Raw genomic sequence first — 72089 nt, 5'->3', positions numbered from 1 at the left:
TATTCAGTACACTTGATGATAGAAAATCCATTCCTTCATCTGAGTGATTGGCCTTCTGAATTAGATCTTCCAACTTGTTGCGTACAACCAAAATCTTCTTCCTCGTAGCCTCATTCAAGGAGTCGGTTGCCTTCTCTTGTAGTAAATTCCCATGCTCATCATACACATTCTCCCTGTAAATAAAAATATAGTATACCAGCCATTTTATTTCCAATAAAAAATCAATTGTATACAGTTTTACCTTTTGCACCATTTGTCCCATCTTTTCATAAGGTAGTAGGATGGAAGTTCATTTTGATTTTCGGCCCTCAACACCTGGATGATATGGCGACACAGGATTCCAATTGTTTCAAATAACTTGCATGAACAATTAGCTATCATGGTTGTGGTGTCGCACCGAACTTCCCTAATCTTGTGGGATCGACCTCTCAAAGTCACTATTTTTACTGCTTCATCTTGTGCAATGCCTTGGATACAAAAATGGTCTCTTGCTGCAATAATCTCTTTCTGAAATTTCTCAAACACTTCATATGTAAACGCATCTCTCCCTTGTTTTTCCATTGCCCATGGTGTCAGTAGTTGCGGGGTCGTATGAATGCTTGAGTTGTCGGCAATCAACTCCTCTTCTCGTTGGCATTCTAACGCCGTATCAAACCTAAGCCAGAACTCAACAAGAGCAAGCTTACGATGAATGAAATGGTTAAAAAATGAATTTGCACTTTCAGACCTTGAAGCGGTTCGGAGAATACCCGCCAATGGTTGATAACCCACAAGTATAGGGGATCGCAACAACTTTCGAGGGTAGAGTATTCAACCCAAATTTATTGATTCGACACAAGGGGAGCCAAAGAATATTCTCAAGTATTAGCAGCTGACTTGTCAATTCAACCACACCTAGAAACTTAGTATCTACAGCAAAGTGTTTAGTAGCAAAGTAACATGATAGTGATGGTAACGATAACGAAAGAGTAACGAAAGCAAAGTAATGTTTTTGGTATTTTGTAGTGATTGTAACAATAGCAACGGGAAAGTAAATAAGCGTAAACCAGTATATGGAAAGCTCGTAGGCATCGGATCAGTAATGGATAATTATGCCAGATGCGGTTCGTCATGTAACATTCATAACATAGGGTGACACAGAACTAGCTCCAATTCATCAATGTAATGTAGGCATGTATTCCGAATATAGTCATACGTGCTTATGGAAAAGAACTTGCATGACATCTTTTGTCCTACCCTCCCGTGGCAGCGGGGTCCTAATGGAAACTAAGGGATATTAAGGCCTCCTTTTAATAGAGAACCGGAACAAAGCATTAGCACATAGTGAATACATGAACTCCTCAAACTACGGTCATCACCGGTAAGTATCCCAATTATTGTCACTTCGGGGTTAACGGATCATAACACATAATAGGTGACTATAGACTTGCAAGATAGGATCAAGAACTCTCATATATTGATGAAAATATAATAGGTTCAGATCTGAAATCATGGCACTCGGGCCCTAGTGACAAGCATTAAGCATAGCAAAGTCATAGCAACATCAGTCTCAGAACATAGTGGATACTAGGGATCAAACCCTAACAAAACTAACTCGATTACATGATAAATCTCATCCAACCCATCACCGTCCAGCAAGCCTACGATGGAATTACTCACGCACGGCAGTGAGCATCATGAAATTGGTGATGGAGGATGGTTGATGATGACGATGGCGACGGATTCCCCTCTCCGGAGCCCCGAACGGACTCCAGATCAGCCTTCCCGAGAGGTTTTAGGGCTTGGCGGCGGCTCCGTATCGTAAAATGCGATGATTTCTTCTCTCTTATTTTTTTCTCCCCGAAAGCAGATATATAGAGTTGGAGTTGGAGTCGGGAGGTCTCCAGGGGGCCCACGAGGTAGGGGGCGAGCCCCCCACCCTCGTGGAAAGGGTGTCGGCCCCCTGGTCTTCATCTTTGGCGAGGATTTTTTATTATTTATTGTAAGATATTCCGTGGAGTTTTAGGTCATTTCGAGAACTTTTGTTTTCTGCACATAAAGCAACATCATGGCAATTCTACTGAAAACAGCGTCAGTCCGGGTTAGTTCCATTCAAATCATACAAGTTAGAGTCCAAAACAAGGGCAAAAGTGTTTGGAAAAGTAGATACGACGGAGAAGTACCAACTCCCCCAAGCTTAAACCCTTGCTTGTCCTCAAGCAATTCAGTTGGCAAACTGAAAGAAATAAAGAAAAAATTTTACAAACTCTGTTTGCTCTTGTTGTTGTAAATATGTCAAGATAGCATTCAAGTTTTTAGCAAAGATTATAACTAACCACATTTGCAATAATTCTCAGATCTCATAATTACCCATATCAATGGCATAATCAACTAGCAAGCCATAATAATAAATCTCGCATGACAACACTTTCTCGAAACAATCATAATATGATATAACAAGATGGTATCTCGCTAGCCATTTCTGAGACCGCAAAACATAAATGCAGAGCACCTTTAAAGATCAAGGACTGACTAGATATTGTAATTCATGGTAAAAGAGATCCAATCATAGTCACACCCAATATAAATTAACAGTGATGAATGCAAATGACAGCTGCGGTCTCCAGCTAGTGCTTTTAATAAGAGGGTGATGACTCAACATAAAAGTAAATAGATAGGCCCTTCGCAGAGGGAAGCAGGGATTTGTAGAGGTGCCAGAGCTCGGTTTTGAAATAGAGATAATTGATATTTTGAGCGGTATACTTTCATTGTCAACATAACAATCAAGAGATGGCGATATCTTCCATGCTACACACATTATAGGCGGTTCCTAAACAGAATGGTAAAATTTATACTCCCCCTCCACCAACAAACATCAATCCATGGCTTGCTCGAAACAACGAGTGCCTCCAACTATCAATAGTCCCAGGGGGAGTTTTGTTTCGCAATTATTTTGATTTAGTTTGCATAAAGTATGGGACTGGGCATCCCGGTGACCAGCCGCTTTCTCGTGAATGAGGAGCGGAGTCCACTCCTCTTGTGAATAACCCGCCTAGCATGGAAGATATAGGCAGCCCTAGTTGATACATGAGCTTTTCGAGCATACAAAACAGGATGATTATTTGAAGTTTTAGAGTTTGGCACATACAAATTTACTTGGAATGGCAGGTAGATACCGCATATAGGAAGGCATAGTGGACTCATCTGGAATAACTTTGGGGTTTAAGGGATTGGATGCACAAGCAGTATTCCCGCTTAGTACAGGTGAAGGCTAGAAAAAGACTGGGAAGCGACCAACTAGAGAGCGACAACAGCCATGTACATGCATTAAAATTAATAAACATTGGATGCAAGCATGAGTAGGATATAATCCACCATGAACATAAATATCGTGAAGGCTATGTTGATTTGTTTGAACTACATGCGTGAACATGTGCCAAGTCAAGTCACTTAAATCATTCAAAAAATGATACCGCCCTATCATACCACATCATAACCATCTCAATAGCATGTTGGCATGCAAGGTAAACCATTATAACTCATAGCTAATCAAGCATGGAACGAGAAACTATGATCTCTAATTGTCGTTGCAAACATGTTTATTCATAACAAGCTGAATCAAGAATGATGAACTCATCATATTTACAAAAACAAAAGAGGTCGAGTTCATACCAGCTTTTCTCATCTCAGTCAGTCCATCATATATCATCATAATTGCCTTTCACTTGCACGACCGAACGATGTGAATAATAATAAGAGTGCACGTGCATTGGACTAAGCTGGAATCTGCGAGCATTCAATAAACAGGAGAAGACAAGTCAACATGGGCTCTTTTCTCAGATAAACAATAATGCATATAAGAGCCACTTCAACAATTTAATTATGGTCTTCTCCTACTGACCCCCAAAGAAAAGAAAAGAAATAAAACTATTTACATGGGAAAGCTCCCAACAAGCAAAAGAAGAACGGGAAATATTTTTGGGTTTTCTTTTTAATTACTACTACAAGCATGGAAAGTAAATTACTACTAATTTTTTTGGTTTTTCTTAAGGTTTATTAAACACACAAGAAGAAAGCATAAAAAAGAAAATAAACTAGCATGGATGATACAATAAAAAAGTATGAGCACCGACATATATCAATGAGTGTGTGTGAACATAATTGTAATGTCGGTGGAAAATACATACTCCCCCAAGCTTAGGCTTTTGGCCTAAGTTGGTCTATGGCCATGGCTGGCCTGGCGGATATCCATAATAATAGTTGGGGTCGTACTGCGATGAGGAAGAAGAAGGCTCCGATTGCCACTGGCTGGCAATCATCTCCGGATCCCACTGATAGTTAGACTGTCGTGAAGGATTAAATTATGGTTCCGGTTCTGGCTCCTCGGCTGGTGCAGGGTTCCGGTAGGCGTGGATAGCCGTCAATGGAATAAGGTACGTGCCTACAGTCAAATCAAACAAAGAAGGAGTAGGCAAGGTAATAGTCTCAGGATGATGTTTATTAAAGAACAATTGATATTTAAGCTCCCGTGCCTTATTCTTAATAATAAAATCATGTGCCACCATACTTTTATAATCTAGATAAACACGAGGCAGCACTTTTTCTTCCTTCTCAGCATGCCTAATAGGTATGTTAAAATGTGCGGCTAGGCGTGTAGCATAGATGCCTCCAAAGACGGGACCCTTAGTACGGTTCATACTGAACCGTCTAGCAATAATGCCGCCCATACTAAAAGTGTTATCACTGTATAAACCTTGGAGCAAAAATAATAATATCAGGGATACTAAGGTTTCCATAGTTTCCGCGACCAATTAAACAACGACTAGCAAATAATGCAAAGTAACGTAAGACAGGAAAATGTATGCTAGTGATTCGTGCATCGGAAACCTTCCTAGTTTCCCCTACAGTGATGGTATCAATAAATCTCTCCACATCATCACGATGTGGTTCTTCTGTCTTGCCCTCAAAAGGGACTAAACAAATCCGATAAAAATCATAAAGTGACATCTCCTTATGCCCATCATATAAATGAAACTCTACCGTAGGTGGTGAGTTCCTAGAATGAAAATGAAAGTTTTGCACAAAGGTATTTGTGAGTAAGAGATACTAATCGCATTGGTCGTGGAGGAAAGCGGTGATGCCTGCATTACGAGCCAATTCATGAAAATCTTTATAAATCCCGGCTGCTCTCAAGAAATCCTCGAAAGGCCATTCACACGCCCGAACCTCTGCGGTGCGCGGCAAATTATACTTAGGCTTCGATGCCTTTTCCTTCGAGCTTTGGCTCGATGAGCCCCTCAATAATCTCCTCATCATTTTCTGAAAGATTCTAAAATTTTTAGTAACTTCAAAATAAAAGTAAACCAAACTCAATAATATTGATAGCAACTACTCCTACAAGTGCCTAGAGCCTATATCATGCATCAAAACTACTTTTGACCATATAAATTTGACATGCAAGCTCAAGAACAGGGTCACCTAAGCAGCAAAAATTTGCAATGAATAAAGCACTAGAACAAAAACTAATTGGACCAATGGAGGAGTCACATACCAAGGAACAATCTCCCCAAGCAGTTTTGTGAGAGGTGCTTTGAGCAAGGAGATCGAAAATTACAGCAAAGGGGCTGGAACTCGTGCTTGAGTTGGTTTTTCGTGTTTGTGGGAGGAAGAAGAAGAGGATGGGTGCAGGAATAAGTGGAGGAGGACCACCGTGGGCCCATGAGACAGGGGGGCGCCCTAGGGGGGTGGGCGCACCCTTCACCCTCGTGGCAAGGTGGTTGGCCCCCTGGTGTGTTCTTTGTTCCAAAAATCCTCAAATATTCTAGAAAAATTTATATTTAATTTTCAGGGCATTTGGAGAACTTTTATTTTTGAGGTATTTTTATATTGCACGGATAATCAGATAACAGACATAAAATTATTTATTTTTACTTTATTTCAACTAAATAACAGAAAGTATAGAGAGGGTACAGAAGGTTGTGCTTCTAGTTTCATCCATCTCATGCTCGTCAAAAGGAATCCACTAATAAGGTTGATCAAGTCTTGTTAACAAACTCATTCCGATTAACATAAACCGGAGAAATTTCGAATGACACTAGGTTACCTCAACGGGGATATGCACATCCCCAATAATAAGTATATCATATTTCTTCTTGATAGTAGGAAGAGGAAATTCAAAACCTCCAAATATAATCGATGGAATTTTTCCGATAGAATTGATACTATGAACTTGAGGTTGTTTCCTCGGAAAGTGTACCGTATGCTCATTACCATTAACATGAACAGTGACATTGCCTTTAGTGCAATCAATAACAGCCCCTGCAGTATTAAGAAAAGGTCTTCCAAGAATAATGGACATACTATCGTCTTCGAGAATATCAAGAATAACAAAGTCCGTTAAAATAGTAACGTTTGCAACCACAACGAGCACATCCTCACAAATACCGACTGATATAGCAGTTGATTTATCAGCCATTTGCAAAGATATTTTAGTAGGTGTCAATTTATTCAAGTCAAGTCTACGATATAAAGAGAGAGGCATAACACTAACACCGGCTCCAAGATCACATAAAGCAGTTTTAACATAGTTTCCTTTAATGGAGCATGGTATAGTAGGTACTCCGGGATCTCCAAGTTTCTTTGGTATTCCACCCTTAAAAGTATAATTAGCAAGCATGGTGGAAATTTCAGCTTCTGGTATCTTTCTTTTATTTGTAACAATATATTTCATGTACTTAGCATAAGGATTCATTTTGAGCATATCAGTCAATCGCATACGCAAAAAGATAGGTCTAATCATTTCAGCAAAGCGCTCAAAATCCTCATCATCCTTTTTCTTGGATGGTTTGGGAGGAAAAGGCATAGGTTTCTGAACCCAAGGTTCTCTTTGTTTACCATGTTTCCTAGCAACAAAGTCTTTCTTATCATAATGTTGATTCTTTGATTGTGGGTTATCAAGATCAACATCAGGTTCAATTTCTACATCATTATCATTACTAGGTTGATCATCATCATGAACATTATTATTAACATTATCACTAGGTTCATGTTCATTGCCAGATTGTGTTTCAGCATCGGAAATAGTAATATCATTTGGATTATCAGGTGGTTCAGCAATAGGTTCACTTGTAGTTTGCACGGTTCTATCATTTTTCTTTTTCTTCTTTTTAGAAGAACTAGGTGCATCAATTTTATTTCTCTGAGAATCTTGCTCAATTCTCTTAGGGTGGCCTTCAGGATACAAAGGTTCCTGAGTCATTCTACCAGTTCTAGTAGCCACTATAACAGCATAATCATTTTTCTTATTATTCATCTCAGAGAGCAATTCTTTTTGAGCTTTAAGTACTTGTTCTACTTGAGTGGTAACCATAGAAGCATGTTTGCTAACAAGTTTAAGTTCACCTCTAATATTAGCCATATAATCACCCAAGTATTTAATCATATCAGCATCTTGTTTTAATTGTCTACCAAAATAAGCATTGAAGTCTTCTTGCTAAAACATAAAATTATCAAACTCGTTCAAGCACTGACTAGCAATTTTAGTAGGAGGGATTTCAGCTTTATCATATCTATAGAGAGAATTTACCTTTACTACCTGTGTCGGGTTATCGAGGTCTGGAGGTTCTTCAATAAATAATGGATTAAGATCATATGTTTCTTCAATAGGCGGTAAATTAAAACCATGTATTTCTTCAATAGGAGGTAAATTCTTAACATCTTCAGCTTTAATACCTTTTTCTTTCATAGATTTCTTTGCCTCTTGCATATCTTCAGGACTGAGAATTAGAATACCTCTCTTCTTCGGAGTTGGTTTAGGAATAGGCTCATTAATTGGAGCAGGAGCTGGCTCAGGAGGTGCCCAATTATTTTCATTTGTCAACATATTGTTCAATAAGATTTCAGCTTCATCCGGTGTTCTTTCCCTGAAAAGAGAACCATCACAACTATCCAGGTAATCTCTAAAAACATCAGTTAGTCCATTATAAAAGATATCAAGTATTTCATTTTTCTTAAAAGGATGATCAGGCAAAGCATTAAGTAACTTGAGAAGCCTCCCCCAAGCTTGTGGGAGACTCTCTTCTTTAATTTGCACAAAGTTGTATATTTCCTTTAAAGCAGCTTGTTTCTTATGAGCAGGGAAATATTTAGCAGAGAAGTAGTAAATCATATCCTGGGAACTACGCACACAACCAGGATCAAGAGAATTAAACCATATCTTAGCATCACCCTATAATGAGAACGGAAATATTTTGAGGATATAAAAGTAGCGGGATCTCTTATCATTAGTGAACAGGGTGGCTATATCATTTAATTTAGTAAAATGTGCCACAACAGTTTTAGATTCATAACCATGAAAAGGATCAGATTGAACCAAAGTAATTATATCAGGATCAACAGAGAATTCATAATCCTTATCAGCAACACAGATAGGTGAAGTAGCAAAAGCAGGATCAGGTTTCATTCTAGCATTTAGAAATTGCTTATTCCATTTAGCTAATAATTTTTTAGTTTAGTTCTATTTCTGCAAGCTAAAATGGCTAAAGAAGCTTCTTGATCAAATAATAACCCTCAGGAATAACAAGTGATTCTTCATCATCACTTTCATCAGTATCATCAGATTCAATATTTTCAATTTCTCTAGCCCTAGCAAGTTGTTCATCGAGAAAATCACTAAGTGGCATAGTAGTATCAGGCATAGAGGTAGTTTCATCATAAGTATCATGCATAGCAGAAGTGGCATCATCAATAACATGTGACATATCAGAACGAATAGCAGAAGCAGGTGTAGGTGTCGCAAATTTACTCATAATAGAAGGTGAATCAAGTGCGGAGCTAGATGGCAGTTCCTTACCTCCCCTCGTAGTTGAGGGATAGATCTTGGTTTTTGGATCTCTCAAGTTCTTCATAATGATAAGCAGATATAAATCCCAAGTGACTCAAAGAATAGAGCTATGCTCCCCGGCAACGGCGCCATAAATTAGTCTAGATAACCCACAAGTATAGGGGATCGCAACAGCTTTCGAGGGTAGAGTATTCAACCCAAATTTATTGATTCGACACAAGGGGAGCCAAAGAATATTCTCAAGTATTAGCAGCAGAGTTGTCAATTCAACCACACCTGAAAACTTATTATCTGTAACAAAGTGTTTAGTAGCAAAGTAATACGATAGTGATGGTAACGGTAACGAAAGAGTAACGAAAGCAAAGTAATGTTTTTGGTATTTTGTAGTGATTGTAACAATAGCAACGGGAAAGTAAATAAGCATAAACCAGTATATGAAAAGCTCGTAAGCATCGGATCAGTAATGGATAATTATGCCGGATGCGGTTCGTCATGTAACAGTCATAACATAGGGTGACACAGAACTAGCTCCAATTCATCAATGTAATGTAGGCATGTATTCCGAATATAGTCATACATGCTTATGGAAAAGAACTTGCATGACATCTTTTGTCCTACCCTCCCGTGGCAGCGGGGTCCTAATGGAAACTAAAGGATATTAAGGCCTCCTTTTAATAGAGAACCGGAACAAAGCATTAGCACATAGTGAATACATGAACTCCTCAAACTACGGTCATCACCGGTAAGTATCCCGATTATTGTCACTTCGGGGTTAACGGATCATAACACATAATAGGTGACTATAGACTTGCAAGATAGGATCAAGAACTCTCATATATTGATGAAAATATAATAGGTTCAGATCTGAAATCATGGCACTCGGGCCCTAGTGACAAGCATTAAGCATAGCAAAGTCATAACAACATCAATGTCAGAACATAGTGGATACTAGGGATCAAACCCTAACAAAACTAACTCGATTACATGATAAATCTCATCCAACCCATCACCGTCCAGCAAGCCTACGATGGAATTACTCACGCACGACGGTGAGCATCATGAAATTGGTGATGGAGGATAATTGATGATGACGATGGCGACGGATTCCCCTCTCCGGAGCCCCGAACGGACTCCAGATCAGCCTTCCCGAGAGGTTTTAGGGCTTGGCGGCGGCTCCGTATCGTAAAATGCGATGATTTATTCTCTCTTATTTTTTTCCTCGAAAGGAGATATATAGAGTTGGAGTTGGAGTCGGGAGGTCTCCAGGGGGCCCACGAGGTAGGGGGCGCGCCCCCCACCCTCGTGGAAAGGGTGTGGGCCCCCTGGTCTTCATCTTTGGCGAGGATTTTTTATTATTTATTGTAAGATATTCCATGGAGTTTCAGGTCATTCCGAGAACTTTTGTTTTTTGCACATAAAACAACATCATGGCAATTCTGCTGAAAACAGTGTCAATCCGAGTTAGTTCCATTCAAATCATACAAGTTAGAGTCCAAAACAAGGGCAACAGTGTTTGGAAAGTAGATACGACGGAGACGTATCAATGGTATGTCCATAAAGGAAGCTGGTATCCATGACTCGCGAATGCTAAACCTTTTAACCAACCAATCATTCTCCTCCAAGCCAAACTCCGTAATCACGGAATTCCACTGTGATTCAAACTCGGCGGGAGTTTCTGAACCCCATACACACGAATTCATCCTATCCCAAAAATCAGAATCTTCATGAATTATTGGTCAAATCTTCCCCGGAAGTTTCTCCATTATGTGCCACATACATAACCTCTGCACTGTGGATGGAAAAACCTCTTTAATCGCATTCTTCATGCTAACAGCTTCATCAGTTATTATGAGTCTAGGTGCTACCCCTCCCATTGCTGTAAGGAAGGTGTCAAACAACCAAACATATGACTCAGTCTGCTCATTTATCAAGAATGCCGCACCAAAAAGCACACTTTGTAAGTGATGATTGACCCCTGTAAATGGTGCAAAGATCATGTCATATTGATTAGTGGTGTACGTAGAATCAAAGGATACCACACCACCACCACCGAAGTGACTGTAGTTTTTCCTACTCATGGCATTTGCCGAGAACACATACATTAAGTTCCCCTGGTCGTCGACAACAAAATCATAGAAAAAAGCTGGATTGACTTCTTGCTTTCTAGATAGCTGAGCGACAAACATTTGAGCATCAGCGTTCCTGATTTTAAGCATGAGATCACGGTAGTAATTTTGCAGGTCCCTCTTCCTGCATCCAGCATACAGAAAACCACCTTCGCTGACTTGAAGGAGCCTGTATGCCTGGCTTGTACCTATGATTGCTTTGTGACATGTGTATAGTGTATTTTTAGCCCTCTCAGTAACTCTACGATTTGATCTGATCAAGTGGCGTTTATCAGGGGATACAAGGCCATGACTATGGTGCTCAACCCATGATTGTATCTTGTACGTGTTGTCGTCACACAACTTGACAAAGATATGTGCATCACAACCACATCGTGTAGTTGTATTCTTACGATTTTTCTTTCATGGGTTTGATGGGTCTTTAATCTCCTTTCTCTTTTCAGCCCTGAATCCTTCCCTATTACACATGAAGCGCTTTGTCCGAACCACATCATTATCCAACAATTTTTGCTGTCCAACACGAACTCCAAAACCCACATGATGTGCATAGGACTTGTAGAACTTCTCGACAGCCTGAAGCCCTTCAAATGTCATTCCTACTTTAGGCTTCAAATTTTCCTCGCATCTTGGCGTAAAAGACGAGCACTGCAACATAAATCATGAATCACAGCTATCATCATCATGCAGAACTCTCTGAACTAATAAGCCACATGGTCAAGGATAATTTATTAAACTCACAAATAGTGGAATGCTTTCTTTCTTTCTTGACGTAGTGAATTCCCCCTCATTCATTTGAGTTTGCAAGCCTTTTCCTGATTCTCTAGCTGCACATGCATCAACGTGGCTAGTCTCTAGACAAGTACGTATACACAAATAATAAGAGTCCTACACAGCAAGGTTAGCTTTTACCCATGTTACCTGAAACTCCATGCACCATACTGAAGTTCGGTCCGTATTCAGCAGCAGTAGTATTTTCAACAGCCGTAACAGGGCAAGTGAGATGGGCCTCACGATTGCTAGATGCAGAGGCATATGGAGGGTCACCGCCTGAATTATGGATCACCGACGATGCATATTGAACATCCATAACAGCAGAAGCCGCCATGATGATTGGCTGCGGTGTATCATGTGACGATGATTTTTCCACCATGCTGCCGATGGGGAGTTCGGAGTTGCATCCCGTGGTGCCTGAGATCGTGACGGCGGATGAATTCCGCAGTGGTGATTGTCTCTGCAGATGCATATGCCGTCGCGGTCGTGCCCGTCGTTCGGATGTAGGCGGCAGCCGTGATTAGGGATTGAGAGGGAGACGGGCGGGGAGTACGTAAGTGGGAGGTGTGCTTTAGCTGAGGGGGTTATTGGAAAATTAGCTGACTTAACTATGAGCACGGCGGGCGTGTTTATGCAACTTTGTGTTGCTTTTGATCCCACGCGTGGGATGTTGATCTGAATAGCACAAAACTACCACTTTTTATGTTATGGTTTCAAAAAAACTATCAAAAATTTATTTGTGACTGATACCTATCACTTTTGGCGTCGACCGTCTCAAAAAACCCAAATCGCCGAGTGCTTTGCAATTGATCGCGATTATGACAGTTGGGGCCCACTTCTAAACAAACCGTTTGTTTGACCATTTAGTTTGACCGTTAACTGACATGTGGGACCCACATGACAGTGTTTGTAAATATTTTATAAATGCAATTTGGTCCCTGCAAATATTTCAAAAAAGCAATCAGGCCCCTACAATGGCCGTCTTCCAGATCAGGCTCCTCCGGTCGTGCTTGTCGCTGTTGCAGCTGGGGCTGCGAGCAGCCGCGGCGGGAGCATCTCGGCGGCCAGCTCCTGTCCGTGATGCAGGCGGCCGCGGCAGGAGCATCTCGACGGCCAACTCTTGTTTGTGCTGCGGGCGGCCGCATCCAGCAGCCCCCACCCCGCCGGTGAACCCCTTCTGCTCCGGCGTCGCGTCCATGGTCATCATCGGGGGCAATTGCGTCGGAGAAAGCAGGGTGAAGGAGGAGCTCGGAGGATCCGCACATGCGGCCGAGGTCGCCGGCTCTCCATCCACAGGCCACGCGCAGGGGTCTGGCGGTGTGGATGGCGGCGGAGGTGGCTGCCGCTGCCGGGGCTCCTTGGGTGGCTGTCTGGACCGCCGTGTCCAGGAGCTCGCTGCCTCAGGGACTCCATGGACGCCGGCAAGATGGGCATGCGAGGGGAGGGGAGCGGGTCGCCGACGAGGTGTGCGCGCGAGGGGAGGTGAGCGGGTCCGGCGGGGTGGGCGTGCAAGGGGAGGGAGCGGGTCGCCGGTGGGGTGGGCGCGCGAAGGAAGGGGACATGGTCACCGGCGGGGTTGAAGATAAGATATAGAGAGAAAGAGAGTACATGCGGGGGAGGAGAGAAGGAAAGAGAAGAAGAAAAAAGAAGCTGACATGTGGGTCCCACATGTCAGTTAACGGTCAAACTAAACAGTCACAAACGGTTTGTTTAGGAGCGGGCCCAACTATCATAATCACGATCAATTGCAAAGGGCAGCGATCTGCGCCGGTGCGCCGGCCCAACTGTTGGGCCGGTCAAGGCCGAGCCGTCCGATGCAGATGGTGAAGGCCGTCAGATCTGCGCACGCGAGGCTCCACCAAACCAAACATTGCAGCAACCGTTCGACCCAAATCGGAACCGTCGCCGTTGAAGCTCGCCGTCGTCACCGTTGAAGCTCACTGCCGTAGTTGTTCGCAGCCTTGCCGTCGCGCCGCCTGCGCTCGTCCTCACCCTCGTGCTCGCCGGCAACCTCCGCTCGCCGCCGCATCCTTGGTCGCACGCGCCCGTCCTTGGTCTCATGCTCTGCATAGGATCCTTGGCCGCCCGCGCATACCTCCATGGCAACTCCAGTGGAGATGGCCGCAGCACCTCCGTTGTCAAGCTCGCGCTGTACCACGTCCTCAATTTGCTGGCCACAAAAACAAAATCACGAGTCTTAGCAAAAATTATGCCCCTCATGGATGTAGCAGAATAAAACGCCGGTGGTAGCAAAAACGTACGACGGTTGCAGCAATTCAGCGTCGCCGCCGTTGCGGGTCGCGACTCCGCCATGATGGATGTAGCAAAACTCCTTGCTGGTAGTAGCACAATCTGAGGACGGTTGCAACAAAAAAAGTCACCGTCGTAGTAGGTGGCAGCTCCGCCCATGATGGATGTAGCAAAATCCGTCGCTGGTTGTAGCAAAAAATGGCGACGGTTGCAGCAAAAAACTCTTCCAGCAAAAGTTCTTGTCATCAGTTGCCTCATTTATTTTGCTTCTCAGTCGCCGCCGTTAACTTGGAAAAGAGGGTTGAAACTTTTCAATCCAATGGATGAAACTTCCCAAAACAATGGTTGTAGCTTTTTATTTTTATTTTGTAGTGGTAGGATGAAACTACTCTTTCGCCGGTTGAAGCTTTCATATGAATGAATGTAGCTACTCTTTCGCCGGTTGAAGCTTTTTTCATAGTCGGTTGAAGCTTTTTTTGCAGCTGCTTTCAGCTTTTCCATGAGGGTTGAAGCTTTTCTGTCATGTCTGTTGAAGCTTTTTTCTCCATCGGTTGTAACTTATACTAGGCCGGTTGAAGCTTTTTTCCATGTCTGTTTGCATGAATTCGTCGTTGTTGCCGTCGCAGGTCGCGGTCTCCCCCACATATGATGGATGTAGCAAAAATCCCGCCCATAATAGCAAAATCTTAGGACGGTTGCAACAAAAAAGCCACCGCCCTAGTAGGTCGCAGACCCGTCGTGATGAATGTAGCAAATCTGACACCCGTAGTAGCAAAAAAAGATGACGGTTGCAGCTTCTGGCTCAGCTGGTTGTAGTTTTCAGGGGGGAGGTCGTCGTTGGAGTGGATCTAGATGGATGGACGGAGTGCGCCATGAGGATGAGGGGGTAGGTGACACATGCCATGGCGCGTCTTCTCCAGCACCGATGGGGCCGTCCCATGTCGTCGGCCAAGGTCGTTGCAGCTCCGGCAACCCCGCGGTTGTAGCATCCGCCAGCGTCGTTCCAGCATCCTGTCGCTGCTGGTCTCCAGGATCGTGTCGCCGTCAGTCTTCAGCACCCCGTCGCAGGACGCCATGGCCGTCGGTTGGTGGCGTCGTCGCCAAGGCTTGGATTGGATTGAGAAAGGATAGAGCCAGGCGTGAGGAACAAATGGATGGGAACGAGTGCGTCGCATGAAGCTATTTGCACGGGGCCTCTATGTTAGTGTGTTGCGTGACGAAGTGGCCGGCCGAAGTTTCGGCCGGCGCAGCGTTTTAAAACGTTTCCCAATTGCAAAGCACTTGGCAATTTAGGTTTTTTGAGACAGCCGATGCCAAAAGTGATAGGTATCAGTCACAAACAAAATTTCGGTAGTTTTTTGGAACCATAACGCGAAAAGTGGTAGTTTTATGCTATTTACTTGAAATCGATGGATACATGGATGCACGACCTGTCCCAGATGCCCTAGATACGACGCCTATATATACATAGAAAGTCTATTAGGGACCCCAGGTTAGGGATAAGTAATTCATCACCCTAGTCGATCGACCTAGACGGAGGTTGGGCTAAACCGAACCAAGACACCGTCGCACCGCTGTAAATTTCTACTGGCACCGATGTAATTTTACTTTTCCTCCTGACCGCTGTAATTTTACTTTTCGCTTGATAGTTAGCTGATCGTGGGGATTGGGAGATACCCCGTTCCCCATCCTATTCTATACGAGCGGTTTCTGGAGTCTGGATAGCGCGCGGCGAACGTTAACGGGAGGTCCTCGGCGGCAAATCTTCAGCGGTGCTCGTCGATACTGCTCGGTGTTGGCGGCCCGCCTCCCGTTCTATTCCAATCAGGCGATGCAGTGAGGGGCTGCTCATGGGATCAACAGTGCGGTGGTCGGCGGGCAGGCGGGGCGGCATGGTGCTCAACGGCTGGTGTCGATGTTGGGCGGCCCTCGTATATATGGTGGTCGCGGTGGCTCTACCGTGAATGGATGCGGCGGCTCTGCGGTAAATGTGTTGAGGTGGTGCTAGAAGGTACTGAGTCCAACATTTTCTATTTTTATTTTTAAGATTTTTTTTCGATTTTCAGGCTGATTGAGTGTTTGGGGTTGTCTGCCTGAAGCTGCAGTAGTTTAGGAAGAAGATGGAGAAGAAGTATCCTGGGAAGTAGGCAGAAGCTGACACGGACGAGGGGGCACGTGTGCCATCTCCTAGATGTGGAGAGCGGCAACAGCCATATAGCACCCCATTTGAGGTGAACTTTGTGTTTCAGATACCTTTCTGAGTGTGGTGCGTGGAGTTGAGCGAGTCATTGGTGTGTGTAATACTCATCCACAGGAAGCCGCAAGGTTGCAGGTGGGGAGCTCATGGGAGGATGTGAGAAACCCTGATCCCAGTTCCAATATATTTACACTTCTTTTATGTCTGTGTTCTTCCCAAATTTTCTGTTTTTCTGAAGCAATAAGGGAAGGGGGTATCCAACCTGAAAAGGAATTTCATTAATTAAGGACCAGGGTTACAACTCTTAGGGAACTGGTTCTTTCCAAATTGCTAAATCGGTGTTCGATTTCTGTCGAATAGGTAGTATGGAGAGATCATGAGACGAAATGTCATACCTGGTATATGCGCGCTCGTGTTTGCATGGTATACTTTTTTTTATTGTTTTATATTAGACATGCAATGTTTTTGGAAGCTCTGGTTGTGTTACTGTTTTTTAAGTTCATGCTGGGAGAGTATGAATATTGATAATAGTCGTGATTCTAGTCGGAGTAATGCAAATGTCATACAGTTTCTTCAGGCTTACACCGTATAACCAATTGAAGCATGGAACTGATGTTATCACCTTGTTTCAGTCCCATGTACTTCTAAGTGACAGCTGAGAACACTGCATTTCATTAATCATTTTCTTTTTCACACAATTTTCAGAAGCTAACTCAAGTAGTTAGACAAGTGCATAAGAATTGCCATGGTAGGCCGGTGCGTCCTCTGATTGCTCTGCATGTGATGCCTGCTTGCGACATGAACAACAACCTCAGGTACACCTCAGTCAGGATCAGAGGAAAATAAAGCTATTTCTTTCGTGCCATTTGGAGATGGGTATTAGTTTACCAGCGGTCAAGAAAACGGCACCACATGATCCTATATAGAATGTACTGCCTACTGAAACAATGGGAAAATGAGACATGCATTGAAACAAAAATAACTGACTGGAGTTTAGGCTAGCAAAAAATCTGTACGTACAGTTCTCTACATGAGTAACATTGATTATTTCGAGAAAAGCAACCAGCTATTATATCTTCATCCGACTGCATGAGTAACATTGATTATTTATCTGAATCCAGAGTAGTCAATTTTTTCTCGTTTGATGCTGTTCGGCTTGGTTAGTACCAATTTCCAGTTAGATTTATTTCCATTGCAAAGAGGTGAATTCTGATCCTCTTCAGGGCGTCAATCTTTGCTGGGTTTTATTTTCGGTACTTTTTGTTTCATTACAGTGCAATGAGGAACTTGGAGGTTAGTTGCGCCCATTTTATAAATCAACACGCATGAATCTTGATTATGTATGAGATTATTCTGAGATATTGCCAACATTTTTTATGTTTTGGAGAATGAATTTATCTCTTGTGATAAACTGAGGAGGGTGAAGGCTATGGTTGTCTGTGCAGACTGTGAGATGAATATCTCTACAGCTAGCAATTGCTTCTTTTATATGGTTGGCCGGTGTGCTGCTTCCGTGGTCTTGTTGGAAGGGCATAGGGGTCCCCTAGTTGCTGCGGCGTGTCGGGGGTGGCATGAGCCCGATACTCCTTGTAGACTAGGTGTCGCTCCTAAGTATTGTCTCGGCTATCTCCGTTGCTTTGCTTATTGTCTGCAGCATCCTCTGTGCATTTTCTCGTCCTTGAGTGTGATGTGTTGTTCAACAGGTGAAGTTTCTACCTCCATGAGCTCGGCTTAGCACAGTGGCGATGGTCATTTTGTATTCCGGTTGGTCTCAGCGGTTGTTTTCACCTTAGGTCTCGAGGGAGCGTCTCCATCTTCCAATGGATTGTTGCCTCCCGTGCCAAGGCGAGGGGGCAGGGAGTGCCCTCCGGAGATGGATGAGGTCACAACTAATTTTCTCTTGTGCCCATGGTGATGTCGAGGACGCTTCCTCTCCTGCTGGTTGTTCATCGTTCCCAAGGCTCTGCTTTTGCTGCTGATTACTGTCTTGTTCATCGAGAAGGGCTTCATCTACTTTAAGCTGGAAATGTGCCTTAGTTGTTTATCTTAGCTTGTTGCTTTTGTTGTAACTTGTGAGTGGTTTGCTGAACCCCTTGTATCTTTTGTAGTTTTCTTTTCTTTGTTTGTTGGTGTTTTCTTAGAGATGTTGGTGGTTATTGTAATTCTAGCCGGCTGGTCGCTTTGTTAATTCAAAGTTGGGTTAAGTTCGAGTCTTTTTTTTAAAGCTCAGCTATTTCTATGTCCTTGATCCTCTGATGAGGTAGAGTATTGAGATCAGATTGAGTCAACCACAAATGACATCGATGAGATGGCCTTCAGGCTTCACTGTCGTGTAACGGAAATAATATTACAAAATAGTTTGGAATATGCCGCATAAATTATTACATTTGCCTATCATTTTACAAGTAAGTCATACGTTGACATGACATTCAGTTACTGGACCATACACGTTGAAGATACTCTTTTATTATGGAACGTTGAAGATACTCTTGTTTACGTCTACTGCCAAATTTCTTACGTTCGGATCTCAACTGAATTAGTAGAACGTGTTTCTCGTGTCACAAAATAAAATACAAGTAGGACGTGTTTCTCAACTGAATTAATAGAACTTGTTTCTTTACCGTCAAAGTAAATTTAGAACCTGAGTAAGCTGGAAAGCCTCTTTCTAGCCGCCGCCTCCTCCTCCAAGAAAAGCCAGGGTTCGTGCCTCTCGCCGGCTCCGCCGCAGGTCCGCTTCGTCTCCGGTGGCCTTAGGGCCATGGGGGCATGGTGGATCCTGGCAAGGGTTGGTGGGAGGGCTCCGTTGTTAGTCGTTCCTTCAAAATTTGTTAGGGTTTGTGTCCTACTTAGGAAGACGAGACGGCGGTGGCTCCCTGAAGATGAAATAAAGGTCTCCCCGTCTAGTCCCCATTTCGGTGGTGCGTCTAGCATCGTTGGTGGGCGTGTGGAGGTGTGTCTCCGGCGGATCTATCCTCGGTGGATTTGCTCGGATCTGGTTGTGGTTCGTTTATGTTCGTGTGTCTTCAGGTTGGATCCTTTCGATCTACGTTATTCTTCATCAGCGATGGTTGCTGTTCTGGTGCGTTGGTCCTACGAGGCGTTAGCATGACGACTTTCCGACTGTCTACTACAACAAGTTGTGGCCGACTCCGGCGAGGGAGGGGTGATGACGGCGGCGCACCTTCGGCACGTTTCAGTGATTTTAGTCGTCGCTAGGTGGTCTATGGATCTGGATGTAATTTTTATTATTTTTAGTGTTCGTTGTACTGCTGTGATAGAAGATGAATAGATTGAAAGTTTTCTCGAAAAAAAGTAAATTTAGAACCTCTTATTTGTTGGAAATATGCCCTAGAGGCAATAATAAAAGCATTATTATTATATTTCCTTGTTCATGATAATTGTCTTTATTCATGCTATAATTGTGTTATCCGGAAATCGTAATACATGTGTGAATAACAGACACCAACATGTCCCTAGTAAGCCTCTAGTTGACTAGCTCGTTGATCAACAGATAGTCATGGTTTCCTGACTATGGACATTGGATGTCATTGATAACGAGATCACATCATTAGGAGAATGATGTGATGGACAAGACCCAATCCTAAACATAGCACAAGATCGTATAGTTCGTTTGCTAGAGTTTTCCAATGTCAAAGTATCTTTTCCTTAGACCATGAGATCGTGTAACTCCCGGATACCGTAGGAGTGCTTTGGGTATACCAAACGTCACAACGTAACTGGGTGACTATAAAGGTAGACTACGGGTATCTCCGAAAGTGTCTGTTGGGTTGACATGAATCAAGACTGGGATTTGTCACTCCGTATGACGGAGAGGTATCGCTGGGCCCACTCGGTAATGCATCATCATATTGAGCTCAAAGTGACCAAGTGTCTGGTCACGGGATCATGCATTACGGTATGAGTAAAGTGACTTGCCGCTAACGAGATTGAACGAGGTATTGGGATACCGACGATCGAATCTCGGGCAAGTAACATATCGATTGACAAAGGGAATTGCGTACGGGGTTGATTGAATCCTCGACATCGTGGTTCATCCGATGAGATCATCGTGGAGCATGTGGGAGCCAACATGGGTATCCAGATCCCGCTGTTGGTTATTGACTGGAGAGTCGTCTCGGTCATGTCTGCTTGTCTCCCGAACCCGTAGGGTCTACACACTTAAGGTTCGGTGACGCTAGGGTTGTGAAGATATGTATATGCAGAAACCCGAATGTTGTTCGGAGTCCCGGATGAGATCCCGGACATCACGAGGAGTTCCGGAATGGTCCGGAGGTAAAGAATTATATATAGGAAGTGCTGTTTCGGGCATCGGGACAAGTTTCGGGGTTATCGGTATTGTACCGGGACCACCGGAAGGGTCCCGGGGGTCCACCATAGTGGGCTGGGGCGCCAGCCCCTATAGGCCCATGCGCCTAGGGTTCCACCATGGAAGAGTCCATGTGGTGGAAGGCACCCCTAGGTGCCTTGGGGGGGAGGGAATCCTCCCCTTGGCCGCCGCCCCCCTAGTAGATCTCATCTACTAGGGCCGGCGCCCCCCCATGGCACCCCTATATATAGTGGGGGGGAGAGGAGGGATTAGAGACCAGCCCCTGGCGCCTCCACCCCCCCCCCCCCCCCGGTTACGTCTCTCCCTCGCAGTCTTGGCGAAGCTCTGCTTCTGTGACGCCCTGCATCCACCACCACGCCGTCGTGCTGCTGGATCTTCATCAATCTCTCCTCCCCCCTTGCTGGATCAAGAAGGAGGAGACGTCTCCCGTCCCGTACGTGTGTTGAACGCGGAGGTGCCGTCCGTTCGGCGCTTGGTCATCGGTGATTTGGATCACGTCGAGTACGACTACATCATCACCGTTCTTTTGAACGCTTCCGTGCGCCATCTACAAAGGTATGTAGATGCATCTGATGACTCGTTGCTAGATGAACTCCTAGATGATCTTGGTGAAACGAGTAGGAATTTTTTTTGTTTTCTGCAACGTTCCCCAACATTATTTGCCTTTTGGATTCCAAATTTCTTACCGGCCTAGGAATTGAGTACAAAGTTTTTTTTAAAATTAACCTATGATAAGAAGACAATTATGACGCGGCAATGCCCATGTATAGCAGATATATAGAGGTAATTTACTAATCTCTTTCCATAAAATTATGTTACATACAGATACAGGGCATGCCCTTAGTGCTCCACGCCTCCTCTCCATAAGATTACATTGCACTCCAGGCTGTAAGATTACACTGCACTACATGCTGCCGTAAGTACTAAACTACGGAACGGCCTCCAGTATCCATAATTTTACTTCCCGTGTGTTGTGTTCCTGCGGGATGGGTGGGGTGAGGAATAAGAATTCCTCACCCAGGGTGACGAATAGTGTCACCTTGGGTGAAAAATAGTTATTCTTCACCTGCTCTATTTTACCATCAATGCCTTGTAATTTTACGTTTCGTAAATTTTGTTTTATTTTCGACGTAAAAAGAGATCGTAAGAAAATATATAATCGTTGTAAAAAATAATTTATGTTATCTAAAATTACAAACATAAAAATATAGTGTAAAATACACATAAACTGCAATTTTTTTGTCTTATGACCTATATTTTGATTTTCTTATGCCAAATTTTATGTAGTGAATCAATAGAAATGTAAATATTTAAATTGCAAACATAATTTAACTATGAAATGATCGTAAGATTACCTCGGGTGAAGAATAATTTATTCTGCACCCTGGGTGATGAATAGTATATATATTATGAAATGGTCACGCTATTCGTCATCCTGGGTGAGGAATAGTTATTCTTCACCCCCTCTCTATTTTGACATCAATACACCGTATTTTTACATTTCATAATTTTTTTCTTATTTCATACATAAAAAGAGAATGTAAGACAATATGTACTCGCCGTAAAAAATATTTTATATTATGTACGAATGTAAAAACATAGTGTAAAACATCCATAAAATGTGAATTTTTTGATCTTATAACCTATAATTTTATTTTTTTATACCAAATTTTACATATTGAATCAATATGCATGTAACTATTTATGCGAACGTAAGATTACCTTGGGTGAAGAATAACTTATTCTACACCCTGGATGATGAATAGTAACATCCTATGGTGCAGAATAAGTTATTTTTCACCCGAGGTAATCTTACGATCATTTCATAATTAAATTACGTTTCGAATTCAAATAGTTACATTCCTATTGATTCACTACGTAAAATTTGACATAAAAAAATAAAAATATAGGTTATAAGACAAGAAAAGTTGCAGTTTATGTGTATTTTAAACTATATTTTTAGGTTTGTAATTTTACATAACATAAAATATTTTTATGGTGATTATATATTTTCTTACGGTCCCTTTTTGCGTTGGAAATAAGACAATTTACGGAACGTAAAATTACGGTGCATTGATGGTAAAATAAAGGCGGGGGGGGGGGGGGGGAGAGGGTTGAAGAATATAGGACTCCTCTTCTGTACTCCTGGGAATATGTACTCGCATTCTCAATATACCTCATATACGCATTAATTATATCTCTTTATTATTCTCAATATACTTGATTAAATATTCTAAGATACCCCAATACGAGTTTTGTTGAAAAAATATCATCTGCGATGTACTTTTTGTAATATACCTTTTTCACGTACAAATACATCAGTATATACATAAACATTTAAAAATATATAGACTCATATGAATTTTTTCATGGAACTCATTTTGGGGTATCTAATAATTACTAATGAAGTATATTAAAAATAATAAAGTGGTATAAAAGATTCATCTATGTGATATATGAGAAGCGGGAGTACGTACTCCCAGGAGTACACAACCATTTTCCTATATATATATATATATATATATATATATATATATATATATATATATATATATATATATATATATATATATATATATATATATATGGTCGCGCTATTCGTCATCCTGGATGAGGAATAGTTATTCTTCACCCCACTCTATTTTACCATCAATTCATCGTAAATTTACGTTCCGTAAGTTTTGTCTTATTTCCGACGCAAAAAGGGACCGTAAGAAAATATATAATCGCCGTAAAAATATTTTATGTTATGTAAAATTACAATCATAAATACATAGTCTAAAATACACATAAACTGTAAATTTTCTTGTCTTATGACCTATATTTTTAATTTTTTTATGTCAAATTTTACGTAGTGAATCAATAGGAATATAACTATTTGAATTCGAAACGTAATTTAATTATAAAATGATCGTAAAATTATCTCGGATGAAGAATAACTTATTCTGCACCCTGGATGATGAATAGTAACACTATATATATATAGGTTATAAGACATAAAAAATATACTTCATCATCCAGGGTGCAGAATAAGTTATTCTTCACCCGAGGTAATCTTACGATCGCTTCATAAACAAATTACGTTTGTAATACAAATAGTTACATTCATATTGATTCACTAAATAAAATTTGGTATAAGAAAATAAAAAAAATAGGTTATAAGACCAAAAATATCTCAGTTTTATGTATGTTTTTACGTTCGTAACTTTACATAACATAAATATTTTTTACGGCGAGTATATATTTTGTTATGTTCTCTTTTTACGTATAAAATAAGACAAAATTTACGAAACCTAAAAATACGATGCATTGACGTCAAAATAGAGAGAGGGTGAAGAATAACTATTCCTCACCCAGGGTGACGAATAGCGCGACTATATATATATATATACACACACACGGTAGCGCTATTGTGAGCGTGCGCGCATAATGGCTTAACGTACGCTCCGGTCGATTGTGGGGCATAGGCCTTCCCACCGCTAATCTCTTTGAGGGTAATGGTGCTTGTAAGAAAAAGTAATGCATTTAATTTCGTTACCATGCTTGGTCCGCTGCAACCCGATTCTGAGGTCGGCAGTAATAGGAAAGTAGTATGGATGGTAATCGACTAAAGTTCTTTACTAGGCTTACTAGGCAATGAGTTATCCATGGTTCGATCCCTTGGCTCTAAACATAGTAAAACCATGCTGACATATAGTAATGAATTATGACATGCTCACTATTTGTCAGCCATAAAATAGATGATAATGAAAGAAATTATTTTACCAATAAATAAATTAGAGACGCTCCAATCCAGACGTGTGGTAATAGTGATTGTAATAACGTTACTACATACTAAGAGCCAATTACTATTGCTATAATAGTGATGGTAATAGCATTACTACTTTCTAAAGCCTCGTTTACTGATGCTAGGAATTAACGCTTGGTCTGGGCTCCTTTAGGATGTTATGATGGTCAGTTACCATGAAATAACGATCAAAAGGTGTAGGCGTATGGTGACCGTAACTTCATTACTATTGTTTTCGCGCGGAGGAACACGATCTGGCGAAGCACGTTGATTAGTATCTGGTCGTAAGTAGTTACGATAGATGTTTCACGAGTGCGCGGTTCGGAGTTATTAGCATATGTACTTGGTTGGTCGATCCATCACAGTGGCCGGAGCGCACGGTAAGGTATCGTACTCTATATATATGGTCGCGTTATTTGTCATCCTAGGTGAGGAATAGTTATTCTTCATCCCTCATTCTATTATATATATATATAAAATAACTTATACCTAGTTTTATTTTAAAAGAATCACATATTATTCGGAAAACATATTTATTTATTTTTATTATATAGATATATATAGTTTTTTAGAAACACACACAAACTTTATTAAAACAAATGAACACATTTTAAAACAAACATATTCTCAAAGCTTGAACACATTTATACACCACATGATTAATTAATTAAAACCATGAACATATTTAAACTTACATGAGGATTTATTTAAATATAGAGAAATTAAAATTTCATTACCATTTTTTAAATATGCAAATTATTATGTGAATAATTTTGTAATTTAATTATATGTATGTTCTTTAAATTTATACTTGAATATTTTTTATAATTTATTTTATTTTATTTGTATTTATATTGTTTAGAACACATGATTATAATTTACCTGGCGCGGTGAATATTCTAGAAGAGGAAAAACTAACAGTGTAAAATGGCTGCACAGTTGCAGCCCGTTTAAGCCTAAAAGAATATCTTTTTGTAATAATAAAGCGATTATCGCTTATGCCCGCTCACCGTTGTCGCACTTTTTGCTAAACCCCCCTATGTTTTTCAGTAATACAACTCGCTGTCCTTCTTTTATTAATGACGGTTCGTTAAAAAAACTACGTTTTATCCAAACGCTCTCTCTTCCTTTCCAGATGCAACGGACAAGAGAAGGTGAGGTGCGGGAGGAGTAGCAGCAGAAGGGGAGGCGCGGCGGAGCAGGAGAAGTTGGCCGAGCCCTTGTCGCCGGACGGCTACAACCGTCTCCCGCTTCCTATCCAACCGCAGCGGAGTAGGAGAGGTTCAGGCGCGGCGTAGCGGAGCAGGAAAGGTTCAGGGGCAGTGCCAGCGGAGCAGGAGAGGTTCACGGGCGGTGCCCTTGTCGCCGGACGGCCATCCTTGCTGCGCTTGATGGGGGACAGAAGGGGGAACATTTTCTGGTGGGTACGTCGGCCGCAGGCGCGCTTCGCTGTGACCTGTCCGCCGCCGCCAATCCTCTCCGGCCTCCTCGGTCGTATCCTTCTCAATCTCCAACGAGCTGCTCCTGTGTCATGATTTCGATGGACAATCGGAGGCCGTGTCCTTGTCCAACACCAAGCAATGGAGTGCCCGACCCGGATTTGAGTTGCTTGCTATAAGAAGGAGCGGTCCTCGGCCGGAATCTCCATCAGATTGGGTCCTTGGACAATAAGCTCCATCAAAGCCCGTCCAAATTATTTTTTTTATGGAAGGTACAATGTCGCCGTCGAGTTCGTCGGAGGAACAATACCATCTCGTCGAACCGTTCAATTTCGCTTGCCTCGGCTACACCGGAGGTATATATCCGCTTTATATTCATTGGATGGAATCCCCTGTTTGCAGCTTTGCGGACCTCCAAGGTGGCTTGCCAAAGACGAAACCATTATCGTTGAACGAATCATACTGGGGCAACACCCCGGACACGCCATCGAACTCGGCACCCTCACATGACTAAGACGTCAAAGGAGGAAACCATAGTGCAATCCATGAACCACGAGCCCAACACACGTTCCATCTTCCAGATGTCATCGATGCAGACCACAATCTGCATCCGCTCCTCGACTACCTTCCAAGCTCCGCGCCGACGTTGGAGCAAACGCCGTCGCAACGACGGAGCACGAGGACACATGTCCACCACAAGGATGCCGCCTCCGCCACGACATCCCCGCTTGAGCTGGTTTCCAGGTCCTTCACCGACAATAGAGACGATTGCCTTGCCGGAGAAGAATCCAGAGCTTCTTTATTTAGCATCGCCGTCGCCGCCGCCGAAGCCAAGACGTCGAACGATACAAAACCCTAAGCTTCTTGGGCCCTAAAACCTAAAGTTAAAACTATCCACAAGCGCGGGATCCGGTGACCCCCCTCACCACCGACGACCAAAAGGTCGCCGGCGGAGGAGAGCCGCCGGAAGACGGCATGGGAAGGAGCAGCTCTCCTGAAGACCTTCGCAAGTTTGAGCGTGTAGCGACGTAGTACATATACGTACGTATCTACGCTATATTACAGCTTTAGGACTCGTATTGACTTAACAAGAGTCAGGAATACTTAGGGTTGTGCTACGCGTCGGCCGGCGGATCTTTCTAAAAGATCTGCCGCCTCGACAACCATTAGATATGGCGTCATCCTGCGATCTAGCTTGTCCTCATCATTGCAACAAGGGTAGTGTTGCAGAAACTTTTACAACACAACTCATGTTGCGGAAAATATTGCAACAAAGTTAGTGTTGTGGAATTATTTTTTCCCTAGGCTCATGGACTTTCTGCAACATAGGCCATGTTTCAGAAACATCCCGACACAGTGTTGCCGTTGTGCGTTGTTGTTGAAGCATGAGGGATGTTGTTGAAGCAGCTATATTTCTGCAACACCGACTATGTTTCTGCAACACCGGCAATGTTGCAATCCTAGTGAGCTCACAAGACCGGCCTCCTAACACCGCCGTCGTCATAGAAACGGGGCACACATGCCTGCAACAACGGGCTTGTAGTGTAGCACCCCCCGGCTCGCCTGATGTATCCGAGGATGGAGCACACGGGCTATGGCAGTGATCCGGCTGCCCCGTGCCTCACGCCTCCGTTGCAGCAGTCTGGGTGTCGCATGGTGATGTTGACGGAGAGTTCCGTGTTTGGGCGGATATGTAGATGAAATAAAGGAGAAAAGGTAGAAGACAGAGTGCTGACGAGAGGTTGGAAGCAAGCGGCTATGGAGCGGTGGATGGTCCTCGCCAGGACGCGTGGCCCCCAGGCAACACGACTGATTTCTTTCCATAAATCAGCCGGCGGAAGCCAAGAGTTTTCCATCTTTTAAAAGATCCGCCGCCTCGCGAGCCGTCAGATCGGACTCAATCTACTGACCGAGGGTCGTCCTCTGTTTCTGCAATGTTGAGAATCCTTCGCAATAGAGATTTTGCTGCGGAAACATTTGCAATAGAGGTTCTGTTGTAAAAATTTTTTATGACACAAATCATGTTGCAGTCTTGCAGAAACATCAACATATTTTCTTTGCAACAAAAGGTCAGGTTGTAGAAAATTTATGCAGTTTCTTTTTTGCAACAAAGATAATGTTGCAGGAACTGTTGTGTGACGGCGAAGGAGGCTCCAATGGAGGCATGCCTCGTAGAGGCGGGCGACGCGGGACGACAGGGCCGTGGGGATCTCATACACGTCTGTGACGCCGGCCGGCAATCAAATCTAGGTGCAGGAGGGAAGAAGCCTCCAACACCAATGTGTGCGTCCGGGTCGCCGGTTGCCCGGTGTGAGCAGTGGAGGCGGCTAGGTGGGCAGTTGCCAGCGCCTCGTCCGATCCGGGAGGAGAGATGCGAGAGGAAGAGGAAAGTTGTGGGTAATATGATGTGGTTGAGGCATTGTTTCGGGAATCGGAAAAAGGTGGAGACGTGCGTGACCCATAGGGACGCGTGTTAGGAAGAGAAGGCAGCGGACGCGGCGTCACTTTTCAGCCGGTTGACTATGAGCATTTTCCGAATACTTAACCCAAACCGGTAAAGATAGCTTTGCAACTGCAGCAGCTGTTCAGTAACAATGACAATTCAGAATCTGATTCAAATTCAATATTCTGATATAAGTAGCAGGATATCGAACGCTGAAATTGGCAAACGTTATGGAAAACACAGAGAGAGTGCGTAGGATGCAGAGTTGAGTACTCGTCTTGTTATGCTTCCCTTTACCAAAAGAGCTTTGCTTAGACCCAGAAGCATTTACAACCACATATTACTACTACACACAGGGTTAATTTCAACGGCAACCATGTCAGGACAGTGTCGTAGCAACTCCTATTGAAATCTGGATACCTGCACAACCACAATGCCATCAGTGAAACCCAATTTGTAGTCACCCACTGAACAACCGTCAAAGCTATATATCTCATAATTCTGCATGATCACAACAATAAACATCAACTCAAAATTCTGCAGATCATGCGAAAAAACTAAAGATAAATCATCTCGGAAGCATTGGACAAAACTAACATCATCCTGGCAATACAAGAACAATTTAGTTTGTAGTGTTTTACACATCTTGAACCTCTACTATTGGCATGTTCTTAGTTTTGTGCAAACAAAAGATCAATGACAAAAACTTAGGCCCCGTTCGGGAATCCACCGCTCCTAGGATCTGCGGAGCGGCTGTTTGCTGGCTCCTAGATTTTGCACTACAGCTCCGTCCGCTCCCGGAGCAGAGCCATGGAGCGGAGTGACGCCGAACGAGGCCTTATTTACATATCATTGGTATACAAACAAAAAAGATCAATGACTCAATTCTTCCCTCACAAGCAAATACTGAACTTCCTAGAGTATCACGACATTCAAGATTTACTAGCTCACGTAAGAAAGCACAACAGTCTCGTATCTAACTCATAATCAGAACAATTAGTTTGTACTAGCACACCTTCCTACCTCTACTTTAGGCATGCTCCAATGTTCTTTTGCTACATTAGTACATGTGGTCATAGTAGAATCTAGTATTAGATCAGTGACTCGACACCCCCAGCAGAGGCAAAAGCTAAATTTCCTCGAGTGTCAAGTCATTTGAGATTCACTTTGTGTATCATGTGCATACGAGAGGTTCACGGACTACAAAGTATCAAACATATGGATTGTAACTCAAAGGCATGCCTTTTGGAAATGTAAGAACTATATATACAATTAGGAATTAATCAAATTCATGCACTGCAGGCCTAAAACAATAGATCATACATAATCTTATAAACTGAGTAATAACCAACAAAAAAAAGATATGCGCATTGCAAACAGATTAGCTGACCTCGCCTGTTCAACCAACATAGCACATTATTAGCAGATCTAATGTGTTCACAGGTCCAGAACAGCCCGTCTCCAGCCAACACCCTTACCTACAGGCAGAAGAAGCCCAGTAAACAATGAAAATTCAAGGAGAAGTAGAATCCATGAGAGTCATATACGTGCAAACCGCTATGTATTCATGTATAACATGAGGGGAGGGGTTCAGAAGATTTTGTGACAAGGACAATAAATGAAGTAGTGACAAGGACAATAAATGAAGCTATGAATCTTGCCATTTGCCAGATGCAAGATAGAATAATAATAATCCTTTACCGGATGTTTAAATGTTGAAAGAACTATTCAGGAGGTAATTTGTACCAGCTATGTTCAGTGGCTTCAAACAAAATATGCAAAGATCAAGAAACCTCCGTGCAAAATGAGCAGTATTAAGTACTATCGGAATTTAAAGAACTAGTACTATGTTTCGATAAATAAATAAAATGCATGCTGTTTTGAGTTGATCACTAGTATCAAGATGAATAAAAATAAACATTGTCTTAAAAAGGGAATGTATTGAATGGTAAAACATAACAAGCTTTAAGCTTTAAAATGTGCCAATTCATTAACTACTTCACATTCTTTTACTGCAGCTGTTGCCAGTTACCTATTGATAGAAATTTCGGATGAAAAGATCAATACAAGCTCACAAACGTGGTACAGAAATGGCCATGTGGCAAGAAGAGCTTTAGTTATATTTCTGTACTAGATTTAATTTAGCCAGTAAAATTATACTGAATTACATTGCCAATTTTCCACTATATCGGCAGACTTATAAAGAAACGAGTAACTCAAGTTATATCTAGTCAGGCCCTTAATCACAAAAACAATAATACAACAAATACGTACCAATAGTAATTGGAATGAATCATTGAATCTTGTTACACGAGGTACAAAAGTATTACCTGCAGTAAAGAAATTTCTGTATGGATAGTGGATCTTGGTACCCCAGCAACTTGAGCTTTTAGAAAGAGTTCTGAACTGCATCGAGTCAAGTTCAAGCATGAACACGCCAAAATCCATAGCCAGAACAAGTGCATTTGATTCCTCGTCGTATCCCACCAGATGTGCCTCATATCCCACCAGATATTCCTCTTGGAGCTTGCTACGCATTCCCTTCTGATAGAGCCTCTCCAATTGAAAGTTTTTCTGAAGAAGCACCCATTCAACAACGCCATCATAGTTTGATTTCCTCTCCCACAGTTGGATGCTCGAGTTTGACATTACTGCCAAGCCAAGGCCACTACCATTATCTGTCCGTAACAGCTGGAAGTTCGAGTGGTTTGGACGAGGGGCGCATGCTGGCTTCTTAATCAAACCAAGGCTCTGCCGTTCAATATCAAATACCAGGATATCACCTCTCTGAAATAACCAATAAAATGCATTTCCAGTGAGAATGCTAGAGCTCGTTGTTAGAATCAAGTCTCTAGCGTACGTCGAGACAACATCTCCCCACCCACCAGACGCTGAATCGTAGAGGAAGGCATATGTCAGAACAGTACTGAATGCGTCTGACTGTCCGCTGCAGATAAGCACCAACTTAAACGGGCTCTAGAAACAATCGCCATGAATGTGCCCCTCCTCCGTATCAGCACACAGCACCGCGGTGTGCCACTGCCAGATTATGAACTCCCCGTCTTCGTCGAAGCTTTCGGCGCGGAGCTCCTGTGGAAAAGACACGCGGTGCTGCTGTCCGGTCAGGGGGTCCCACACAACTACCTTGCGCAGGCTCTCATTGAGCAGGACAGCGAGCCCATGGCGGCAGCCCAAGAAGCTCCAGAAGTAGGAGGGTCTGCTGCTCTTGGGCACGGCAAAGCGCTCGGTGGGGATGGGGATGCTGTTGGGTTCCGTGTCGGGGAAAGGAACGAAGTTGAGCCTCGTTACATCAAACCCAGCAAAGAAGCCCAATAGAGGAGCCTTCCGGTGGTGTTTGCGGTAGCATGCTGTGAACTTCTGATCGGAGAGGAGGCTGTGCCAGCGCTTGCAGACAAGGGAGGCGCGGGGGAGGGAGGACGGCTGAAGAGGGAGGTGGAGGATGATCACCTCCAGGAGGTCATCACTGTCCAGCGGGGTTGCTGGCACTTGTGAGGAACTTATATTGTCGTCATCGAGGACCTCAGATATGTATTCAGCTGATGCTGTGGAACACAGCAGCCTCTTGGCAGTTCCAAGAAAGTCACCACGCATTCCTCCAGGCATACCACCGCCAGGGAAACCACAAGGCATGCCTCCACTTGGTGATTGCTCGCTCCTCTTTCCTTCTCATAAGCAGCCTGTTGAAAGCACACGGCACGAATTCAGATCTAACCATAACCAACATTATGCCTGAGCTCCAACCAGAAGTAGAAATTTTAGTACTATGAAGAATGACCTGTGCCTCAGCACGTCGACGAAGCCGGTCACGCTCAGATTTCTTGTCATTCCTCTCTTTCCAGAGCCTGTCATACTTCCTGCGGTGCTCCACTATCTTGTGTGCATTAGGCTCCACCTGCAAGATGGGAAATCACGATCATATAAGCATGTAATGTAACATGCAGGGAGAATTAACAATAGCTACTGAAGAAATACTCCACCTTCTTGAGGGTAGCTTTGATCTCATAATCGTAATCAATGTTTGACGCGGCATGCAGATCACGAGCAGCTTCCTCCCACTTGCCCAGCATAGAATTAGCCATTCCACGAGTCTTGTAGCCTTTTGCAGAGTCAGGGTTGATCTATAAGAAATACAAGGATATTAAGTTACAGGGCATCATACTTGCAAGTTAGAATCAGCATAAGTATTGTATCCTTTGTATCCAATTTTGCCACTAGACCAGATAAAGCATAGTTGCAAGAAAGTGACAGATAGAGAAATAGGCGACAGTAGGATGGGTGAGTTACATACTTACACTCATCCTGCTACAAGCTAGAATTGATGTAAGTAATGCATTACTAACCATCCTTTTAATTTCAATTCTTCCCTTGACCTCTATGTCTATATCACTATATAGTGTACGAATAACTTCAGATATTAATTGTTGGATGAAGCCAATCCGACGGTAGAGATGTGGCAAATCCAAGCACTATTGGCCATTGGACATCCTCTTCATGCTACCTGATTCTGCCACATCTATTATCTAGAAGATTCCATGGTTGGTGCACAAACTTAAAAAGGTACTTCTTCTTTGTTCTAGAATACTCTGTATTTTAATTCTTTAATTGTTTTCTTTCTAACTAAATTATTGTAATTTTTTACTTTAATGTATAAACTTCAAATCATAGACAATTCTCTTTGTTCTAGACCCTTTCATGCATTTTCTTTCAAAAAAAGAGCTATTCAATTTTTTTATGATTATTTGAATTTCAAGCCTATAATAGCGCTTTCATAAAGTAAATTGGTCTTTGAAGATTCAATACTAGCTACTCAAAACTGCAATATGAGATACTTAAAAAGTTAAAAGCAAACTTGTTGGATATATTTCACATGAGATTTGTGTTGTATATACCCTGCGGTCTTCAACATACTTTTTAGGTATAATTTCAGTTTCAATGGGATGAACTACGAGAATTAAATCTACATCTTATATGTTAGCTAGGCATATATAACTCCAAACTCACATGTATGCATGTTATAATGTGGCATGGCGCGCAATACACGTGCATACTTCAGTTATCTATGCTCCCACATGTAATGCATGTGTACCTTACTAGTAGTGCATGAAAATGAGCGAGAGAAAAATAATATGGAATAAAAGGGGAACATAGTTTTCACCTGTAGGGCTGCATTGGCATCACGGATGGCAGCAGCAGGTTTCTTCATTTTAATGAACACAGATGCTGCATTAAAACACAAAGATTCCATAAATTTAATCAATTTGTGCTGCTAGTGACATAGCAGCAAGTCCCTCTGTTTTGATACGGAGGGAGTATTTGATTAGAGAGAGTGGATTCAAATTAAACACAAGGATGTTTTGTACAGTTACATAAGGAAGGAATGTGTAAGTGGGCTCTATATTATACCTCTAGTAGCATACATCATTGCAGAGGTTGGATTCAGGAGGATTGCCTTGGTAAGATGCTCGACAGCTTCTTGCAGTTTCCCTGACAATTAAAACCGTGCACACGCACACACATGGGCGGATCAGAAAACAAAAATGGTAATCGAGTCTAATGCAATCGGGAACCAGGCTACCTTCTGATATTGCCTCCGTCGCCATGCCCTTTTCTTTCTGGGATGCATCGCGACTCTCCTCAGTCACCTCGAACGAAGGATCCCCCATCTTCTGGGGAGCGTCGCTGTGGTCGGGCTGGACGACGTCCCCCTCCAGCTCGAGATCGGACTCGACGATGTCCGCGTCGAGCTCGTCGGTCTCCACGGTGGGGTCCCGCATGTCCGTGCCGTCCTCCTCGTTGATCGGAACAGAAATCAAGGGAGTGGGGTGGGTAGGGACCTTGGGGCCGGATTTGGCAGCTGCGGCGGCGGGGAGGTCGGCGCCGAGACTGGTGAGGTAGTCCCGCAAGAAGGCGAGGCTGGGGTCGACGAGCAGCGCCGGGTCCTTCTTGCAAGCCTCCACGAAGGCCCGCAGCTCGCCCACCCACGACATGTCCATCCTCCTCTCGTCTCCTAGCTCGCCCTCCCTATCCAGGGTTTGGGGTTTCTGCTCTCTCGCACTAGACTAGATCAGGGGAGAGATCGGGCTCCATCTTACCATAATTTGGTAGTAGTAGTTTCTAACCCATTCTAGTGACAAGTGGACCAGTGAGTGGTTTACAACCAAGCCTGGCCAAGTGGGCCGGCACGCCACGGCCGGCGGACGCTTAAACGTGCCAGGCACGACAAATCGGGCGCCCCTATTCCTCGCCTTCTGCGAGCACTTTTTTTAGGAGCGAAGGACACTTTATTGATTAATTGGAAAGTTTAAAGGAATACAAAGAGGGTCAAGTTTTTTTTAAGACATCAAAGAGGGTCATGTGGATAGCCTAGTTAAGAGAAACCAAAAATTTAAACTCTCGAGGGGAAGCTATTGCAGGAGCTTCTAAGCTAATTGACCATGTTCTTAATGCCCAAACTGCTGAAACTTTGGCACTGCTGCGAGGTTTGAAGCTTCTTTCAGAGATTGGGTGCACCAAGGTGACAGTCAAATCAGATTGTCTAGAACTGATTGAAGCATGCACTGGAAGCATTGAGATGTTAGGTCCCAATGCAACAATACTTGTGGACTGTTTTCATATTGCTCATGAAATTCCTGGAATTTGTTTCAAGCATTGTCCAAGAAAAGCTAATGGATTGGCACATTTTCTGGCTAGGTACTCTTATGATGTTAAGTCAAGTTTTGTTTGGGCAGATGTTGCTCCCAGTTTTTTACTTTCTCTTGTACTCAGCGATGTAACACTGCCACAATCTAAATAAAGTGCCATGAGGCTTTCCTTTAATTTTTTTTAATCAAGCTATGAGCTTCTTTGTTTGTGTCCCTACCTTTGAAGATGATATCACATGCTTCAAAAAGCTGTTGATTCCACATGGGACGCCTCGTGTCGGGGGGCGCCCAGATTGGCCGGCCCAGCCCCTCGGAAGGCAAAGGCCTGTTTTTTGTTTTATGTTCTCATTTTTTGCTTTATTTTTTAATTTTATTTATGTTTTAAAATATCTACACATATATATATATATACAAAAAACACTCTTCAAACACACATTTCAAAAGTTGAACAAGTATTTGATTTTTTTAATTAGTATTAGAAAATGTAAAGTAACTATTTGAAAAATGTTAAACAAGTATTTGAAATTTTTCAATAAATATGAAAAATATTGAACACATATTTTAAAAATATTGAATAAGTACTAAAAATTGTTGAACTAGTATATTAAAAATGTTGAACAAGTATTTGAAAATATTGAATAACTATTTGAAATGTTGAATAAATATTAAAAAATATTGAACAACTATTGAAAAATGTTGAACAAGTATTTGAAAAAAAAGTTAATCAAGCATTCAAAATAATAATGTTGAACGAGTATTTAAAAAATGTTGAACAAGTATTTCAAAAAATGTTGATCATGTATATAAAAATGTTGAACAAGTATCAAAATAAATGTTGACAAGTATTTGAAAAAAATATTGATCATGTATATAAAAATGTTGAACAAGTATCTAAAGAAATGTTGAACACGTATTTGGAAAAATGTTAAACAAGTATTTGAAGGAAAAACCAAAAAAAAGAAACCCATGGAGAATAAAAACCAAAAACAAAACAAAAAATGGAAAAGGAAAAAAGTAAACTAAGCAAAAAATGAAGAAGAAAAAGAAAACAAAAAATGATGAAAAAACAAAAAAAATCATGAAAACAAATGGAAAACCGGCTTCACTCGCGTCAACAACGGGTTGCCTCTCAGTCTTATCTCATGTTGGACTGTGGGTGAGTGGATAACAGCGCTAACTCTCCCATAGAAGAGCAGGGATTGATTCCTACATATTATTTTCCGCTTGGTTGATCTTTTCTTTTTGTGGAAAATAGGGAGATTTCATAACTCAAGGCGGCTTTTCAGTCGTACACAAGTTTACATCTTCGTATGTGTCCATACCAAACCAAATGGCAGTATGGGGTGTACTACGCCCGTAGGCTGCGAGGCTATTGATACGTCTTCGTCGTATCTACTTTTCCAAACACTTTTGCCCTTGTTTTGGACTCTATCTTGTATGATTTGAATGGAACTAACTCGGACTGACGCTGTTTTCAGCAGAATTACCATGGTGTTGTTTTATGTGCAGAAAACAAATATTCTCGGAATGACCTAAAACTCCACGGAACATCTTAGAAAAACAATAAAAAATCCTCGCCAAAGATGAAGACCAGGGGGCCCACACCCTTCTCACGAGGGCGGGGGGCGCGCCCCCCCTACCTCGTGGGCCCCCTGTTGCGTCTCCGACTCCAACTCCACCTCCATATATTGAATTTCGATGAGAAAAAACAGAGAGAAGAAATCATCGCGTTTTACGATACGGAGCCGCCGCCAAGCCCTAAAACCTATCGGAAGGGCTGATCTGGAGTCCGTTCAGGGCTCCGGAGAGGGGGATTCATCGCCGTCATCATCATCAACCATCCTCCATCACCAATTTCATGATGCTCACCGCCGTGCGTGAGTAATTCCATCGTAGGCTTGCTGGACGGTGATGGGTTGGATGAGATTTATCATGTAATCGAGTTAGTTTTGTTAGAGTTTGATCCATAGTATCCATTATGTTCTAAGATTGATGTTGATATGACTTTGCTATGCTTAATGCTTGTCACTAGGGCCCGAGTGTCATGATTTCAGATCTGAACCTATTATGTTTTCATGAATATATGTGAGTTATTGATCCTATCTTGCAAGTCTATAGTCACCTACTATGTGTTATGATCCGGCAACCCCGAAGTGACAATAATCGGGACCACTCCCGGTGATGACCATAGTTTGAGGAGTTCATGTATTCACTATGTGCTAATGCTTTGTTCCGGTTCTCTATTAAAAGGAGGCCTTAATATCCCTAAGTTTCCAATAGGACCCCGCTGCCACGGGAGGGTAGGACAAAAGATGTCATGCAAGTTCTTTTCCATAAGCACGTATGACTATATACGGAATACATGCCTACATTACATTGACGAATTGGAGCTAGTTCTGTGTCACCCTATGTTATGACTGTTACATGATGAACCGCATCCGGCATAATTATCCATCACTGATCCGGTGACTACGAGTTTTCCATATACTGGTTTACGCTTATTTACTTTCCCGCTGCCACTGTTACAATCACTACAAAATACCAAAAACATTACTTTTGCTGTCTTTACTTTTGTTACCGCTACCACAACTATCATATTACTTTGCTACTAAACACTTTGCTGCAAATACTAAGTTTCCAGGTGTGGTTGAATTGACAACTCAGCTGCTAATACTTGAGAATATTCTTTGGCTCCCCTTGTGTCGAATCAATAAATTTGGGTTGAATACTCTACCCTCGAAAGCTGTTGCGATCCCCAATACTTGTGGGTTATCAAGACTAATTTCTGGCGCCGTTGCCGGGGAGCATAGCTCTATTCTTTGAGTCACTTGGAATTTATATCTGTTGGACACTATGAAGAACTTGAGAGATCCAAAAACCAAGATCTATCCCTCAACTATGAGGGGAGGTAAGGAACTGCCATCTAGTTCTGCACTTGATTCACCTTCTGTTATGAGTAAGTTAGCGACACCTACACCTGCATCTGCTATTCGTTCTGATATGTCGCATGTTATTGATGATGCCACTTCTGCTATGCATGATACTTATGATGAAACTGCTTCTATGCCTGATACTACTGTGCCCCTTAGTGAATTTCTCGATGAACAAATTGCTAGGGCTAGAGAAAAAGAAATTATTGAATCTGAATACGATGATGATAGTGATGATGACAATATGCCTGTTATTCCTGAGGGCTATCTTTTTGATATGGAATCTTCTCCCGCTATTTTAGCTTGCAAAGATACATATGAGTTTAAGAGGTTATTAATTAAATGGAACAAAGAATCACTTAGAGATAAAATGAAACCCGACCCTGCTTTTGCTACTTCACCTATTTGTGTTCCCGATAAGGATTATGAATTCTCTGTTGATCCTGATATAATTACTTTGGTTGAATCTGATCCGTTTTATGGCTATGAATCTGAAACTGTAGTGGCACATCTTACTAAGTTAAATGATATAGCTGCCCTGTTTACTAATGATGAGAGATCGCGTCATTTTTATATACTCAAAATATTTCCGTTCTCATTAAAGGGTGATGCTAAGATATGGTTTAATTCTCTTGATCCTGGTTGTGTGCGTAGTCCCCAGGATATGATTTATTACTTCTCTGCTAAATATTTCCCTGCTCATAAGAAACAAGCTGCTTTGAGGGAAATATACAACTTTGTGCAAATTAAAGAAGAGAGTCTCCCACAAGCTTGGGGGAGGCTTCTCAAGCTACTTAATGCTTTGCCTGATCATCCTCTTAAGAAATCTGAAATACTTGATATCTTTTATAATGGACTAACCGATGCTTCCAGAGATTACCTGGATAGTTGTGCTGGTTCTCTTTTTAGGGAAAGAACACCGGATGAAGCTTAAATTCTATTGAATAATATGTTGACAAATGAAAATAATTGGGCACCTCCTGAGCCAGCTCCTGAGCCAACTCCTGCTCCAATTACTGAGCCTATTCTTAAACCAACTCCGAAGAAGAGAGGTATTCTATTTCTCAGTCCCGAAGATATGCAAGAGGCAAATAAATCTATGAAAGAAAAAGGTATTAAAGCTGAAGATGTCAAGAATTTACCTCCTATTGAAGAAATACATGGTCTTAATATACCGCTTGTTGAAGAAACTTGTAACGCCCCGAGACCGATGTGCCAGGTGTCCTCCAGTTATTCACTGTTGTTGCCTTGTCATGTGCTTGCGTGTCATGCATTGCATATCATGTCATCATGTGCATTTCATTTGCATACATGTTCGTCTCATGCATCCGAGCATTTTTCCCGTTGTCCGTTTTGCAATCCAGCGCTCCTATGTCACCCGGTGTCCCTTTCTACCTCTTTTCGTGTGCGGGTGTTAAACGTTCTCAGATTGGACCGAGACTTTCCATGTGGCCTTGGTTTACTACCGGTAGACCGCCTGTCAAGTTTCGTGCCATTTGGACTTCGTTTGATACTCCAACGGTTAACCGAGGGACCGAGAAGGCCTCGTTTGTGTTGCAGCCCAACACCCCTCCAAAGTGGCCAAAAACCCACCTAAACCCCTTCTATCATCTAGAGCGTTCTATCATGATCGCGTGGCCAAAAACCGCACCTCATTTGGACACTCCTAGCTCCCTCTACCTATAAATATGTGTGCCTCTCGGATTTTTTCGCGCAGACGAAACCCTAACCTCCTCCTCCGCGCGCCGCCGGACAATGTCCACCCCGCCCGGCCACCTCACTCCGACCAATGGCAGCGTGCCACGTCACCTCCGCCGCCGGCCATAGCCAATTGGGTCGCGCCACCTCACCCTCTCTCTCCTCCCACCACCGCGCGGCCCGCGGGACCCGGATCGGGCCCAAGCGAGCCCGCGCCGCCACCGCCGTTTGCCCATTCGGCCCGCGCCCCAGCGCCGCTCCCGCCACCGGAGCTTCTCCCGCCGGCGACCCCGCGCCGCCGGCGACCTTCCTGCCGGCCACCGCTCGCCGTCGCGCGCCGCTCGTCGCCCTACTCCCGCGCCGCTCGCTCGCTCGCCCGCGCGCCGCCCCGCCGCTGTTCACCGCCGACCGCCGCCGCCATCCATGCTCGCCGGAGCTCCAGCTCCTCCCACCGGCCGGTGATCCGCCGCCGCCGACATCCGCCGCCGCCGCCGCCGACATCCGCGTCCGGCCAGGCAAGGCTTTGCCTCTCCCCTTCTTCCTCCTGCCTCCTCTCTCTCTCTCTCACCAGATCTCTCCCTCTCTTCCTAGGTTCGCCGGAGAACCACACCTCACCGGAGACGAAGATGGACCAGATCCACCACTTCACCCAACCAAACGCCTCCGTCCAGATCCGGATCCACCCCGTCCCGCTTCTCCTCGTCCCGGGTTGACTTTTGCGAGGTTGAAATTCCACTAAGTCCCCCAGATTCCAGTAATATGCATTTTTCATCGCATCACAACTTCCTCATCCGTGACTCCGATTTGTGCGTGTAGCATATAGAAATGTTCGTCTCGACGAGTACATCATTTCATCTCATTGCATCATTTTCATTTGAGCTCATCTTGATGCCCGAAATGCTGTTGGAAGAGGGCTATCTGATGAATTTGTCAGATCTGTTTCATCAAATAGCTATTTGTCATTTTTGCCATATTTAATGTGTGCATGATATGATCCTGAGCTCTACATGTGTTTTGTTATATGCCATGCCAGCTTTACAGAGGTGCTTGCCATGTATTTTTGTGATATCTGTGGTGACTAGCACAAGCTTGCAAAGTAGCATAATCGGTAATGCTGATTTCAGGGACTTAGAATTTCACTAAGTCCTTGTTCTGTTTTTGTCGGCATTGCCATATGTTCATGTTGTTTCCTAGTGATCCGTGCCTCTTTTGAGGATGATCAGTAAGGATGTTTTGTTAACATTGTGGTTATCTATCCATCCATGTCTTTGTTTTCATTTATGGAGCACCCTAGCTTGAGTCAATCGAGCTCTACTTTTGCTATAAAATGTTCCTGGCAGATCATTGACATGATTAGCAATTTTGCCGAGGTTGTTGCTATTGATCCGTGCATGCTATGATGTTGTTCTTGCCATGTATAGCTTCTATGCTATGTACTCTTGATGGGTGTATGCTTAGTTTGTCATGCCATGCTCCGTAGTGAGTGCATCGAACTCGTAAACATGCCTACTCGTTAACTGATTTGCATGCTCCAGTTTTTCACTAAGTCTGAATCTGTTTATGTTTTTGCCATGTTCACATGCTTGCAATTGTATTATCTGATCCCTTTTGGCTCAAGGTCACTAAGGGACTTTTCTTAAGTGCTTTGAGTAGCTTTATGCCATGCCTTGATTTTCCATGATATGTTCCTGTAGCATGTAGTTTTCATGCTCTAAAGTGTGCTTCTTGATGATAAATTCCAGACTTGTGTTAATTTCACTAAGTCTGAAACCTGTTATCATTTGCACTTTTGCCATGCTTGCTTGAACCTGTTAATGGATTAATTAGCCGTAGCTCAGTGTTTATATTTTTTCAAGCATCATGATTGGATCCCTTCCATGTATTTTGTTGTTATGTTTGAGTGCTGTAGCAGGTTTATCTTGATGCATTTAGTTGGTCACTTGCTGTTTATCGCAGGCCGGTGTCATATTTGTTTTGCTTGCCATTTCCAAACCGTGCATCCGATTCCGGTGATCTTTATATCGATTTCAACCGAAATCACCTCACCTTTCCAGTGGCACTCTTGAATTTCCAAGTTGAGGCCAGGTTCAATAATTCCTTTCCAAATCATGCATATGCACCGCATCCCGCATCCCGCATATCATACCATGTTCATGTGTGGTTTGTTTACTATGTTGTGTGCTTCTTTCCGGTGTTGCTTCTTCGGGTTGGTTCCGGTAACGTCGCGTTTGTGAGGACCCGTCGTCTTCTTCATGGACTCGTTCTTCTTCCTTGCGGGATTTTAGGCAAGATGACCATACCCTCGAAATCACTTCTATCTTTGCTTGTTAGTTGCTCGCTCTTTTGCTATGCCTATGCTGCGATACCTACCACTTGCTTATCATGCCTCCCATATTGTTAAGCCAAGCCTCTAACCCACCTTATCCTAGCAAACCGTTGTTTGGCTATGTTACCGCTTTGCTCAGCCCTCTTATAGCGTGGTTAGTTGCAGGTGAAGATTGGAGCTTGTTCCATGTTGGAACATGGATATTTTGTTGGGATATCACAATATCTCTTATTAAATTAATGCATCTATATACTTGGTAAAGGGTGGAAGGCTCGACCTTATGCCTGGTGTTTTGTTCCACTCTTGCCGCCCTAGTTTCCGTCATATCGGTGTTATGTTCCCGGATTTTGCGTTCCTTACGCGGTTGGGTTATAATGGGAACCCCTTGACAGTTCGCTTTGAATAAAACTCCTCCAGCAAGGCCCAACCTTGGTTTTACCATTCGCCACCTAGCCTCTTTTTCCCTTGGGTTAGGCCAGCCCAAGGGTCATCTTTATTTTAAACCCCCGGGCCAGTGCTTGTCTAAGTGTTGGCCCAACCCAGAGCATCGTGCGGGGCCGTCCCTTGGCAACTTGGGTTACGTTGGCTCCCGTACGCTTAGCTTATCCGGTGTGCCCTGAGAACGAGATATGTGCAGCTCCTATCGGGATTGTTGGCACATCGGGTGGTCTTGTTGGACTTGTTTTACCATTGTCGAGGATGTCTTGTAACCGGGATTCCGATTCTGATCGGGTCTTCCCGCTAGAAGGAATATCCTTCGTTGACCGTGAGAGCTTGTGATGGGCTAAGTTGGGACACCCCTGCAGGGATTTGAACTTTCGAAAGCCGTGCCCGCGGTTATGGGCAGATGGGAATTTGTTAATGTCCGGTTGTAGAAAACCTGAAGTTCATCTTAATTAAAATACATCAACCGCGTGTGTAACCATGATGGTCTCTTTCCGGCGGAGTCCGGGAAGTGAACACGGTGTTGGAGTAATGCTTGACGTAGGTTGTTCTAGGATCACTTCTTGATCATAGTTGTTCGACCGTGCTTTTGCCTTCTCTTCTCGCTCTCATTTGCGTATGTTAGCCACCTTATATGCTAGTCGCTTGCTGCAGCTCCACCTCATACCTTTTACCCTTCCTATAAGCTTAAATAGTCTTGATCGCGGGGTGTGAGATTGCTGAGTCCCCGTGACTCACAGATACTTCCAAAACCAGTTTGCAGGTGCCGATGTTATCGAGCAGGTGACGCAACCAAGCTCAAGGAGGAGCTCGATGAAGATCTTGTCCTTTGTGTTGTTTCGTTCTAGTTAATCAGTAGTGGAGCCCAGTTGGGGTCGATCGGGGATCTATGTAGCATTTGGGGTAGGCTTCTTTTATTTTGGTTCCATAGTCGGGCCTTGAGTGTATTTGGATGATGTATTGCTTTAATCATGTAATTGTGTGAAGTGGCGCTTGTAAGCCAACTATGTATCTTTTTCCCTTATGTATTACATGGGTTGTGTGAAGATTACCTCACTTGCGACATTGCTTTCAATGCGGTTATGCCTCTAAGTCGTGCTTCGACACGTGGGAGATATAGCCGCATCGAGGGCATTACAAGTTGGTAATCAGAGCCTTCCCCGACCTTAGGAGCCCCCTGCTTGATCGAATCGCTGGCGTTATTGAGTCTAGAAATGTTTTGAGTCATTTAGGAATTATATATATCGGAGAGTTAGGACTTATTTTTACTCCTCAGTCCCTTCGTCACTCTGGTAAGGCATCCTGACGTAGAGTTTTGACTCTTCTCTTCTCAAATTTCACTAAAAAAATTTAGGATCACGCGGGTATCTTGGAATCGTTCCGATGGTTTTGTGATGAGAACATTGTTCTTGGTGCCTCCTGACATTTAGGGGTTGTGGCAGTGTCCCGTGGAGTTGAGCTCCGAGGTATTGTCGTCACAACTTTATCGTTGCAATTCTGGAATACCTGAGTTTAGTTTAGCCGACATCGGAAATCTCTTTTATGCAGTTGTTGGTGAGATAACCTCGACGCCACCCAGTACTGGGGCGGGAGTTCGGGAGTATTGCCATAACTCGTATAACAGATGCTTTTCGAAGGTTGAGGTAAACGATTTCCGAAGGTTTCTTGGTTATGTGTTGAAGGATGGATATAGCTGGATGTAGGATTTGCTAGTTTTGGGTGAGATATTATGCTTCCCCTGTATCCCCAACACCTGATTGCATAACCGGAAAATTTCGGGAGTTTATAAGTGGGAATTCAAGTAGCTCTTAGGATATCTTTCCGACAGCTGTATGATATGAAATTGGGGTTCGACGTCTAGTGGTCCGCCTATCCACGGTTGGTTTTACAGTGGTCTCGTTGTGTCTTAAAGAGTCCTTGGCTATGCCGACTCGGGGACGCTTCGTATGTCATGTGCACTTCCTTGTACATGATGGTGCTGTACGATCGAGCCCGTGTAGGCCCCACCACGAAAACTTCGGACGAAATCTCTATCATATGTTTGTTCTGGCTTATTTTGCAAGCCAATCCTTGTTTTGTTTTGAGTGTGGTATTCGAGTTGCTTCGAAGTCAAATGTTGATTCCATACTTTTCCTAAGCGGTGTTCTCATGTGAATACTAATCCCTCATGATAATCGAGTTTGTCATGTCAATCCTTTTTAACCGGTGTGCTCCTCTTGAAGTGGATCCGATCATTTCAACTTCCGCAAGATCAATGATCAGTTCTTCTCAATGGTGTTTGTTTCATCCGTCTCCAAGTTGCCTTTGTTTTTCCCTCCCACCCACCCTTTTTCTTCAAGGACTCAGATTTCTTAATCAAGTATCCTTTGATTCATGTGAAGTCTCTCCATTCTTTTCCTTCATGTTCTTACCCGGTGATTCTCATGAAGATTCTAACGGAGCTTCAAGTTCGTCACTCTTCACTCGTTTTCTTCTCCGGTGGATTCAAATCAAGCTTTCGGTGTTGATCTCATACCCCTTTTTCCTCGTTTCAGATACCTTCTCATACCGGTGCACCTCATAATAATTTACTTCTCGCTATTCATTTGTTCGGGAGTGCTGAAGATATCTCAGAAGGCTCGTCTTGTCTTTGAAGATCAGTTCAACCTATTTCGAGGTTGTTATCTCATTCTAGCCATTTAAATCTTACCGGTGCTTTCTCTCTTTTAAATCGTTCTACGGTGTTTCTTTTGAGTGGGCCCTAACCCACAGGTCTTTTTCCAGGATCTTACTTGACTCTTCTATTTTCCCGGAGCTACCATCAAATTCTTTTCGAAGTTTGACGTAAGAATGAATTTTCATCAATCAACTACCTTCTTCAATATCGCTTTCAAATTTTTTTCATCGTTGGCTCAATCTCTTCGCTTTTGATTATTCCAGAGTGCCTCTACAATTATTGTTGGTTTTTCTCGTCCTCATTCTTAGGTTTTGAAGACCGAAGAAGAGTTTTCCCTCCATATTTTATCCGTTCTCTCAGAGATTCGTGACTCTAGCTTAATGCCATCCTCCCAAAATTGTTTTCGATTGTGAGAATTCTTTTCACCCATCCGGAGCATTTCATGAGTTTTTTTTCCATTTCTTTTCCCCGAAGGCCATCTTTTCAACTATTATTCATTTCTCAGCTTTTCTGCTATCATTCTCCAAATCTTACCGGTGCATCATTCAATACTCTCTAATCAATCCATGAGCTCTTCGTTCTCATGTATCTAAATCCTAGCAAGCATCTTCGTTCATTTGCTAATTCTTACCGGTGATTCACCCCTTTACTTCGTTCGTTTTCAATTCTTACGGTGGTTCATTCAAGATTTCTTTTCCTTCGTTATCATATCAATTTATTCGTTGTTCCAATCCTACCGGTGGTTCGTGGAAGACATTCTCAAGTTTATGTTATATCTCTCTTAATTTTTCTACAAGAATAAGTAATATGCCAAATCCATTGTTTGTCACCAATTTAATTGGAGAAGGATAGGCATAATGTAATTCTTATTCTTGTTTCATCGAGTGAACTCAATTCCCTATTCCAGAGGCTCATCAAATTCCTGATTTCAATTATTTCATCTTCTATTTTTCCCGGAGGTCCAACCTTTTTCAATTATTTCACCACGGAGATTCATCTAAATCGGTACAAGGATTCACCTTGTGTTTTCAACTTCTCTTTCCTTCCAGTTGATCATTCTTTTGTTTAACGAAGTTCTTCATGGAGACTCTACATGATGGTTCATCAAGGATTTAATTCCTTCTCGAAGTGTTCATCGAGATTCTTTGCAGAGGAGCTCAAGCATTCTTCATCTTGCAATCCGGAGTGCAATTCTTTCTAACGTATCATTGGAGGTGGTATTATGTCATTCTTGATAATTTGAGTTCATGTTTCATGATTCACATGTTGTTAAGAATGAGATAGTTAAACCCATCAATCTTTTCAAGCATGAGCTCTTCTCAATCCATCAATCGTTTTGGTGGAGTTATCTTGGGTTATATTTCACCTAAAGCCTCCGCTAAGGATTGTTGCTATTTATGGTGCTTATAAACGACCCAAGTTCTTCATTTATCCTCCCGGTGAAATAAGCTTCTCGTCTCCTTGTTCTTACCAATCCAATTTTTTTCCCGTGAGTGGCAGGTTGTCACCTCATAATTTTGAGATGTATTCCATAAGACCATATCAAGCTTATTCTTTTCGTTGTTGGTTTTTCCAACAACTCCGTTCGACCCTTCTCCTAAAGATGCCTCTTCAAGCTCTTGTGTGGCAGAAGTTGGCATTTTCTTCTCAATTCTCCAATGGCAATTATCTATCTTCTATTCTTCCATTCCGAAGGCATTGTGATGTTGCTCTCCTCAACCCATCTTCTCGCATTGTCGGGACCATGTTTTGATCGTGCTTATCCTTTTAACCGGAGTATTGTGAACCTTTGCTCAGGCTCTTTCATTTTATCAAGTTTTTCATCTCTTTAAACCGGAGTGCTATCCGAGATCTTTCTTACCCCTTGTTCCATTCATTCAATAGTTACGGAGGCAGTGTATTGTGATTTCATCAAGTATCTTCTCATCTTATCTAGTTCTTATTCAATTCCGTTTCTTTTCAATCAGAGTGCTGCCCGAAGTTGTTCTCCCTTGTTCCTCTTTTCTAACGGAGTGTTTTCATCTCCGTTCATCTCCGTTGTATTCTTTTCTCGTATTGGCTTAACCTTTTCAAGGTTCTTTGGTTTCACTCGTTTGTCAAAGGAACAACTTAGTTTTACCTCTTCTCTTTCTCTTCCGTTTTCCCCTCCGGTGCCATTCTAGATCTTGGGACGAGATCCTCTCGTAGTGGTGGAGTGTTGTAACGCCCCGAGACCGATGTGCCAGGTGTCCTCCAGTTATTCGCTGTTGTTGCCTTGTCATGTGCTTGCGTGTCATGCATTGCATATCATGTCATCATGTGCACTTCATTTGCATACATGTTCGTCTCATGCATCCGAGCATTTTTCCTGTTGTCCGTTTTGCAATCCGGCGCTCCTATGTCACCTGGTGTCCCTTTCTACCTCTTTTCGTGTCGGGTGTTAAACATTTTCGGATTGGACCGAGACTTTCCATGTGGCCTTGGTTTACTACCGGTAGACCGCCTGTCAAGTTTCGTGCCATTTGGACTTCGTTTGATACTCCAACGGTTAGCCGAGGGACCGAGAAGGACTCGTTTGTGTTGCAGCCCAACACCTCTTCAAAGTGGCCCAAAACCCATCTAAACCCCTTCTATCATCTAGAGCGTTCTATCACGATCACGTGGCCGAAAACCGCACCTCATTTGGACACTCCTAGCTCCCTCTACCTATAAATATGTGTACCTCTCGGATTTTTTCGCGCAGACGAAACCCTAACCTCCTCCTCCGCGCGCCGCCGGACATTTCGTCCCGTGCCGGACAATGTCCACCCCGCCCGGCCACCTCACTCCGACCAATGGCAGCGTGCCACGTCACCTCCGCCGCCGGCCATAGCCAATCGGGTCGCGCCACCTCACCCTCTCTCTCCTCCCACCACCGCGTGGCCCGCGGGACCCAGACCGGGCCCGCGCGAGCCCACGCCGCCGCCGCCGTTCGCCCGTTCAGCCCGCGCCCCAGCGCCGCTCCCGCCACCGGAGCTTCTCCCGCCAGCGACCCCGCACCGCCGGCGACCTTCCCGCCGGCCACCGCTCGCCGTCGCGCGCCGCTCGTCGCCTTGCTCCCGCGCCGCTCGCTCGCTCGCCCGCGCGCCGCCCCGCCGCTGTTCACCGCCGACCGCCACCGCCATCCATGCTCATCGGAGCTCCAGCTCCTCCCACCGGCCGGCGATCCGCCGCCGTCGCCGACATCCGCGTCCGGCCAGGCAAGGCTTTGCCTCTCCCCTTCTTCCTCCTGCCTCCTCTCTCTCTCACCGGATCTCTCCCTCTCTTCCTAGGTTCGCCGGAGAACCACACCTCGCCGGAGACGAAGATGGACCAGATCCACCACTTCACCCAACCAAACGCCTCCGTCCAGATCCGGATCCACCCCGTCCCACTTCTCCTTGTCCCGGGTTGACTTTTGCGAGGTTGAAATTCCACTAAGTCCCCCCAGATTCCAGTAATTTTATGCATTTTTCATCGCATCACAACTTCCTCATCCGTGACTCCGATTTGTGCGTGTAGCATATAGAAATGTTCATCTCGACGAGTACATCATTTCGTCTCATTGCATCATTTTCATTTGAGATTATCTTGATGCCCGAAATGCTGTTAGAAGAGGGCTATCTGATGAATTTGTCAGATCTGTTTCATCAAATAGCTATTTGTCATTTTTGCCATATTTAATGTGTGCATGATATGATCCTGAGCTCTACATGTGTTTTGCTATATGCCATGCCAGCTTTACAGAGGTGCTTGCCATGTATTTTTGTGATATTTGTGGTGACTAGCACAAGCTTGCAAAGTAGCGTAATCGGTAATGCTGATTTCAGGGACTTAGAATTTCACAAAGTCCTTGTTCTGTTTTTGTCGGTATGCCATATGTTCATGTTGTTTCCTAGTGATCCGTGCCTCTTTTGAGGATGATCAGTAAGGATGTTTTGTTAACATTGTGGTTATCTATCCATCCATGTCTTTGTTTTCATTTATGGAGCACCCTAGCTTGAGTCAATCGAGCTCTACTTTTGCTATAAAATGTTCCTGGCAGATCGTTGACATGATTAGCGATTTTGCCGAGGTTGTTGCTATTGATCCGTGCATGCTATGATGTTGTTCTTGCCATGTATAGATTCTATGCTATGTATTCTTGATGGGTGTATGCTTAGTTTGTCATGCCATGCTCCGTAGTGAGTGCATCGAGCTCATAAACATGCCTACTCGTTAACTGATTTGCATGCTCCAGTTTTTCACTAAGTCTGAATCTGCTTATGTTTTTGCCATGTTCACATGCTTGCAATTGTATTATCTGATCCCTTTTGGCTCAAGGTCACTAAGGGACTTTTCTTAAGTGCTTTGAGTAGCTTTATGCCATGCCTTGATTTTCCATGATATGTTCCTGTAGCATGTAGTTTTCATGCTCTAAAGTGTGCTTCTTGATGATAAATTCCAGACTTGTGTTAATTTCACTAAGTCTGAAACCTGTTATCATTTGCACTTTTGCCATGCTTGCTTGAACCTGTTAATGGATTAATTAGCCATAGCTCAGTGTTCATCTTTTGTCAAGCATCATGATTGGATACCTTCCATGTATTTTGTTGTTATGTTTGAGTGCTGTAGCAGGTTTATCTTGATGCATTTAGTTGGTCACTTGCTGTTTATCGCAGGCCGGTGTCATATTTGTTTTGCTTGCCATTTCCAAACCGTGCATCCGATTCCGGTGATCTTTATATCGATTTCAACCGAAATCACCTCACCTTTCCTGTGGCACCCTTGGATTTCCATGTTGAGGCCAGGTTCAATCATTCCTTTCCAAATCATGCATATGCACCGCATCCCGCATCCCGCATATCATACCATGTTCATGTGTGGTTTGTTTACTATGTTGTGTGCTTCTTTCCGGTGTTGCTTCTTCGGGTTGGTTCCGGTAACGTCGCATTTGTGAGGACCAGTTCATCTTCTTCATGGACTCGTTCTTCTTCCTTGCGGGATTTCAGGCAAGATGACCATACCCTCGAAATCACTTCTATCTTTGCTTGTTAGTTGCTCGCTCTTTTGCTATGCCTATGCTGCGATACCTACCACTTGCTTATCATGCCTCCCATATTGTTAAGCCAAGCCTCTAACCCACCTTATCCTAGCAAACCGTTGTTTGGCTATGTTACCGCTTTGCTCAGACCTCTTATAGCGTGGTTAGTTGCAGGTGAAGATTGGAGCTTGTTCCATGTTGGAACATGGATATTTTGTTGGGATATCACAATATCTCTTATTAAATTAATGCATCTATATACTTGGTAAAGGGTGGAAGGCTCGGCCTTATGCCTGGTGTTTTTTTCCACTCTTGCCGCCCTAGTTTCCGTCATATCGGTGTTATGTTCCCGGATTTTGCGTTCCTTACGCGGTTGGGTTATAATGGGAAACCCTTGACAGTTCGCTTTGAATAAAACTCCTCCAGCAAGGCCCAACCTTGATTTTACCATTCTCCACCTAGCCTCTTTTTCCCTTGGGTTAGGCCAGCCCAAGGGTCATCTTTATTTTAAACCCCCGGGCCAGTGCTTGTCTAAGTGTTGGCCCAACCCAGAGCATCGTGCGGGGCCGTCCCTTGGCAACTTGAGTTACGTTGGCTCCCGTACGCTTAGCTTATCCGGTGTGCCCTGAGAACGAGATATGTGCAGCTCCTATCGGGATTGTCGGCACAGTGAGTGGTCTTGCTGGACTTGTTTTACCATTGTCGAGGATGTCTTGTAACCGGGATTCCGAGTCTGATCGGGTCTTCCCGCTAGAAGGAATATCCTTCGTTGACCGTGAGAGCTTGTGATGGGCTAAGTTGGGACACCCCTGCAGGGATTTGAACTTTCGAAAGCCGTGCCCGTGGTTATGGGCAGATGGGAATTTGTTAATGTCCGGTTGTAGAAAACCTGAAGTTGATCTTAATTAAAATACATCAACCGCGTGTGTAACCATGATGGTCTCTTTCCGGCGGAGTCCGGGAAGTGAACACGGTGTTGGAGTAATGCTTGACGTAGGTTGTTCTAGGATCACTTCTTGATCATAGTTGTTTGACCGTGCTTTTGCCTTCTCTTCTCGCTCTCATTTGCGTATGTTAGCCACCTTATATGCTAGTCGCTTGCTGCAGCTCCACCTCATACCTTTTACCCTTCCTATAAGCTTAAATAGTCTTGATCGCGAGGGTGTGAGATTGCTGAGTCCCCGTGACTCACATATACTTCCAAAACCAGTTTGCAGGTGCCGATGTTATCGAGCAGGTGACGCAACCAAGCTCAAGGAGGAGCTCGATGAAGATCTTGTCCTTTGTGTTGTTTCTTTCTAGTTAATCAGTAGTGGAGCCCAGTTGGGGTCGATCGGGGATCTGTGTAGCATTTGGGGTAGTCTTCTTTTATTTTGGTTCCGTAGTCGGGCCTTGAGTGTATTTGGATGATGTATTGCTTTAATCATGTAATTGTGTGAAGTGGCGATTGTAAGCCAACTATGTATCTTTTTCCCTTATGTATTACATGGGTTGTGTGAAGACTACCTCACTTGCGACATTGCTTTCAATGCGGTTATGCCTCTAAGTCGTGCTTCGACACGTGGGAGATATAGCCGCATCGAGGGCGTTACAAAACTTATGATCTCAATTCTTTATTTACTGAAGAACCTCCTGACCCCGATATCCCGACACAGATAGTAAAGGTAAATTCTCTCTATAGATATGATAAAGCTGAAGTCCCTCCTACTAAAATTGCTAGTCAGTGCTTGGATGAGTTTGATAACTTTATGTTTAAGCAAGACGACTTCAATGCTTATTTTGGTAGACAATTAAAAGAAATTGCTTATATGATTAGACGCTTGGGTGTTTATATGGTTAATATTAAAGGTGAACTTAAACTTGTTAGCAAACATGCTTCTATGGTTACCACTCAAGTAGAACAAGTACTTAAAGCTCAAAAAGAAGTGCTTGATGAAATGAATAGTAAGAAAAATGACTATGCTGTTAGAGTGGCTACTAGAATTGGTAAAATGACCCAGGAACCTTTGTATCCTGAAGGCCACCCTAAGAGAATCGAGCAAGATTCTTAGAGAAATAATATTGATGTTCCTAGTTCTTCTAAAAAGAAGAAGAAGAAAAATGATAGAACTGTGCAAACTTCTAGTGAACCTATTGCTGAACCACCTCATAATCCAAATGATATATCTATGTCTGATGCTGAAACACAATCTGGTAATGAACATGAACCTAGTAAAAATATTAATGATGATGTTCATGATGATGCTCAACCTAGTAATGACAATGATGTAGAAATTGAACCTGCTGTTGATCTTGATGTGACGCCCGGATAATTACGCTACAGTAAACTACTACTAATGATGCCACATCCCCACGATTACTGTTGCTAATCTCGCAAAGATTCAAATCCCGTCCGAATTCAAATTCAAAATAAAAGCAAACCTCAAAAGTTTTCAAATATGATAACCAAAATGTTCGGATTGTGCCAGTTAAAGCATAGGTGATTTGGGTGAAGAAACCACATTTTTATAAAATATTTAAATGCACTAAACTAACTAAAACATTAGCAAAAACAACTATTTAAATGCTCCTTAAATAGTAAACCCGTGCAAAGTACTTTATTTAGAATGCCGACTTAATTTGTGACAGTGGCATAAATCATAACGTTATTTAGGTGTCACTTTTATAATTTATAAACATAAATAAAAAGAAACTAAAAATAAAATAGTAGAGGTTAAAAAAACAAGTATAAAAAAATGGGCAAAGGGACCCCGGCCCATCTGGGCCTCGACCCAACTGGCCGGCCCAACCGCACCCCTCTTGGCTTATATGGCCCCTCCCCCGTGACCTAATCCCCAAACACCCCCACGACCCCACCTCTCCCCTCGTCACCCTCACCCGCCGCCACCACGCCAGGCACACAGGAGAGGAGCTCCCCGCATCCGTCCCCTGCGCGAGCGCCTCCTACCACCGCGAACGTGAGCCACTCCGGCGACGCTCTGCCGCCTTGCCACCCACCGGCTCCCTTCCTCCCCTTCCTCTGCGCTTTCCCGTCGCCCCTGCCCGACTACCTCGTCCCCGTCGGCCCACGCCACGTCGGCCATCGGAGCAACCATCCAGCACCACCGGCACCTCCCGCGCGACGCCTACGTCGTTCTCCTTCGTTCGCATCCGCCCATCGCCGCCTTGACACCGCCGCCCCGTCGCACGACCCCAACTCCACCCCGAGCCCATTTCCCTCCCCATCCTACTCCCGGTGAGCCGCGCTTGCCTTCCCCTCCTCTCGAACCCCGCCACGCTCACCGTAGCCTCCCCGGCTCGCCTGTAACACCCCGGATATGACTTTCCCAATATGTATTCCAACTCTTGCCGTTTCCGGCGTTAAGTTATTTTATTTTCTCGGGTTCGAGTCTTTGTCTCCGTGTGTTTTTATCGTTGTCATGCATCTCATATCATGTCATCATATGCATTGCATTTGCATACGTGTTCATCTCATGCATTCGAGCATTTTCCCCGTTGTCCGTTTTGCATTCCGGCGCTTCGTTCTCCTCCGGTGGTCATTTCTACCTTTCTTTCGTGTGTGGGGATTAAACATTTCCGGATTGGACCGAGACTTGACAAGCGGCCTTGGTTTACTACCGGTAGACCGCCTGTCAAGTTTCGTACCATTTGGACTTCGTTTGATACTCTAACGGTTAACCGAGGGACCGAAAAGGCCTCGTGTGTGTTGCAGCCCAACACCCCTCCAATTTGGCCCAAAACCCACTAAAACCCTCTCCATCATCTAGAGCGTTCGATCATGATCGCGTGGCCGAAAACCGCACCTCATTTGGACTCTCCTAGCTCCCTCTATGCCTATATATAGATCCCCTCTCGAAAATCCCGGGTCTCCTCTCCCCCTAACCCTAGAAAAACTCCTCCTGCCGCCGCCGGACAAAAATCCGCGTGTCGGACGTGTCCGCCCGGCTCCGCCGGACGAATCGCGCCGCGCCACGTGTCCCTGGGCTGGTCCCCAGTTCACCGCCGACCCCGCGGGCCCGCGAGGCCCGTGCGGGGCCCTCCCGGCCCGGCCTCCGCCGCCTCCTTCCACCGTTCGCCGCCCCCACGCCCGGCGCCGTTCGCCGCGCCCGGCCGCCGCGGCGCCATTGCCGGCCGCCGCCCGGAGCTCCTCAGCCGCGCGGCGCCCGCGCCGGCCGGAGCCCCCTCGCCGCCTCACCTCGCCGCGGAGCGCCGCCCCGCCGCCACTCCGGCTCCCCGGCGGCCGGATCCGGCGAGATCCGGCCCGGGAGCGCCTCCCCGCCGCCTCCTCGTCAACTCCGGTGGCCCCATCGCCATTTCCGGCGATCCTCGGTTCGCGTGATGCTACAGTGATCCCAGATCCAGATCCAGACGTGGTTGACTTTCTCCCGAAACCCTAGTTCATATGCTCCTGTTCATCGCATCGTAACTTTGCATCCGTAACTCCATTTTGGGCTTATAGCATATCAAAATGTTCGTCTCAGAGAGCACATCATTTCATTCCATTGCATCATTTTCATTTGAGTTCATATTGATGCCCGAAATGCTGTTAGAAGAGGGCTACTTGAGATAATTGCCAGATCTGCTGCTCCATTTAGATATTTGTCATTTTTGCCATGATTATTGTGTGCATGATATGCCCATGAGTTCTACATATGTTTTGTTAAGGGTTTTGCCATCTTTCCAGAGGTGCAACCCATGTATTTTTGTGATGTGTGTGGTGACTAGCACGAGCTTGCAAAGTGAGGCTCTTGGTAATGCTGATTTCAGGGACTTAGCATTTCCACCAAGTCCTTGAGCTCTTTATCTCATGATGCCATATGTTCATGTTGTTTCCTAGTGATCCGTGCCTCTTTTGAGGATGATCAGTAAGGATGTTTTGTTAATCTTGTAGTGCTCTATCCATCCATGTCTTTGTTTGCAATTATGGAGCACCCTAGCTTGAGTCAATAGAGCTCTACTTTTGCTACTTCGTGAATCTAGGCAGATTGTCTACTTGTTAGCGATTTTGTCGATGATGTTGTAGTTGATCCATGCATGCTATGTTATTGTTCTTGCCATGTCTAGCTTGCATTTTGTGTTTTCTTGATGGGTGTATGCTTAGATTATCATGACTTGCTCCGTAGTGAGTGCATCAAGCTTGTAAACATGCCTACTTGATATCTGTTTTCAGCATGCTCCAGTTTTCACTAAGTCTGAGTATTGATTATGTTTTTGCCATGTTCACATGCTTGCAATTGTATTTTCTGATCCCTTTTGGCTCAAGGTCACTAAGGGACTTTTGTTAAGCTCTTTTATTAGCTCCATGCCATGCTTTACTTTGCCATTTTCAGGTCCTGTAGCATATAGTTTTCATGCTCCGAAGAGTGCTACCTGATCTGAGATTCCAGACAAGTGTTAATTTCACCAAGTCTGAAATCTGTTTACCATATGCATTTTTGCCATGCTTGTTTGAACCTGTTAATGGAGGAATTGGCCGTAGCTCAGTGCTAGACTTTTGTTAAGCATCATGAATGCATCCCTGCCATGTATTTTGTTGTCATTTTGGGTGTTGTAGCTTGTTCATCTTGTTGCATTTAGATGGCTACTTGCTGTAAATCGCAGACCGGTGTCATATTTGAATTGCTTGCCATTTCCAAACCGTAACTCCGATTCCGGCGTTCTTTATATCGTTTTCAAGCGATTTCATCTCATATTTCCAGTGGAACACTTGGATCCCCAAGTTGAGGCCAGGTTCATGCATCCCTTGTAAAATCTTGCATATGCATCCCGCATCGCATCCCGCATAGCATACCATCCTTGCATCATATTGTTTGATCCTTGCACGTGGTTGATTGTGTCCTTATTGCTTGTTTGTCTTGTTTGGGTAGAGCCGGGAGATGAGTTCGCTAATGAAGAGCCCGTTGAGTTTGCTTTTGAGGATCCAGTCAACTCTGACAACTTTGCAGGCAAGATGATCATACCCTCGAAATCACTACTATCTTTGCTTTGCTAGATGCTCGCTCTTTTGCTATGCCAATGCTACGATGCCTACCACTTGCTTTCAAGCCTCCCAAATTGCCATGTCAAACCTCTAACCCACCATGTCCTAGCAAACCGTTGATTGGCTATGTTACCGCTTTGCTCAGCCCCTCTTATAGCGTTGCTAGTTGCAGGTGAAGATTGGAGGCCGTTCCTTGTTGGAACATTTATTTTACTTGTTGGGATATCATTATTTTATCTTGTTATCTTAATGCATCTATACAGTTGGTAAAGGGTGGAAGGCTCGGCCTCTCGCCTAGTGTTTTGTTCCACTCTTGCCGCCCTAGTTTCCGTCATATCGGTGTTATGTTCCCGGATTTTGCGTTCCTTACGCGGTTGGGTTATAATGGGAACCCCTTGATAGTTCGCCTTGATTAAAGCTTTTCCAGCAATGCCCAACCTTGGTTTTACCATTTGCCACCTAGCCTCTTTTTCCCTTGGGTTTCCGGAGCCCGAGGGTCATCTTATTTTAAACCCCCCGGGCTAGTGATCCTCTGAGTGTTGGTCCACCTGTCAGCTGCCGGTGGCCACCAGGGGCAACTCTGGGCTGGCCTACCCATACCTAGGACAATCTGAGTGTGCCCTGAGAAAGAGATATGTGCAGCTCCTATCGGGATTTGTTGGCACATTCGGGCGGTGTTGCTGGATTTGTTTTAACCTGTCAAAGTGTCTTGAAGAACCGAGATACCGAGTCTGATCAGAACGTCTTGGGAGGAGGTCTATTCCTTCGTTGACCGTGGGAGCTTGTCATGGGCTAAGTTGGGACTCCCCTGCAGGGAGTTGAACTTTCGAAAGCCGTGCCCACGGTTATGGGCAGATGGGAATTTGTTAATGTCCGGTTGTAGATAACTTGAACCTTAACTTAATTAAAATGAATCGACCGTGTGAGTTACCGTGATGGCCTCTTCTCGGCGGAGTCCGGGAAGTGGACACGGTGTTGGAGTAATGTCTGCGCAGGTTGTCCTCTAGTTTCTCGCTCGCGCTTTGCCTTCTCTTCCCGCTCTCTTTTGCGATCAGGATAGCCACCATATTTGCTAGTCGCTTGCTGCAGCTCCACATATTTACCTTGTCTTACCTATAAGCTTAAATAGTCTTGATCGCGAGGGTGCGAGATTGCTGAGTCCTTGTGGCTCACAGATTACTATTAAACCAGATGCAGGGCCTGACGATTCCGCTCTAGGTGACGCGCTCGAGCTCAAGTGGGAGTTCGACGAGGACTCTCAACGATACTATGTTTCTTTTCCTGAGGATCAGTAGTGGTGCCCTGTTGGGGGTGATTGGGACCGTGTCGCATGTTGGGTTATCTTTTATTTTGGCGCCGTAGTCGGGCCATGAGTGTTTGAATGATGTAATGCTATTTTCTGTACTTGATTGACGTGGCGAGTGTAAGCCAACTATGTTATCTCCCCTTTTATTATCTATATTACATGGGATGTTGTGAAGATTGCCTAACTTGCGACATATGCCTTCAATGCGATTATGCCTCTAAGTCGTGCTTCGACACGTGGGAGATATAGTCGCATCGAGGGTGTTACATCGCCCCACCACGTGCCTGCTCGCCCAGTGCTGCCACGCGCGTGCCTCGCCGTGCCCTGCTCCGCTCCCCGCAGCACCGTCGAACTCGTGCCGCTGCCGCCGATGGCCGTCGTCGTTGTGGCCTTCTCCGGCCACCCATGTCCCAACTCCACCAGTGGATGTGGCCGAGTCATAGCTACTCGTAGCTGTGCTCGACTCGCCGAACCATCGCTCGTAGTGCAACCCCGATGCTCCTCCACCGTGCCTGGACGTTGCCGGCGGTTATCTCTGGCCAGCTGACGTCTCCGGTTAATTAGGGGCACTAATTACCCTATTTGTTGCCCCTGTCACTATGAAATGTGGGCCCCAACTAATTAGGAATAGCTAAACAACTCTTTGAATAAAACCTGAGACTATTACATGTGGGACCCGTGCATTGTTTAAAAGGATAAGATTTAGTTAAACCTAACTGCATATGACAAGGGGCCCCGCCCCAGAACAATTTAAAATAAAAAGATTAAATGTCAAAATAAATAAATTAGTAATTAATTAATGAATTAATTAGTGAATGGATTAAGTTAATTAATTCTGTTTCACTAAATTGAATAAATTTAGTCAACCTAATCAAGTGATTAAACTAATTAGCTAGGTTAAATAAAACTCTGACAATGACGAATGGGTCCCACCTGCAGGGTTGACCTAGTCAACTTTTGGCCTTGCTGACATCACGCTGACATCATAATTGCATTTCTTTAATTAAATTAATCTATTAATTCCTAAAAATGATTTAAATCTTTTAAAATCAATATAAAGTAATCTGTATCTCGGATGGGAAAACTTTGTACATGATAGTTGCTCAGAACGACGAGACGAATCCGGATGCGCAGCCCGTTCGTCCGCCACACATCCCTAGCATAGCGAACACACAACTTTCCCCCTCTGGTTCGTCTGTCCAAAAACGCGAAACACCGGGGATATTTTCCCGGATGTTTCCCCCCTTCACCGGTACCACCTCTTACCGTGTTAGGGCACCCCTAGCACTGCGACTTGTCATGTAATGCATCGCTATGCATCTTTTTGCTTAATATTTATTGTTTCTTCCCCCCTCTTCTCTTGGTAGACACCGAGACCGACACTGTGGCTACCCAGTACGACTATAGTGTTGACGACCCCTTTCTCTTGCCAGAGCAACCAGGCAAGCCCCCCTTGATCACCAGATATCGCCTACTCTCCTCTATACTGCTTACATTAGAGTAGTGTAGCATGTTACTGCTTTCCGTTAATCCTATTCTGATGCATAGCCTGTCATTGTTGCTACAACTGTTGATACCTTACCTGCAATCCTAAATGCTTAGTATAGGATGCTAGTGTTCCATCAGTGGCCCTACACTCTTGTCCGTCTGCCATGCTATACTACTGGGTCGTGATCACTTCGGAAGGTGATCACGGGAATATGATATATACTTATACTGTTACATTACTTATGATACTGTTCGGAGATGGGGGCTGAAGGGGCAGGTGGCTCCATCCAGGTAGTGGTGGGCCTGAGTTCCCGACGGCCCTCGACTGTTACTTTGAGGTGGAGCGACAGGGCAGGTTGAGACCACCTAGGCGAGAGGTGGGCCTGGCCCTGGTCGGCGTCCGTGGTTATTTCAAAATAACATGCTTAACGGGATCTTGGTATTTGATCTGAGTCTGGCTACTGGCCTATACACACTAATCATCTACGCGGGGACAGTTATGGGCACTCGACGTCGTGGTATCAGCCGAAGCCTTCGTGACGTTAGTGACTGAGCGGTGCATGCCGGATTGGAACATAAGCCTGCTCTTGTATTAAGGGGGCTAGTTCTGCTTCCGGCCGCCCTCGCAACGTGCAGGTGTGCAATGGGCGATGGGCCCAGACCCCTGCGCTAGAGGATTTAGACCGGCGTGCTGACCTCTCTATTGTGCCTAGGTAGGGCTGCGACGTGTTGATCTTCCGAGGCTGGGCATGACCCAGGAAAGTGTGTCCGACCAAATGGGATCGAGCGTGTTGGGTTATGTGGTGCACCCCTGCAGGGAAGTTAATCTATTCGAATAGTCATGATCTTCGGTAACAGGACGACTTGGAGTTGTACCTTGACCTTATGACAACTAGAACCAGATACTTAATAAAACACACCCTTCCAAGTGCCAGATACAACCGGTGATCTCTCTCTCACAGGGCGACGAGGGGAGGATCATCGGATAGGATTATGCTATGCTATGCTACTTGGTGAACTTACCATCTACTCTCTTCTACTGCTGGAAGATGGAGGTGGCCAGAAGCGTAGTCTACGATAGGACTAGCTATCCCCCTCTTATTCCGGCATTCTACAGTTCAGTCCACATATGATACCCTTAATCCATTTGATACCAATGCATACATATGTAGTGTAGCTCCTTGCTTGCGAGTACTTTGGATGAGTACTCACAGTTGCTTTGCTCCCTCTTTTCCCCCTTTCTATACCCGATTGCTGCGACCAGACGTTGGAGCCCAGGAGCCAGACGCCACCGTCGACGACTACTACTACTACTACTACTACTCGGGAGGTGTCTACTACTACGTGCAGCCCGCTAACGATGACCAGGAATAGTTTAGGAGGATCCCAGGTAGGAGGCCTACGCCTCTTTCGATCTGTATCCCAGTTTGTGCTAGCCTTCTTAAGGCAAACTTGTTTAACTTATGTCTGTACTGAGATATTGTTGCTTCCGCTGACTCGTCTATGATCGAGCTCTTGTATTCGAGCCCTTGAGGCCCCTGGCTTGTAATATGATGCTTGTATGACTTATTTTATTTGTAGAGTTGTGTTGTGATATCTTCCCGTGAGTCCCTGATCTTGATCGTACTCGTTTGCGTGCATGATTAGTGTACGATTGAATCGGGGGCGTCACAAGTTGGTATCAGAGCCGACTGCATGTAGGAATCCCCCTTTCCAACTCCTTGGCCGAAGTCGAGTCTAGTCATTGAAAAACTTTTACTAACATGGCTGTGTGGCTTACGGGCCCACGTCGCCATCTGGGTGGTATTAGGATCTTTTACCCCTCGATCCTTACTCTGGGACTCTGAACTCTCTTCTACTCGGGTTAAATGAATTTGCTAAATCTAACATTAGGATCCCGTTATCACTTTCTCCCAGAGAGCCCTTCATTACAGATGATCGACTGCTTCAACAGAAGATTCTGATAATACTCTCCGATGTTCTCCCGAAACTTTATGCCATTGCTTTTGCAATTCCCTACCACCGAAAAATCCCTATGGATAAATACTTACACCTGTCGTTCTTACTTTTATCCCCAGTTGGTCTGGTTATTACAAGATACCCCGAAATACTCATCGTTGTTTTGATAATCCTTTGAGCTTACTGCCTTGCTGTTCTTTGTCACTTGAATACCCCTACAGATAATTCTCACACTTATCGAGTATCCGCTCATCCCCCAGTTGTTCATGTGTTTCACAATGGTCATCAAAATACTATTCGATCCTCCAAAAATCCTTAGTAGCTTATTGCTTTGCAATACTTGTCTGCTTGCATGATGGATGCTTTCCATATGTCTGGCAATATTCGTTAGTATCCTTAGACACCGTCCTTTTGATCCCTTTGATTCAACATGAGTGCGAATGCACACAATCATCAGTTGATCCTTTTAAATTATCTTTCCGGCTCAGACGTCATTTTAAACATGAGCTGGTTCTCAACAAATCCAATTTCCGTCGATTGTACCCCTAAGGCTATTCAACTTATCCATCCCTAATCAGAACATTGCTTCTGATCCCTTGATTTGAAAATCATAATTCCTTTGCATTTGAGCTCTGGATTAGTCAGTTGTTTCCATAATCCAATGCCTTTGCATTGTTACTTCCTCTGGTTGTGTGCCGATGCTCACGTCAGCTCTGTTATGGACCGGCAGATCCTTTCATGGATTTTATCCGACAACGTCCTTCATATTCAATAACCTTGTGAGCCTTCCCTCAGATACATAATGCCTTTGGTAAATGGTATCATCTGCTTTCTCAACCTTGCTCTGCTCTCGAGCTGGTGATATTTACTCTTGAAGCTGGTGGTATATGTTTCTAAGATGTCCTGATGGGTTGAACCTATACCTTCTCTAAAACCGTGTGAACCCGAAAGTTTTCACGAGTCATACTCTACTGTTGTTATGTCAGATAAAATTTCAACACAACTTTGTTGAAGGCGAGAAGTGAATGAAAGGTTATGCATTAGAGAAGTGGGAGTCGCCTTGGACTTTGTGTTCATGCCCATGGACATGATGTAGATCCTATCATGGAAGCTTCTTGTAATAATAACTATTTCCTTGATAAGTATCATCTGGTATCTGTGAATTGACCCTTTGGAACCGTGGATCTGACCATGATTGTTCTCCTTTGATTCTATTTCTCGGACAAGTTAAAGTACTTGTCTCCTACAGATCAGTACGCCTGCCCAACCTCTATTTTGTTCTACCTTCGAGTATTACCCCCCGGTATCTCGAGGATATCAACCCATTGCACTTCATCTTATGAATTTCTGATAAAGTAGTACCTTTCCCCGTCATAATCACTCCACGAGTTCTAGGTTGTCGTCAATCGAGAATGCCGATTAGTGAATCGAATCTGCACTACAATTCAGTACCTTCTAGTACTTTGTTGTTGAGGAGTTTAATACTCCATCACGTCATTCCTAGCCTAATCGGCTATATTCATTATTGTGCTAAATGTTAACTGTGCTACCTGGTCCTTATTCTCGGAGCACAACTTTCGATGAGGATCTAAACTTACGTCGATCTTCCTCGTCATACCATTTCTCCTTGAACAACAAGCTTGATTTCAAGTTTGTGTCATACCCTTGGATCCATTAACCTTCTGCTTCATCATTCCTTTGACTTGATGTCATCGCTGATCGATTACATCTTCGTGGAGCCTGTCGACAAAATTTGTCGTGATCGTCAAACAACATTTTGAGCTCTTCCAGGATATCAATTGAATACATGTTGAGAAATACCATCCTTTCCCTCGATGATGTGTGTTCATCGACCACTTTATTGCCTTCTGTTCAACACAAACTTGTTCGTGTTTTGTGTTATACCTTGAGATCCTTACTACCCAGCATTTGTTCTTCTTTAACTTAGAGTATTACCATCTTTTATGTCAAGAAAGTCGTGAGAATTTCACCACCTCTTAAGAGATCTTGATACAGGTGATACTTCTTGCCATATCCGTTCATTCCTTGGTCCCCGTGTTGTTTCTAACCGGAAAACCGACAATTGAACTATGATGTACGACTTCAAAACTTCTAGCAACCCTATTTCTTTGAAGTTAATGGTTGATATTTCATTCTTAGACCATTGGTTATTGAATCACCATTCTAACATTGATCATTCTACCTAAGCCCATATTTGGGGTGCACCTTTCAACCAATGTTTAACTGTGTATGTTTTCCTTGAGCATACCTCATTATATCATTTGATCTAACAAATGTTATCTCCTTGTTCACATAAGTGTGGAAATCCATATTTTGAAAATCTCAATGAATTGTCGCTGAGTCAATCAACCACCTCCTCACGTCTCCTTGATTTAATGATGAACTCTTGTTTCGGAACTCGCTTCCATAGTTCAATTCCCGAGAATCCTACAATGTCATCTCAACAAATTGTGTTGCATCTTTCTTCTCAGTCATCCTGAGTCTGAGTTATCCTGACATCAATCAGATCTGAATCTCGATCAGATATGATGGTTGGAACATATTTCCAAGAGTTATAACATTGGTATTTATGTGACCCGGTAAGGTGATGTCATGCCTGGCACACCTGGCTAGGGAACCTATTGTTATGGCTTGCTTTTTGGCAAGGTTAACCATTCTTCCATGAGGAAATTGTAAGGCTTATTCTATAAGTTGTTCCTGATGGATCCTTTGTGTATCCATAGCCTGATCTTTACTTGATGACCATGTCAATGCTATCTCGAAGCATGTATGTGGTACTTCGATTTTCAACAAGAACATTTGAAGCCAATGCTAAATGTTTCCTGCTCAATTATCCAAATACCGTTGTATGGGTAATGTCATGAAATTTCTCTCCCCTTACCTAAGGGGTTTTCTACATGATATCCTGCCACGGATATCATGCTCTGCTTGTCCTTGGGAAGGATATATCCCTGAATTATGTGTTTAAAACACATTTTCCTTTCCATTGTTCTGTTTAAACCTGATAATCGCATTTTCCTTTCCATTGTCTTGTTAAGCTTTCTTGTAATCTGACTTAACTGAGCAGTGATAATTCCCTACTTAGTAAGCACCTCGTTGTACAACTCTGTCAGTAAGACCCTGTTACCATTGTTGATAGCATCCCGGTAACCACCGATGGACGAGAACTTTGCCTATTGGTCCGCCTCGTTCAACAAGCAGGAAAATGGTTCTCTTCGTCCCTCGCCCTTGGTATCGATGTTGTTGCTGACATAACTGACAGGCTAGCCTCTGACATGCCTTGCTATCGTGACCATGCAAGATGTCACCACTCCTACTTTTATCCCACATGGTGGGCCCATAACCCACAGTTCCACAGGATCGAAACCTAACTCTCCTGTACACCACCTGTTCCCAATGTTGTTCCTCGCGCTTGACTTCGTATGTAATTCACGGACCACCTGTCTAGTGATCTATTCGGGTATGGGGCGCAATACCTATTCTCGTTGCCCTGAAACCCTTTCACCTACTGATTAGGCATCGAACGATTGCCTATCCGTTGGAGCTTCTCATGGTACCTTCTTACTTTGCTCTCGATATCTTCTTAAGTTTCAAATCGAGAGATACTTATGCTTCTTCCCTGAGTTAACCGTCTAATGCTCGATCTTGTTAGGATCCATCCATATCGAGTTTTCCCTTCTTACCCTTTCGTAATTACGGTGAAGATCCTGAAAGAAGGACGACAACTTCATCCTGATGACATGAAGCAGAGAAATGAAGACATCAGCGCTATGGATCGACCACTTTGAGAGGAGCAACCAAGACCGAGAGGATTCGTTAGGATTTCGTAACCAGACGTTTCCCCCTTATTCCACCTCTTAAATCTCGGGACGAGATTTCTCGTAGTGGAGGAGAATTGTGACGCCCGGATAATTATGCTACAGTAAACTACTACTAATGATGCCACGTCCCCACGATTACTGTTGCTAATCTCGCAAAGATTCAAATCCCATCCAAATTCAAATTCAAAATAAAAGCAAACCTCAAAAGTTTACAAATATTAAAACCAAAATGTTCGGATTGTGCCAGTTAATGCATAGGTGATTTGGGTGAAGAAACCACATTTTTATAAAATATTTAAATGCACTAAACTAACTAAAACATTAGCAAAAACAACTATTTAAATGCTCCTTAAATAGTAAACCTGTGCAAAGTACTTTATTTAGAATGCCGACTTAATTTGTGACAGTGGCATAAATCGTAACGTTATTTAGGTGTCACTTTTATAGTTTATAAACATAAATAAAAAGAAACTAAAAATAAAATAGTAGAGGTTAAAAAAACAAGTATAAAAAAATGGGCAAAGGGACCCCGGCCCAGCTGGGCCTCGGCCCAACTGGCCGGCCCAGCCGCACCTCTCTTGGCCTATATGGCCCCTCCCCCGTGACCTAATCCCCAAACACCCCCACGACCCCACCTCTCCCCTCGTCACCCTCACCCGCCGCCACCACGCCAGGCACACAGGAGAGGAGCTCCCCGCATCCGTCCCCTGCGCCAGCGCCTCCTACCACCGCGAACGTGAGCCACTCCGGCAACGCTCTGCCGCCTTGCCACCCACCAGCTCCCTTCCTCCCCTTCCTCTGCGCCTTCCCGTCGCCCCTGCCCGACTACCTCATCCCCGTCTGCCCATGCCGCGTCGGCCATCGGAGCAACCATCCAACACCACCGGCACCTCCCGCGCGACGCCTGCGTCGTTCTCCTTCGTCCGCATCCGCCCATCGCCGCCTTGACACCGCCGCCCCGTCGCACGACCCCAACTCCACCCCGAGCCCATTGCCCTCCCCATCCTACTCCCGGTGAGCCGCGCCTGCCTTCCCCTCCTCTTGAACCCCGCCACGCTCACCGTAGCCTCCCCGGCTCGCCCCACCACGTGCCTGCTCGCCCAGTGCTGCCACGCGCGTGCCTCGCTGTGCCCTGCTCCGCTCCCCGCAGCACCGTCGAACTCGTGCTGCTGCCGCCGATGGCCGTCGTCGTTGTGGCCTTCTCCGGCCACCCATGTCCCAACTCCACCAGTGGATGTGGCCGAGTCATAGCTACTCGTAGCTGTGCTCGACTCGCCGAACCATCGCTCGTAGTGCAACCCCGATGCTCCTCCACCGCGCCTGGACGTTGCCGGCGGTTATCTCTGGCCAGCTGACGTGTCCGGTTAATTAGGGGCACTAATTACCCTATTTGTTGCCCCTGTCACTATGACATGTGGGCCCCAACTAATTAGGAATAGCTAAACAACTCTTTGAATAAAACCTGAGACTATTACATGTGGGACCCGTGCACTGTTTAAAAGGATAAGATTTAGTTAAACCTAACTGCATATGACAAGGGGCCCCGCCCCAGAACAATTTAAAATAAAAATATTAAATGTCAAAATAAATAAATTAGTAATTAATTAATTAATTCGTGAATGGATTAAGTTAATTAATTCTGTTTCACTAAATTGAATAAATTTAGTCAACCTAATCAAGTGATTAAACTAATTAGCTAGGTTAAATAAAACTCTGACAATGACGAATGGGTCCCACCTGCAGGGTTGACCTAGTCAACTTTTGGCCTTGCCGACATCACGCTGACATCATAATTGCATTTCTTTAATTAAATTAATCTATTAATTCATAAAAGTGATTTAAATCTTTTAAAATCAATATAAAGTAATCTGTATCTCGGATGGAAAAACTTTGTACATGATATTTGCTCAGAACGACGAGACGAATCTGGATGCGTAGCCCGTTCGTCCGCCACACATCCCTAGCATAGCAAACACACAGCTTTCCCCCTCTGGTTCGTCTGTCCGAAAACGCGAAACACCAGGGATATTTTCCCGGATGTTTCCCCCCTTCACCGGTACCACCTCTTACCGCGTTAGGGCACCCCTAGCACTGCTACTTGTCATGTCATGCATCGCTATGCATCTGTTTGCTTAATATTTATTGTTTCTCCCCCCCTGTTCTCTCACTAGACACCGAGACCGACGCCGCGGCTACCCAGTACGACTACAGTGTTGACGACCCCTTTCTCTTGCCAGAGCAACCAGGCAAGCCCCCCCTTGATCACTAGATATCGCCTACTCTCCTCTATACTGCTTGCATTAGAGTAGTGTAGCATGTTACTGCTTTCCGTTAATCCTATTCTGATGCATAGCCTGTCATTGTTGCTACAACTGTTGATACCTTACCTGCAATCCTAAATGCTTAGTATAGGATGCTAGTGTTCCATCAGTGGCCCTACACTCTTGTCCGTCTGCCATGCTATACTACTGGGTCGTGATCACTTCGGGAGGTGATCACGGGCATATGATATATACTTATACTGTTACATTACTTATGATACTGTTCGGAGATGGGGGCTGAAGGGGCAGGTGGCTCCATCCAGGTAGTGGTGGGCCTGAGTTCCCGACGGCCCCTGACTGTTACTTTGAGGCGGAGCGACAGGGCAGGTTGAGACCACCTAGGAGAGAGGTGGGCCTGGCCCTGGTCGGCGTCCGTGGTTATTTCAAAATAACATGCTTAGCGAGATCTTGGTATTTGATCTGAGTCTGGCTACTGGCCTATACGCACTAACCATCTACGCGGGGACAGTTATGGGCACTCGACGTCGTGGTATCAGCCGAAGCCTTCGTGACGTCAGCAACTGAGCGGCGCGCGCCGGATTGGAACGTAAGCCTGCTCTTGTATTAAGGGGGCTAGTTCTACTTCCGGTCGCCCTCGCAACGTGCAGGTGTGCAATGGGCGATGGGCCCAGACCCCCGCGCCATAGGATTTAGACCGGTGTGCTGACCTCTCTGTTGTGCCTAGGTAGGGCAGCGACGTGTTGATCTTCCGAGGCCGGGCATGACCCAGGAAAGTGTGTCCAGCCAAATGGGATCGAGCGTGTTGGGTTATGTGGTGCACCCCTGCAGGGAAGTTAATCTATTCGAATAGCCGTGATCTTTGGTAACAGGACGACTTGGAGTTGTACCTTGACCTTATGACAACTAGAACCGGATACTTAATAAAACACACCCTTCCAAGTGCCAGATACAACCGGTGATCGCTCTCTCACAGGGCGAAGAGGGGAGGATCATCGGTTAGGATTATGCTATGCAATGCTACTTGGTGAACTTACCATCTACTCTCTTCTCCTGCTGCAAGATGGAGGTGGCCAGAAGCGTAGTCTACGATAGGACTAGCTATCCCCCTCTTATTCTGGCATTCTGCAGTTCAGTCCACATATGATACCCTTAATCCATTTGATACCAATGCATACATATGTAGTGTAGCTCCTTGCTTGCGAGTACTTTGGATGAGTACTCATGGTTGCTTTGCTCCCTCTTTTCCCCCTTTCTATACCCGATTGCTGCGACCAGACGTTGGAGCCCAGGAGCCAGACGCCACCGTCGACGACGACTACTACTACTCAGGAGGTGTCTACTACTACGTGCAGCCCACTGACGACGACCAGGAATAATTTAGGAGGATCCCAGGCAGGAGGCCTACGCCTCTTTCGATCTGTATCCCAGTTTGTGCTAGCCTTCTTAAGGCAAACTTGTTTAACTTATGTCTTTACTCAGATATTGTTGCTTCCACTGACTCGTCTATGATCGAGCTCTTGTATTCAAGCCCTCGAGGCCCCTGGCTTGTAATATGATGCTTGTATGACTTATTTTATTTGTAGAGTTGTGTTGTGATATCTTCCCGTGAGTCCCTGATCTTGATCGTACACGTTTGCGTGTATGATTAGTGTATGATTGAATCGGGGGCGTCACACTTGATAACCCACAATCAAAGAATCAATGTTATGATAAAAAAGACTTTGTTGCTAGGAAATATGCTGAAGAAAGGGAACCTTGGGTTCAGAAACCCATGGCTTTTCCTCCAAAACCATCCAAGAAAAAGGATGATGAGGATTTTGAGCGCTTTGCTGAAATGATTAGGCCTATTTTTTTGCGTATGCGATTAACTGATGTGCTCAAAACAAATCCTTATGCTAAATATATGAAAGATATCATTACTAATAAAAGAAAGATACCGAAAGCTGAAATTTCGACCATGCTTGCTAATTATAATTTTAAGGGTGGAATACCAAAGAAACTTGGAGACCCCGGAGTACCTACTATACCTTGCTCCATCAAAAGAAATTATATTAAAACTGCTTTATGTGATCTTGGAGCCGGTGTTAGTGTTATGCCTCTCTCTTTATATCGTAGACTTGACTTGAATAAGTTGACACCTACTGAAATATCTTTGCAAATGGCTGATAAATCAACTGCTATACCTGTCGGTATTTGTGAGGATGTGCCTGTTGTGGTTGCAAACGTTACTATTTTAACGGACTTTGTTATACTTGATATTCCCGAGGATGATAGTATGTCTATTATTCTTGGAATAACTTTTCTTAATACTGCAGGGGCTGTTATTGATTGCAACAAAGGCAATGTCACTTTTCATATTAATGGTAATGAGCATACGGTACACTTTCCGAGGAAACAACCTCAAGTTCATAGTATCAACTCTATTGGAAAAATTCCATCGATTATAATTGGAGGTTTTGAATTTCCTCGTCCTACTGCCAAGAAGAAATATGATATACTTATTATAGGGGATGTGCATATCCCCGTTGAGGTAACCTAGTGTTATTCAAAATTTCTCCGGTTTCATGATTATCGGAATGAGTTTGTTAACAAGACTTGATCAACCTTGTTAGTGGATTCTTTTTTATGAGCATGAGATGGATGAAACTAGAAGCACAAACTTCTGTACCCCACTCTTACTTTCTGTTATTTATATTAAATAAAGTAAAAATAGTATTTCCAGTCTGTTTCCTGGCTTATCTGTGCAATATAAAAATATCCCGAAAATTAAAGTCCTCAGAATGCCATGCCAATTTAATATGATTTTTTCGGGAATATTTGAGGATTTACTGTGCAAAAATTACCGCGGGAGGAGCTGCCACCTGGTCACGAGGGTGGTGGGCGCCCCCCCTATAGGGCGCTCCCCCTACCTCGTGGGCCCACGGTGGCCCTCCTCCACTTATCCCAGCACCCATCTTCTTCCTCTATCTCACACAAACCCAAAAAACCAACTCAAGCACGAGTTCCAGCCACTTTTGCTATGATTTTCAATCTCCTTGCTCAAAGCACCTCTCGCAAAACTGCTTGGGGAGATTGTTCCTTGGTATGTGACTCCTCCATTGGTCCAATTAGTTTTTGTTCTAGTGCTTTATTCTTTGCAAATTTGTGCTGCATAGGTGACCATGTTCTTGAGCTTGCATGTCAAATTTATATGGTTCCAAGTAGTTCTAATGCTTGATATAGGCTCTAGGCACTTGTAGGAGTACTTGCTATCAATATTATTGAGTTTGGTTACTTTTATTTTTGAAGTTACTAAAAAATTCAGAATTTTTCAGAGAAAGACAATATGTTTAGGAAGATGTTCCAAGGTGGTTCCTCTAAGAAGCAAGGACCCAGGCTTGCTATGCGCGATGCTGACGAGGATCCACCAAGAGACGCTCCGGTACGGCCTTGCAAATGGCCATCGGAAAATTTTATAGACCGTGCGGGAATTAAAGAAGAATTCAAAGCATATTTGCGCAATGCCGGTCTTGAGGATTTTGAGGCTAACAAATGCCCCCAGTATCATGATCTCACAAGTTCATTTGTGAGGAGGTTTGAGTATTCATCTTCACATAATTCTCGTTCAGTCATGTTTGATCTCTATGACAAATCTTATACCATGGACTTAGAGGATTTCACTTTTGCTTGCGAACTTCCATCATGGGGTAGTGTTAGGGATCCCCCTAATCTGAATTTCGAAACTTTCTTGCTAGTATAACTGTGGGGGAATCTAGAGATATAACGCAGGCTACCATAGGGAGCATTCACTTTCCTGCTATACATTATTTTGCTCTTTTCATTAGTAGATGCATAAATGCTAAGGATGAAGCATGTCACATGTGTGTCCCTGATCTTAGCATTCTTAGGAGTGCTGTGCTAGGAGACCAATCTTATCATATGGGAGCCATTGTAGCTCGTAGGTTGCATCATAATAGACATAATGGATATTTCTTTGGAGGAATATATGCAACCCGCTTAGCTCATTTTCTTGAGATAGACATTCGTGAGGGTGATATGGAGTTGCCCCCTGCATATTTAGATTATGACTCTATGGCTTCACACTAGTTTGTCGAGAGGCCTGAATCACCTCTCTTATATCGTTTAATTTTTGATAAACGACGTGTTTTCCGTATTACTCCCCCTGGGACCTGATGTATGTTGGAGGCACTCGTTGTTTCGAGCAAGCCATGGATTGATGCTTGTTGGTGGAGGGGGAGTATAAACTTTACCATTATGTTTGGGAACCGCCTATAATGTGTTTAGCATGGAAGATATCGCCATCTCTTAGTTGCTACGTTGACAATGAAAGTATACCGCTCAAAATACAATTTATCTCTATTTCAAAACCGAGCTCTGGCACCTCTACAAATCCCTGCTTCCCTCTGCGAAGGGTCTATCCATTTACTTTTATGTTGAGTCATCACCCTCTTATTAAAAAGCACTAGCTGGAGAGCACAACCGTCATTTGCATTCATCACTGTTAATTTATATTGGGTATGACTATGATTGGATCTCTTTTACCATGAATTACAATGTCTAGTCAGTCCTTGATCTTTAAAGGTGCTCTGCATTTATGTTTTGCGGTCTCAGAAAGGGCTAGCGAGATACCATCTTGTTATATCATATTATGATTGTTTTAAGAAAGTGTTGTCATCCGAGATTTATAATTATGACTTGCTAGTTGATTATGCTATTGATATGAGTAATTGTGAGACCTGAGAATTATTGCAAATGTGGTTAGTTATGATCTATGCTGAAAACTTGAATGCTGGCTTGACATAGTTACAACAACAAGAGCAAACAGAGTTTGTAAAAGTTTTTCTTTCTTTCTTCCAGTTTTTCAACTGAATTGCCTGAGGACAAGCAAGGGTTTAAGCTTGGGGGAGTTGATACGTCTCCGTCGTATCTACTTTTCCAAACACTTTTGCCCTTGTTTTGGACTCTATCTTGTATGATTTGAATGGAACTAACCCGGACTGACGCTGTTTTTAGCAGAATTACCATGGTGTTGTTTTATGTGCAGAAAACAAATATTCTCGGAATGACCTAAAACTCCATGGAACATCTTAGAAAAAACAATAAAAAATCCTCGCCAAAGATGAAGACCAGGGGGCCCACACCCTTCTCACGAGGGTGGGGGGCACCCCCCCTAGGGCGCGCCCCCTACCTCGTGGGCCTCCTGTTGTGTCTGCGTCTCCAACTCCACCTCCATATATTGAGTTTCGATGAGAAAAAAATCAGAGAGAAGAAATTATCACGTTTTACGATACGGAGCCGCCGCCAAGCCCTAAAA

The 72089-nt window shown here is 44.0% G+C and overlaps 2 protein-coding genes and 1 long non-coding RNA gene across 10 annotated transcripts in view; 1 reads left to right on the top strand and 2 right to left on the bottom strand.

Moving 5' to 3' along the window:
* The window catches only part of LOC147964553 (protein FAR1-RELATED SEQUENCE 5-like), a 1134-nt gene extending 374 nt beyond the window's left edge, over positions 1–760 (bottom strand). The window contains exons 1-2 of the mRNA XM_087531164.1: positions 242–760; positions 1–173 (exon numbers count right to left, since the gene is read on the bottom strand). The exon at positions 1–173 is cut by the window's left edge and continues 374 nt beyond it. Coding sequence (XP_087387290.1) covers positions 1–173; positions 242–561 — 493 coding nt within the window. The 5' untranslated portion in view covers positions 562–760. The remainder of the gene's footprint in view (positions 174–241) is intronic.
* Positions 761–15464: 14704 nt separating this feature from the next.
* On the top strand, positions 15465–18375 carry LOC125517440 (uncharacterized). Of its 7 annotated transcripts, XR_007287604.2 has the most exons (4): positions 15465–15979; positions 16068–16321; positions 16871–16980; positions 17869–18375. It is a non-coding gene; the product is annotated as an uncharacterized LOC125517440 (long non-coding RNA). The 7 variants fall into 7 exon arrangements; XR_015607719.1 differs by having other exon boundaries at positions 16068–16199; positions 16283–18375; XR_007287603.2 differs by having other exon boundaries at positions 16871–18375.
* A 9969-nt stretch (positions 18376–28344) lies between these two features.
* LOC125517441 (FAM10 family protein At4g22670) lies at positions 28345–34299 on the bottom strand. Of its 2 annotated transcripts, XM_048682643.2 has the most exons (9): positions 33779–34299; positions 33607–33687; positions 33359–33423; positions 32181–32321; positions 31979–32095; positions 31068–31880; positions 30513–30969; positions 29573–29660; positions 28345–28602 (listed from the first exon to the last, which is right to left on the bottom strand). In XM_048682643.2, the coding sequence occupies exons 1-6, from the start codon at positions 34194–34196 to the stop codon at positions 31701–31703; spliced, it is 1002 nt and encodes a 333-aa protein (XP_048538600.1). In that variant the 5' UTR covers positions 34197–34299; the 3' UTR covers positions 28345–28602; positions 29573–29660; positions 30513–30969; positions 31068–31700. The 2 variants fall into 2 exon arrangements, with proteins under 2 accessions (XP_048538600.1, XP_048538599.1); XM_048682642.2 differs by having other exon boundaries at positions 30513–31880.
* Between the last annotated feature and the right edge of the window lie 37790 nt (positions 34300–72089).

Source organism: Triticum urartu, chromosome 6A (assembly GCF_056163025.1).
Source record: "Triticum urartu cultivar PI428250 chromosome 6A, HENAU_Tu73, whole genome shotgun sequence".
NCBI lineage: Eukaryota > Viridiplantae > Streptophyta > Magnoliopsida > Poales > Poaceae > Triticum > Triticum urartu.
This window is presented reverse-complemented; position numbering and strand designations above follow the sequence as displayed.

Excerpts from the sequence above, each read along its gene's own strand:
- LOC125517441 (XM_048682642.2), bottom strand. The coding sequence starts at position 34,196 with ATGGACATGTCGTGGGTGGGCGAGCTGCGGGCCTTCGTGGAGGCTTGC. Across the intron at positions 33,424-33,606 it reads AATGATGTATGCTACTAGAG|CATCTGTGTTCATTAAAATG; the intron begins GTATAATATAGA and ends GTTTTAATGCAG. Across the intron at positions 32,322-33,358 it reads ATGCCAATGCAGCCCTACAG|ATCAACCCTGACTCTGCAAA; the intron begins GTGAAAACTATG and ends TATTTCTTATAG.